This window comes from Abrus precatorius, unplaced genomic scaffold, assembly GCF_003935025.1.
Source record: "Abrus precatorius isolate BTA unplaced genomic scaffold, Abrus_2018 Scaffold2, whole genome shotgun sequence".
In the NCBI taxonomy this organism is placed as follows: Eukaryota; Viridiplantae; Streptophyta; class Magnoliopsida; order Fabales; family Fabaceae; genus Abrus; species Abrus precatorius.
The window spans coordinates 38643618-38713145 of record NW_020874362.1 but is presented as its reverse complement, the minus strand read 5'-3'; the positions used below and the strand labels follow the sequence as shown (position 1 = coordinate 38713145).

The 69528-nt window shown below is 31.5% G+C and overlaps 12 protein-coding genes across 18 annotated transcripts in view; 6 read left to right on the top strand and 6 right to left on the bottom strand.

The window, feature by feature from the left end:
* The window catches only part of LOC113857931 (UDP-arabinose 4-epimerase 1-like), a 5896-nt gene extending 77 nt beyond the window's left edge, over positions 1 to 5819 (bottom strand). Inside the window, exons 1-11 of one of the 3 annotated variants that reach the window (XM_027490252.1) lie at positions 5605 to 5819; positions 4623 to 4783; positions 4179 to 4303; positions 3158 to 3271; positions 2971 to 3078; positions 2767 to 2858; positions 1995 to 2136; positions 1806 to 1900; positions 1377 to 1506; positions 522 to 666; positions 1 to 417 (exon numbers count right to left, since the gene is read on the bottom strand). The exon at positions 1 to 417 is cut by the window's left edge and continues 77 nt beyond it. In XM_027490252.1, the coding sequence (XP_027346053.1) occupies positions 179 to 417; positions 522 to 666; positions 1377 to 1506; positions 1806 to 1900; positions 1995 to 2136; positions 2767 to 2858; positions 2971 to 3078; positions 3158 to 3271; positions 4179 to 4303; positions 4623 to 4683 (1251 nt within the window). In that variant the 5' untranslated portion in view covers positions 4684 to 4783; positions 5605 to 5819 and the 3' untranslated portion in view covers positions 1 to 178. Of the gene's footprint in view, positions 418 to 521; positions 667 to 1376; positions 1507 to 1805; positions 1901 to 1994; positions 2137 to 2766; positions 2859 to 2970; positions 3079 to 3157; positions 3272 to 4178; positions 4304 to 4622; positions 4784 to 5293; positions 5317 to 5440; positions 5555 to 5604 lie in introns of those variants that run through there. The other 2 variants (XM_027490253.1, XM_027490251.1) reach the window with 2 other exon arrangements.
* Positions 5820 to 12868: 7049 nt separating this feature from the next.
* LOC113859071 (partner of Y14 and mago) lies at positions 12869 to 16067 on the bottom strand. The gene is made up of 4 exons (XM_027491887.1): positions 15864 to 16067; positions 15665 to 15781; positions 15398 to 15589; positions 12869 to 13721 (listed from the first exon to the last, which is right to left on the bottom strand). Exons 1-4 carry the CDS (start codon positions 16035 to 16037, stop codon positions 13578 to 13580), a joined length of 627 nt encoding a protein of 208 aa, XP_027347688.1. The 5' UTR covers positions 16038 to 16067; the 3' UTR covers positions 12869 to 13577.
* Positions 16068 to 18544: 2477 nt separating this feature from the next.
* Positions 18545 to 19115, bottom strand: LOC113860020 (GATA transcription factor 26-like). Its single transcript, XM_027492651.1, has 2 exons — positions 18899 to 19115; positions 18545 to 18789 (listed from the first exon to the last, which is right to left on the bottom strand). Exons 1-2 carry the CDS (start codon positions 19113 to 19115, stop codon positions 18545 to 18547), a joined length of 462 nt encoding a protein of 153 aa, XP_027348452.1.
* A 5544-nt stretch (positions 19116 to 24659) lies between these two features.
* LOC113860019 (sucrose transport protein SUC8-like) lies at positions 24660 to 26928 on the top strand. The gene is made up of 5 exons (XM_027492650.1): positions 24660 to 24749; positions 24863 to 26104; positions 26392 to 26455; positions 26608 to 26651; positions 26743 to 26928. The coding sequence occupies exons 1-5, from the start codon at positions 24660 to 24662 to the stop codon at positions 26926 to 26928; spliced, it is 1626 nt and encodes a 541-aa protein (XP_027348451.1).
* A 2828-nt stretch (positions 26929 to 29756) lies between these two features.
* On the top strand, positions 29757 to 31081 carry LOC113858311 (basic blue protein-like). Its single transcript, XM_027490884.1, has 2 exons — positions 29757 to 30003; positions 30803 to 31081. Exons 1-2 carry the CDS (start codon positions 29838 to 29840, stop codon positions 31000 to 31002), a joined length of 366 nt encoding a protein of 121 aa, XP_027346685.1. The 5' UTR covers positions 29757 to 29837; the 3' UTR covers positions 31003 to 31081.
* Positions 31082 to 32365: 1284 nt separating this feature from the next.
* Positions 32366 to 33151, top strand: LOC113858309 (basic blue protein-like). Its single transcript, XM_027490883.1, has 2 exons — positions 32366 to 32578; positions 32882 to 33151. The coding sequence occupies exons 1-2, from the start codon at positions 32407 to 32409 to the stop codon at positions 33079 to 33081; spliced, it is 372 nt and encodes a 123-aa protein (XP_027346684.1). The 5' UTR covers positions 32366 to 32406; the 3' UTR covers positions 33082 to 33151.
* Positions 33152 to 40550: 7399 nt separating this feature from the next.
* LOC113860018 (pathogenesis-related protein 5-like) lies at positions 40551 to 42239 on the bottom strand. Its single transcript, XM_027492649.1, has 3 exons — positions 42179 to 42239; positions 40797 to 41460; positions 40551 to 40686 (listed from the first exon to the last, which is right to left on the bottom strand). The coding sequence occupies exons 1-3, from the start codon at positions 42237 to 42239 to the stop codon at positions 40551 to 40553; spliced, it is 861 nt and encodes a 286-aa protein (XP_027348450.1).
* A 2253-nt stretch (positions 42240 to 44492) lies between these two features.
* Positions 44493 to 47417, top strand: LOC113860190 (receptor-like protein EIX1). Its single transcript, XM_027492866.1, has one exon. It carries the CDS (start codon positions 44603 to 44605, stop codon positions 47318 to 47320), a length of 2718 nt encoding a protein of 905 aa, XP_027348667.1. The 5' UTR covers positions 44493 to 44602; the 3' UTR covers positions 47321 to 47417.
* Positions 47418 to 49057: 1640 nt separating this feature from the next.
* LOC113860107 (F-box protein At1g10780-like) lies at positions 49058 to 50620 on the top strand. Its single transcript, XM_027492759.1, has 3 exons — positions 49058 to 49814; positions 50019 to 50299; positions 50384 to 50620. The coding sequence occupies exons 1-3, from the start codon at positions 49061 to 49063 to the stop codon at positions 50618 to 50620; spliced, it is 1272 nt and encodes a 423-aa protein (XP_027348560.1). The 5' UTR covers positions 49058 to 49060.
* A 913-nt stretch (positions 50621 to 51533) lies between these two features.
* LOC113857894 (transmembrane emp24 domain-containing protein p24delta3-like) lies at positions 51534 to 54763 on the bottom strand. Its single transcript, XM_027490168.1, has 4 exons — positions 54466 to 54763; positions 52775 to 52984; positions 52259 to 52335; positions 51534 to 52161 (listed from the first exon to the last, which is right to left on the bottom strand). Exons 1-4 carry the CDS (start codon positions 54670 to 54672, stop codon positions 52017 to 52019), a joined length of 639 nt encoding a protein of 212 aa, XP_027345969.1. The 5' UTR covers positions 54673 to 54763; the 3' UTR covers positions 51534 to 52016.
* Positions 54764 to 57959: 3196 nt separating this feature from the next.
* LOC113857893 (phosphatidylinositol 4-phosphate 5-kinase 7-like) lies at positions 57960 to 66230 on the bottom strand. Of its 5 annotated transcripts, none has more exons than XM_027490162.1 (11): positions 66042 to 66230; positions 65852 to 65957; positions 64662 to 64824; positions 63467 to 64525; positions 62256 to 62423; positions 61516 to 61681; positions 60623 to 60733; positions 60290 to 60477; positions 59316 to 59470; positions 58696 to 58864; positions 57960 to 58431 (listed from the first exon to the last, which is right to left on the bottom strand). In XM_027490162.1, exons 3-11 carry the CDS (start codon positions 64676 to 64678, stop codon positions 58149 to 58151), a joined length of 2316 nt encoding a protein of 771 aa, XP_027345963.1. In that variant the 5' UTR covers positions 64679 to 64824; positions 65852 to 65957; positions 66042 to 66230; the 3' UTR covers positions 57960 to 58148. The 5 variants fall into 5 exon arrangements, with proteins under 5 accessions (XP_027345963.1, XP_027345964.1, XP_027345968.1 ...); XM_027490163.1 differs by having other exon boundaries at positions 58028 to 58431; positions 65676 to 65957; positions 66042 to 66228; XM_027490167.1 differs by having other exon boundaries at positions 58028 to 58431; positions 63467 to 64530; positions 66042 to 66209.
* A 1859-nt stretch (positions 66231 to 68089) lies between these two features.
* LOC113858921 (probable 3-hydroxyisobutyrate dehydrogenase-like 3, mitochondrial) lies at positions 68090 to 69306 on the top strand. The gene has a single exon (XM_027491724.1). It carries the CDS (start codon positions 68122 to 68124, stop codon positions 69040 to 69042), a length of 921 nt encoding a protein of 306 aa, XP_027347525.1. The 5' UTR covers positions 68090 to 68121; the 3' UTR covers positions 69043 to 69306.
* The last annotated feature ends 222 nt before the right edge of the window (positions 69307 to 69528 follow it).

Sequence of the window (69528 nt, the reverse complement as noted above, 5' to 3'; positions counted from 1 at the left end):
ACGAATGGACTATCAACTCCCCAAGAACAAATTGCCCAATACCAAATCACTATGGACTGAAAAAAGAAGGAAAATGAAATCTCAACCCCTCTTTTAAGATATCAATAGAAGTGCAGCAAGACATAAACTCTGTGGGGGTGTTCTTGTAGTCTTCTGCTATGCTAGAATTCTAAATAATTCAAATTATTGCATTTGAAATCCCATAACCGTCACGATGAGATTTCTGCCATCTCCATGCAATCTTCAAACTCTCTTGAAGATCAGTGTGCTTTGCAGTCCAGTTCAATTCGCGTTTGATCTTTGTTGGGTCACTATAGACCTCTGCATAATCGCCAGGACGGCGAGCAAGGAAGTCAACTTTAATGTCTACCCCTGTAGCCTTTTTACAAGCTTCAACAAACTCCTTCACTGAACTACCTGATAAACACAACTCCACATGAGAAAATCTTGAAATATGTCAAGTTATTTTACTACCAAGAAAATTAAAGCACTACATTCATAATCAGAGAGTTTCAGCCTACCCTTTCCAGTGCCAACATTGTAGATCCCAACTTTACCAGATTGTGCCTTTTCAAGAGCTTTCACATGAGCATCAACCAGGTCGGTTACATCAATATAGTCTCGTACGCAAGTTCCATCAGATGTTTTGTAGTCTGTTCCTCTAACCTGCAAAGTGGCAACACACACAATGAGCACACTTGCAAGTTTCCAGTGAATTTGGACAATATTAAACGCGTTTAAACATATGATAATCTAGATCACTTTCAAGCAAATTGCAAATAACAGGTAAAAGAAATAAGTTATGATTGACACAGGATTTTCATGTACCAGAAAAATGAAATGGTTAAAGCTTACAAACTATTTCTATGGACTAGTATGGCCAAATCCTTCAGATTTTGTATGGTAGCTTATAAAATAACATTTACCAACCAACATTTCAGCATAAATGAAATGAAATTACTACAAACTTTAACGGATAAAAAATCATAGCACATAAAACAAACATGGCAGGAAAGTCATGACTAAGCCAATATGTTATTTGAGTACTAAAGCAGCTACAATTTAACACACCACAGCTCTAAAGCTTTTCACTTACAAGAAAATTTTGTACATTATTTCTGATATTAAAAGATTCAGTTAAACGCTGATATTCTAGACCAAATGTAAGGGAAAAAAATAGATTTATCAAGATTTTGATAGCTCTGAAAAACATATCAGTTTAAGCTGGTTGGCCTCTTATTGGTTCTCCGAGTTCTGACAATGAATTCTATATACAATGCAGTCTCCTTAGCAAGAGCAATTTTTGTCAGGTAGTGTAACGAAATAGAATTCCTTTCTGGCCAAAAACAAAAATGAAAATATCAGTATCAACATACCTTTAAACCAGGTATAATACCACGAGCAGCATCAAAGCAGGCACCTGATATTCGACCTTGCTCTCGCAGTTCAGGTCTAGGAGCCTCGCCCAATCTTCCCTCGGGGTCTGATCCAATCACATTGAAGTACCTGGTGGTTTTCCCAAAGAAAAAATATCAATAATTACCAACATAGATAATTCTAAAATAGCATCAACTTCCAGTGATAGGCTACATTTAATCCAAAATCAAACCTCAAAACAGTATAAATATCAATAGTCCAAACATGAAGTGGACAGTTTTGTTATGGCAACAAATCCAAATACAAATCATGTTTCCATTTTTATCAGATATGGTAAGAATCACTTACAGCTTTCACAACAAAGGACACAAGGAATAAGATAAGAAAAACTAATTGAAATGAGGGGAAATGTAAATCAGAATACGAACCTCAGAATCATTACTGCCATGTCCGAATTTTCTGAAAAATCAAGGATGATATCTTCTGCCATCTTCTTGGCTTTCCCATACGGATTTATTGGGACCTGATATATAGAACATCAATTTTAAGACAATCTCCAAAAGAATTAGAGGCTCGGGATGCAATGAAAAACATAGACATTCTCAACCAATGCCCACCTGCTTTGTTCCTTCTGTAATGGGCATCTTTTCAGGTTCCCCATATGTTGCACATGTACTAGAATATATCAATGTCTTGACATCATGTTTAGCCATAGACTCCAATACCAACAAGGTGTTTGATGTAATATTGTGATAATACCTGACAAACATGCAAAATTTGACATGATTAAATAAATAAAGTAAATCCAAAGAACATGAATCCAACCATTATTTACCATTCTCATAACTACAATTGATCTGACCCCCAACAAAATCATATTAATTATAAAGAAGAGCAACACCATAATGCATTTGTTAGAGTACCAATTAGCAAATAAGGGTACACTCAGACAGTTTTTGATCCTCTAGATAAAAGATGATTTTAGTAATGGTCCAATTTATCTACCACTAGTCTGGTATTCATTGCAAACATTACATCAACAACTACGTTGCAGGTGTCTTTGTAGTTCTTATCCGCAGTGTTGAAGCGTAAGTTGAAAATAGTATTATATCCAATATATTATCAGAAATGCACACATATCCTGCATCTCAGTTTGTATATCATCCCAATGCATGACTTTAATGACAAAGTGAGACCATAAGGGAAACCTCTGTATCAATGTACAAATAATGTTAAAAATGTCAATGTGTATCAAAAAAGAAAAAAGGTGACTTTTGGTACTTGGATATAGATGGAGAAAATTAGAAACTGAACACAATTGCTACTTTCCATAACTTATTCGACTGGGATTAATGTGACTGAACAAAATCCAGGACCAGAAGTACTTACTTAAGAGGATCCATAGTGCTTTCTCCCACATAGGCAACAGCAGCGAAGTGCATCACAGCATCAAATTTGTTCTCCAAAAATATTTTGTTAACCTGATAACCAGTCAAGTAAACAATCTTTCTTGGGAATTTCCCATATATGTATCAACAAAATAAAAAAGTGACACCAAAATGTGTCTTATAACAGAGCATAACATAAGGATACAGATTTTGCATCTCCCAAGTCAGCGTATATAAATTGAAGCATTCCAGGTTCTGGAAATAAGTCTTGAAGAACCCTGATGGCACCCAAATTTCCTCGCGACAAATTGTCCTGCCAGGAAAAAAAAAAAGTTATGACTAGCAAATACTTATGGCTTTATCAGAGAACCATATTTTATAAATAGACATACTACTATGGTGACACGATAATTATCCTTCAGAAGTCGTAGAGCGGCATGTGAGCCAATATAGCCTGCACCCCCCGTTACTAAAACATGAGTGACCCCAGGTTCATGGATGGAAAACTGAAAAAGAGGGGGAAGGCAGAAATAAAACAGAAGAATTAGCTAGATGACTAAAAGAGAAAAAAGTAATGTAGATTTAAATCCATAAGTAACAAGATTGAGCAAGAAGAAAATTCTAATTGAAAAAACAAAAAAAAAAAACTCCTTTCTTATCACACACACATATTTCCATATAAACTGCTCCCTATCTTACATTCTTACTTTCCCCTAATTTCTTTCTACTTTCTCTCACATCTCTGACAACATTGGTGCACCAACGAAACATGCCCAAGCTTCATTCTTTAGCCAAAGATCTACCATCTTAAAATATCTTTCAATAGGTAATTATCAAAAAGCCAAAGAAACTAATTGAACAAATACAAATCTGTCAAAGAGAACATTCGTTATAAGAACTGACTGAACTGCCCAAAGGCCTTATCTTTATACACTTCAATATTAACCATACAAAGGTAAGAAGATGGAAACAATCGATGTGTTCAGTTAACTTGACAAGAATCCATTAGTGTGACTCCCTTTTTTCCCATAAACTGGAACCAGAAATATCCTCAGAAATCACACTGAAAAACAATAACAACAACAACCAAGACTTATACCCCTAGGCCGTGCTATGCAGTAGCTCTCTTAAATCTCAATGGCGTAATAATTGTCTCTTTTATGATCCGATACAGTCAAATAAAATGTGACAGATTATTGCTGTCAAGAAAAATTTATATTTACATATCTACATACATCCTCAAAGTCTAGTTCTGATTTTTGTGAACAAGCATATTGCAAAACCAACTACAACAAACAATATAATATTTCAATCTACAGAAAGAACAAACATAACAGATGCACATACACACATATAGATTGACCATGGTAATGGTGTATGGCATTTTAATGGTATCAATGGTACAGGGATTACCGGACTGGGGGAATTCAAAGATGGAGATCGCTTGATCATGATAATGCATAGTGTCGTTAATACAGCAGCAAGAAATACTTTCCCAACAAAATTTCCCTTCCTTTTTGGATCTACATAATCCATGCCTACAGTACAGTGGAACATAAAAATGAGAAACTACATTTTTAACGACCAATTATAAGAAGTGGAAAAAAATTAACAAACATGAAATAAATTACAGGACATTGACAATTAAAGAATTCACAAACACCTTATGTTATAAAATCTTATACCTGCATGCGGTCTATCCTATATAGAGTATAGTCAAAGGTTAAAAAAGTAAACATTTCCAATCTCTTTTTCAAATTGATTAATACTTTAACCAACCAGGCTTCATTCAAGGAATAAAATAAGAGAGTCGGTAGTACCCCCATTGGAGCTCAAATTTAGATGACAGGATCTTACCTCCCATTGATGAAGTTCTGGCTGCCCTTGGCTGAGTTCTGGACCTGCCAAAATTTAGCATTTGCAAAAGCCTTATTGTTTAGTGTAGAGAATGAGGTCTTATTCCTTAATATCAATGACCAAATCAAGTTCCACTCCCCAGATAGATCTTGATAGACATGCTGCAGCAAAAATCAGACCGTATAAGATGTTTTCCCCACTAGAATGGCCAAACAACCCAAATAAATAAAAAATGAAAATCCACCAAACAAGGAAAGGGTTGACCCCAAAAAACACAGTAAAGATAAAAAGGATTGGCACTAAAGCAAGAGAGCAAAAAGGAAGGGAGACGAAAGAAAGAACTTAGAATTCAAATGACCATAAAACTTCTGCAAATGAAAAACAGCCCCAGCAATTCAACAACAAATTCAAAACTAAAACATGGTGGATGAAAGAGCGTACACCAAAATTCCAAGATCCACATAAAGCAGTACAAGAACAAACCACTAAACGATTAAAAAGAAAAACACAGACATTACAGGCAAAGGAAACACAAAAGACATGCCAATCAATTGCTCCTCAGAACATTGAAGGCGAAGGAACCCAAAGGGGACCACGTTCCCATTTAATATCCATTGAAAAAAGCTACAATTTTTTTGCAAAAACACCCCAAAAGGGAAAACAAAACAAACCCAGAAGACTCCACAGTTTCAAGATCCAACAAATGACAAAAGCAAACAAAAAACCATCATTAAATGTTTCAGCACAAGCACAATTTAACACAACCCAACAACCAAAAATTCGAAATCCCACAAAATTTCCAGAAAACAGAAACGAACTCGAAGCTCAAACTACCCCCCAAAAGCGGTTGATCAGCACCAGACCCAAAAAAGCACAGTTAACTCGAAGGAAAGAAAGAAAAAAGGAAAGAAAAAGAGGAGCTTTGAGAGTTTTCCCCAAGATCTTAAGAAAAAAATAGAATAAGTACAGAAAAAATGTGTACCAGAAGAAACGGGGTAGAGAAAATAGAAAGAGAATGAGAATTGCACAGCAATATGGAAGGGGGTCCAGAATTGTAGGGTGCTCTTTCTTGAGACTTGAAAATTGATATGTAGAGAGAGAGAGAAGAGAGAGAGAATGACGGAGAGTTCTGTGCGTGGAGTCCATGTTGTCAAAGCGTTAGAGGGCGATAGAGAGAGAGAGAGAAGCGACCCTGAATCAAAGGAACAACAACATCATAGGACTTGTTTTTCTTTATTATTGTTATTTTCCTTTTTTGATTTAAAATTTCTTTAAATGAAAATAGTTTTAAGAATAAAAAATACAAGTATTAAAAGCGTTAGGAATTGAAGCATGAAATTGCAACACCTTTATTGAGTGTCCAATGATGTGCTACCATTTGTTGTCTAGTGTGCGCTACCAACGCGGGACTTTGTTCTCTGTGTAATCACAATCTGCATGCCATCATTCGGGCCTGCGTTTTCCCACTTTGGGACCTACGTGTCTGTCAAACTCACCTCTTTCAAAATCAATAATAATAATTATTATTATTATTATTCAAATTTTTTTACATTAATAATAATACTTATATTTTTAACAATTAAAATAAGAGTTTATTCTTATAGTATAATTTTTTTTCCATGTACATTTGTAATTTTCTACTAATATAATGTTTAAATGTAATTAGAATAGGTTAAGTTTATGAAGAAAAAAAATTCAAAGGTGCTTAAAAATATGAGAGATGCTTTAAGAAGAAAAAACCAAGTGACACCAATGATGAAGCTTATTCTACCTAAACTTAGAATCCTGGGGATGGGAACTCATAAATGCCAAAGCCACGACCATGTGGAAGAGTTAATGACCTTCTGTGAAGGAATGTTCTTTCAGTTTATGCCTTTTATAAGACTTGGTTTATTTTATCATGAAGTTTGTCTGACCACTCCTTTTTTCCTTGTTATTTTATTTGCTCATGGTCCCAAATAAATTACTTTTATCTAGATATGCTAAAATTATTTTTTGCAATGATACAGTTGCTGTTAAATTATTCAATATTTTATGCATTTTTAGTACATATGTGCATTTACTGTTAAACAAAGTAGATTATCCATTTTGGTATGTAGTATTTTATTTTTCTGAACTGTCATTATTATTTACAAGAAATCAAACTACTAAAAGTTTCATTTGACACTCAAAAGACCGAAGTTCGAGGATTTATGTTCATGTGAATATTCTGATTAAAGATAAACAATTTAAGTTTACAAATAATTATAAAAATAAGATAATAAAGGTACATCTCACCCTTCTTACCTTTTCAAATTCTGCGCCAAAAAACACATTTCTATTAATTAACAGAGTTTCTTATACAACAAAAATAATGCAAAACAGTTATAGAGCTTCTTACAATTGTTTGTTCATCAGTTAATTCAAAAAGTAGAATGTGATTTTCTTTTGTGTTTGTCTATGGTTCCCCACCCACCAATCTGTGATGGATCTCTTCGTCTTACGTCTAATATTTTTTTTTAACGGTTACAAAGTAATGCAAAATATTCTACCTCCAGCTTATATAAAATTTACATTTACTTATTTAAATCAAGTGAATTAAATAGTAATAAACTATTAAATAGTTTAAATATAGATGTTAGCATCCATTTATATCAAACTGAAAGCCTTTTAAATACTTTATTCTTTCAAATTTCTTTAAAATATTTTATTTTCTTAAATTTTTAATGTTTCTGTAATGTTGTGACGTCTTTGTAAAATATTTTAAATTCTCCTTATTTATAGGAAGAGGGCTAATAGCCAAGTAAGTATTCAGTATAGAATAATAAATGTTATTTAATATTTTGAAGTCAAATTTTTTACCTGTCTTTTTTACATTCCTTTTATAAGTGTGATATTAAGTTAATGGGCCTGACGAATTAACCTTGGATTAACCTTCTAATTGCTTGGATACACTACTAAAAAAGCGCTATTTACAGACGGATTGTTGAATTTTTATTTTTTAAGATTTTCTAAAAAATTCGTCTGTAAATTCATCTGTATTACAGACAAATTTTTATTCGTTTGTAATGGTCGTATGTAGTTGACCCACCATTTGCGCAAAGTATTATAGATAGAAATTATAGACGGATTTTTTCATCTCTAATTTGAAAATGGAAGGGAAATTTAGATTAGGAGTTACATACGGAAAAATTTGTCTATAAATATTGCCATTTTTTATCGACTTTTCATCTGCCAATTTACATATGGATTTTTTCATCTATAACTGTATTTGACAAATTTATAGATGGATAAATCCATCTGTAATTTGAAAATTGGAGAAAAATTTGGAGTGGGAGTTACAGACAAAATAGATGAAAAAATTTGTCTATAAATATTGTCGTTTTTTACTGACTTTTCATCTGAAAATTTATAAACAAATTTTTTTTGTCTATAACCATATTTGACGAATTTATAAACGAATAAATCTGTCTGTAATTTAACCTTTAAAATGCACAATTTCATTAAAATATTTACAGACAAATTTTTTCGCTATAATGTGCGAAACACATAAAAATGCGCCTCCTCCTTCTTTTTCTCATTTTGCATAATTTCCTCTCTCTTTCCTCTCTCTCTCTCTTAGAGCTTTAGTTTTTTTAGCTTTTGCGAGTGATTGGAGCATTCATTTGAAAGATAATTTGTATCATTGTATTCTTGATATGATACTCTAACTTTTAATCGGTTTAGTTTTTTTATTTTTTATGTATTTTAGAGACTTAAAATTTCTAAGATAGAGTTGTAGGATTGGAGATTGTATGACTGGGGGGAAGGGCGTAGAGATCCTTCTCTGAACCTAATTATTGTGTGTTGTGGGATTATTTGTGTTTGCAAAGTTTGTAGAATATGCATGTTGTGAAGTTACAAGGAGATGTGCTTTAGAACGGTTTAGGATTGTGATGTGTTTGTGTTTTATACATTGATTAATATATTGTTATATAGTATATTAGTTATGTGTGGTAAAAAAATTGATTTCTGTAAAAAAAGTGGTAAACAAACGTAAGGAAATTGACATGGATTAGGGGATATTATGCCAAAATTTATATTAAAAATTTGTGTAATGTATAATAGAAGGTTGATACAACATTCTGTGTTTGTATTAGGTTTATAAGTTCTTTATCCAGATGTTTCTCAGAAAATCGTCAGTGGATGTATGATAAGTTGCACCCAAGTCGGTGAGGAATAAAACCTGAATTCTTTGAGGGTGTAGAGAAATTCATACGTGTTTGTTGTAATTCGCAGCAATTCATCACCAACCAAAAAGTTAGGTGTCCATGTTCTAAGTGGAAGTGTAGAAAGTTTTTGGATACTGATTCAATTAGGTATGATTTGTATAAATTTGGATTTAAACATAACTATTGTATATGGACTGAGCATGTGGAAGTAATTAATGTGGAAAATCAAGTAGGCAATTCAAATATATTGCAATCAGGTGAGGATGTAGGTAAAGTAAGTTGGGAAGAAAGCAATAGTCGTTATCAAGAAATGGTTTATGATGTTGTTGGTCCTGAATTTGAAATTTTTCATGATTTTGAAGCTGAACAAGAACCTAATAGAAAGGCTGCAAAGTTTTATAATATTTTAGAGGCAACAAACAAGCCTTCACGTGTAGTAATAGACACTCTTATCCCTCCAATTTTATCTTCTCCTTTGAATGAAATTGAAATAATTGACCTTTCTCTCCAAGCTTTAAGAAATAATGAAATGGATGACATGACTTAAGATGAGGAGAAAAGATTTATGGATGACATTTCATCGAGTGATGATGAAGGTAGTCTTGAATTATCAGAGTAATAGAGGTAAATTAAGTAAGTTTTTCAATTTACTATGTTTCTATGATTATTTATTTTGAGTTATTACTAATATTAATCATATTTCATTAGATTATTGTATTCATCTCTAAACATATATTATATTTGATTCAGATATGACAGGTAAAGGTAAGAAAGGTGTTGCTCAACGTCCTGATTATGGTAACACTCCTTCATCCACCGCTCCCACTTCAACTTCCACACTAGCTATAGTGCAGACCTCCCAGGTTAGGGGCAAGAGCAATTTATCATGGTGCCCAATCCTGGGTATATTGTTTCTCCCCCTCTATTATAGCGAGTTTCACACTTTGCACCGCCTACTACACAGGCCACACAGTCACCTTTTACACAGGGCACAAGAAAGGGATTCATTACTGTTCCAGCTGTAAGTGGGCAACAGTCATTACAAACTCAGGCATCATCAAGATTGTTAGAAGCTTTGAGATAGGATGGATCCACTTGGTAAGTTTTCTTCAAAGTATGCCTAACATTGTGGACTTTATGTGAATGTTATAATAATTGTTTTATTTTATTGTGTTATTAGTTGGATACCACTACAGAAAGGTCTCTACCAGGTCACAGATACCATTAAAAAGATGTTTGAGGCGCCTTACACAAGCTTTACAAAGGTGCAAAGGATACAAAGATGGAATGGTTCAAAGATTGGAAGGTAATAATAATATATTAATTTTAACTACGTATAATTACATATGACTGTTTGTACCTCTTCTAATAAAATTGTGTTTATGTAGAGCAACTTCTTCATTCCTCCCAGGACGAAAAGATGATTTTCAAGGCCTGAAATAGTCGCACTGCAAAGCGACTAAGACATATGTACACAGAGGCTCGTCAGGACCCTTCTAGTACTGATTGGATAACACCCAACTTTCTTCATACCTTGTAGAAATATTGGAGTACGGATAGCACCCAACTTTTTTTCGTCTGTAATATATAGACGAATTTTTCCCGTCTATAATTTTTTACCAATGAGCATATTACAGATGATTTTTGTCTGTTTTTGTCCGTTTGTAATTTTAAAATCCATTTATAATGGTTCAAAAGTCCGTCTCTAAATCCGTCTATAGATACAGATTTTGTAGTAGTGATAATTAATTTTTTCTTTATTGGTTATTTATCTTAATTAACTCGTTAATTTATTTTGATATGATTGAGGGGTGTCAGAACCTTTCATCCAAAAGGATGTTAGTACTCTTTGTCCAAAGATGTAACCAAAAGGGTGTTAGTACCTTTTGTCCAAGAGTGAGGCCGAAGGAGTATTTAGTTACTTTTTCTGTGAAAATGACCGAATAGTGCCCTATCCAATACACTTAATATGTTTGATAATTTTTATTTAATAATTAATATATAAATATAATAAATTTATGAAGTAATATTTATCTTTTTATTCATAACTAATTCGTTTAAAGTTTAGATAAAATAGTTAGTTATTTTTTACATTAAGCATGTATTTTTTTAATTAATGGTATTTATTACAGTACTCTTGATTTTAAGGGAGCATTATATACCCTCTCAAAATTGTAAGTTTTAATTATTTTAATATCTTAAAATTAAAGGATATTTATATATTTTTTAAATAAATAACTAATTTTACTATTTATTAATATAAAATTTATGGTCATAATTATTCCATATATATTCTCATTTTATAGAGTACCATAAAATTTATTTTTTAATTTATTCTTACGTTTAATCAGTAAAAACCCAAGTCAATCATTAAAAAAAAAATTGAATCAAATTAACTAGCTTTCTAATGGTATATATGATTTTTGAGGTGTGAAGAAGAAGAGAGAAATTTTTTTAATTTTATCTTATTTAAGTTAAAATTTTGAAAAAAACAAAAAAAAAAAAAGGAAAGTTTTCTATTTTCTTATCTTTGTTTCTTATTGAATATTGAAAGATTTATACCTTGAGAAGGAAAAGTAATTTATAAGTTTTTAATTAAATGTATTTTTTGTTGAGAAACATAATCTCATCATATTGAAAATATTTTCAATTCAAATAAAATTATTTTATATAAAAGATACATGGGATTCATAATATATATATATATATATATATATATATATATATCAATAAAATTATCTTTAATATTTTATTTATCTTTTCCTCTTTTTTATTAATACTTATAATAGTATAAAAGTATGTTATCATTATTTTCTTTTCTCTTTTCTTATTAACTAAAAAAAACAATATTTTTTAGTCAATAAAAAACAATATTATTAACTAAAAAAAATAATATTTATAATAGACTTTACTATCTCTTTCTCATTCCTTCAACCAAACTAAATAACAATATTTTTTTCTTTTCTCCTTTCTTCTTTTGAAGCAAATATGATATAAAACTTATATTCTTATCAAACCTATCGCCAGTAGCTTAAGTAGGTTCAAGCATTGACTGTGTAATACAGCCTATGTTGACTTCAAGTTGTGGCCTAAAATTATATAAAACCAAGAAAAATAAACAAAATGTGATTAACTTGTGACATTTTCTTTTTTACATCTATTCATTGAATGAACCATGAAAATAGGAATTATAATTATGATGATAATGAGAAAACATTAGGGGGAACGCAACACGTTGCGTGGATTGTGAAATTAGGTAGACTTTGAATACTTAATATCTACTTGGGAAGCTTTCCACCAAACAAGACATGATGAGGACTTGAAAAGCACAAAGAAACCAATTAGGAGAAGGGCGTGTAGTTAAGCGACAACTCACTTTGCCATATGCATTGCATTATATTTTATATTTATTTACTTCAATTAACGACCGTTGAACTTGTCCAATCTCTTAACCTGTTTTCTAACTTAGACATCTTTATTCGTAATAAAATAGGGTGGATTCAGTTCACTTAATAACTTCTCTTTCAACTTTAAAGCCTTATAAAATTAAGAATTACTATATTTTATTTTTTATCCATTATTTTTAACACGAATTGAACTTTTTCAACGGATTTTCTAAACCAGGTTAGTTTTATCCTAATTCATTTTTAGAGGTTTTAATAATGGGTTGGGATAAATCAACTACGCAACTAACTTTTCCTATTCTTTTTTATCTTATCAGTGTCAAATGAGAAGAAACAATTTTTATTTTGAACGGGGAAAGGGATATCTTTGCTATTAACAAATCATACAAAAGGCGTGTAAGTCTCTATTTAGATAAGAAACTACTCATGAGGACAAACAATCAAAGATAAACGTTAACCGTGCAGGAATGACTTTACCTCTTCATTTTCGGTAAATATAAATATATATTTTTAATTTTTATAAAAAATTATAATATTGTAATTATTGATCCAATCACTACAAAGATATATTCATAAATTTTGTAAAAAATATTAGTTAAAATATTAACTACACAGACATTAACATGCATTTTATTTATAACTTTTTTTTTCTGTCATAACTAACCATGCACATTATCATAGAGACGATGAGCAATGTGGACTCTTTCTTTGGTTAAGAGCAATGTGGACTTAAACATGAAGGAGAAACGAACTAGTTTGGGCCCCAACATGAGCCAAGCCCCATCTTGCCAGTTTTTCTTGGATCTCATAAACAGAAGCCATCACGACCACAAAAGAAATAACAGCAGTCACGAATCACGATATTTCTTGCAGCTGGAAGATTGTGAAGAATGTAGAAGCGAGAAATGGCTAAAAACTCTTAAGCAAAGCAAAGCCACCAATTCATGGAATGTTGAAAGGGAGCTTGGAGGAAGAGTTTGGGAGATTGTTGCAGATGAAAGAATGAGAAAGGAAATGAGGGAAGGGTTCTGCTAGAACCTATCTGACATTTACAGCAGCAATCTTTTTGGTTTATTTACCAAAATTTCTATACTTCTACAAGCTTCCTAATGAACATTTCATGGCAAGGAATCAGAGCTCGTACCAATTCTCAAGTAAACAGTACATGCAGATTGTAACTTGTTTTTGAGATCAAATGTGAAGTCCACTTTATCTTCAAGAAAACCTTTGACATGAAAAGAAGACGATTAAAGGAAAACCTTTTGACAGATTAACCAATTTCCATGAAAGCGTTCCTATATCTTCAAGAAGACATGGATGAAAATTACACAATTTTTGTCATGCTGTTTCTAATACTTTGTTCATGATGTGGTTGTTTCAACCTTCTCACCCTCCAATTGCTTTAACTCCCTACGCCAATCTTCCAGTTTTGCTAGCTTGTCCAACTGCTCTGGTTTCAGATCTTGTTCGGAAGTTTTCTGCTGCAGTGCTTCTGTATGTCGAATCTGAATTTAACAGTAAAAAGATTAGGCTAAGAAAAGTGAAACCACTATTTGCGCCCTGATAGATAGTTCTTTAGCAAGACAGAATAAAACCACATCCACATTGTCATCCATCCAAATTATCTACATGATAGCCAAAACAATTTTACATTTAATTATTGAACAAAGTTGGTTAAAAGGAAAATAATCCTATTGAAATATTATACTTTTCTATTCCTTGGCTTTCCTCTCTTTAATAACAAATGCTCTGTTTTATTAAAGATCCTACAATTAAGCTGCATTAACTACTTTAGTTTCTGGACATATTTCATTAATAAAGACAAGGATACACATTCATTTGATGCAACAAGTCAACCAAATAAAATCAACCGAAGTCCCAAGTGCCACCCACAAGGATTGTGTCAATGTGAGTGCATATTTGGAGAAATAAAAGGATTCTTCACTTAGACCAGGGCTAAAATATTGGCCACATAAACCTACTTGATTTTGTCTAAGTAACAATTGATAGGAACCTATCCAAAGCTCCAAAAAGAAGAAACAGATTCCAAAAAATTCATCAGGAACAACCATCAATCCTCCAGCAGTCTGTCTTTTAGTTATGTTTTCTGCTGAATCACCATCAACTACAAATTTCAATATCTCTTATATGTATTGATCAAAATTCATTTCATTATCTTACTGTAACTTACAGAATCTAGTCACATGAGGAGATGATAGCCAGAATGATGGATCTAGTGAAACACCTTGCATCACTACATAGTGTGCTTGGAGTTTGGTCTAAAAGTTTGAGGGGAGAGATCAAAGGTGGGAAAATGAGTGGGCAAAAATCTGTCCCCTTCACTATCCCCCCCTCCCACCTCTTGGCTCCTTCTCTAACATTTGGTTTGATTTTATTTTCCCTCCTCTGCCCCTGTTTGAACCAAACAGTCTATATTCTGTAAGTGCTACAGGATCTTGATCTTTAGTTGCATGAGATTTGTTAGTTCATGGAACAACATTACTCAAATATCTTATTTATTTCATTTTTTGTGGGGTTCAGAGGAGGGGAAATGAGTGGACAAAAATCACTCCTCTGACTCCTACACTATTCCCCAAACAGTGAGTTGATTTTATTTTCCCTCCCTTCCCAATTTTTGAATCAAACATTCAATATTCTGCAAGTGCTACGGGGTCTTGAGTAGCATGAGATTTGAAAGTTCATGGAACCAACCACATTGCTCGAATATCTTCTTTATTTCATGTTTTCAACAGATATAAGAACATTAACAGAAAGAAAGGAAACAAAAGAAATCCTCTTATAAAGGAAAACGAAAGTAGCACCGCCACAAGGCTAAAAAATTGCAACAAAGCGGTTCTTTTATCCAAAGAACAATAAAAAAAAAAGGCCCTCCAATCTAGCTGTACATCAATCTTTGAGAGGCAGTGAGTAGTAGATCACCAAAGATATGCCAAAACCACAAAAAAATTCCTATATCAAATGCAAGGTCAATAAGACACACTCAAAAATAAACGATCGTCGCCAACCAGATAAACAAATAAGATCTACTCAAGTCAAATACTCCTCAACCATAAAACGATGCTTCAAAGACAGCAGCATTATAACTACTTCATAACGAACTTGATACTATTACTGAAAAACGCATGATAACAAAAAAAGCGTGAAAGCAAAGCAAGCACACCTTCTTTTTGAGCGCTCGAATTTTTTTATCTAAATCTTGGGGGGGTGGCTGGGCAATTTCCGGGGAATCTTCAACAGAATGAGAAGTAACATAAAGCCGATTAACCTGGGAGGTCAACGAGTTGACCGATTCTTGATCTGCACTATCTTCAGACACAGTCGCTTCCGCATTCTTTCCCTTGTCTATAGCAGCCTGCAAGAAAAACAGAACGTAAACACAACACAACGAATTTGGCAGCTAATTTCACAAATTTGAAAAGAATAATACCTGAAGCCGTTTTTCCTTCTTTCTTTCGTTCCTCTTAACGGATTTGGTCTTGGGTTTATCGTCTTGCGAAGGGTCGTAACCGGGGGGTCCCGATTGCGACGCGATCTCTTTTCTCAACTGCAGAAGAGAAAGAATGAGGAAATTGCGTAACGGAAATTGGGAAAACGGGGAGAAGAAGGGTTAGGGAAAGGGAACAGACGAGTGCGCCTTTGGATTGGTAAATAGCGACTTCATCTTGAGGAACGTAACCGCGGCGTATGCGAATGGGTTTGCGGAGGGTTCCGTCGGGTCTTCTTGTTGGTGCCAATAGCCTCTCACCTTCTTTTAGCTTTTTCCTAATCTCCTCCATTTGCTTCTCTTCTTCTTCTCCCATCTTTCAACTCTTTCCACCACTCTCCCTTCTCAGTTACCTCACTATTTACGACACCACACGTAAACCCTACCAAAACTTGCGCTTCCACTAATCATTTGTTTTAATTCCCTCCTACTGTTCTTTCCCCTAATCCCAAACTACCTACCTCTAAAGCTTTTTATTTTTTAAGTTAAATTAGTTTTAAACATTGAAACAGGTATTTTTTTAATTTAAAAATGTATAAATTAATCTTCTAATTCTAAATCAAACAAGAGCTAAGATTTTATCGAAAGGATAAAGCTGTGTTAAATATCATTTTGAAGGAAAAGAAAACAATAGCTAAAATTTACACACAAAGTTAAGTGACTCCACAGTTAAACAAGTTGAAGTCCAGTTAAAGCTGTATACACATTAACAACATAACAATTAACAGCAAGTATGCAAGCTAATTTCATCATTAGCTATTGTTAATTTAAAGTTAATTGATCTCATTCAATATTTGGAGACACAGGGTAAGTTACAAAAGTGGTAGATTTGCGGTAGAAAATAGGGCAAGATCCTTTCCAGTAATGACATGCGCTTTTTGTTTTTCTTTTTCTAAATCTCAGTGCTGTCTCTGTCATTTCTAGGTCCTTGTGTGATGTCTGGTCTGCAAAATCAAGCTGAGATTGGAGCGTTTTTATGATAGTAAATTTCCAAAAAATGAAAGAAAACTAATTTCAAGATGCCATTGCTTAACACAGACAAGAAATTTCTAAACACATCTAGAAATAGATACCAAACACAATTGAAATATATAGTGGGGATAGAATTACAGAATGTTCCTTTCACATGGATTCTCAAAACCAAGAATCGATCCCATTTTATCACAATTGAATTGTTGCATAATTTGATCAATTTGAATATAACTGATGGGATAAAATCTAATTAATAAGCAAATACATAGTTGGTCTCAAAGGTAACCTTAATTAAGCCTTCTTTTAACCTTTGATTTTATATTTTGATCACAATAATATTTTATTTATTTATTTTGCATAACTTTTTTCTTGTCAACATTTAGAAAATCGTTATTAAGGTAGCAGTTTTATAGAGTGAATATTTTGTTATCAATAATTATAAATTTCATTCAAATATATATAATATGCAACAAATTTTTAACTGTTAATATTTTTTTTTTTGTCAATTATTGTAAAACCATTTCTACAACATAGAATAACAATAATTTTTTTGAAATATTGATAATTTCCTTATCATCGGTCAAACAACCATTCTTAAAATATATAATAGATAATAGTTTGTTTAATTATTGATATTTTTTATATTAATGTTTATAGAATAATTCTTAAATCATAACATGTGTAATAATTTATTTAATTGTTAATAATAATTTTTTAACTGTTAACAATTTCTTTTTTAATTTATAGAATATGTTTAAAAATATATAATGGACAACAATTTTTAAGATGTGAACATTATTCGTATTTGATGATTGTAAAATAATTATTAAAATATATAATAAGAATAATTTTTGAAGCACAATAGATAACCACTATTAAAGGTATAATAACTTCTCAAACAAATTAAATGTATAATAATTTTGTAGCAAGTAGAATTAAATTGATCGATTTAATTTAATAAGATTGTTTATAAATTGATACTCATCTAATATTTATCATAGAATATGGGATTTGAATTGATTTACAAATTAATTAATGTCAGTTGTTTAGAATATACATAAAAGAACTAAATATAATTTATGTTAATAAATTAATTTTTCTACAATATTTTAAATGATTAAGCCAATTATATATCATAAATTCAACAATTTAAAACTAAAGTCAATTTCATTAAAAACTAAAGTCAATTTTTCCACTCAAATTCAAACATGAGTGAGTTTCTATTTGTATGGAAGAAAAAATAACGTTTAAAAAATCAAATTCTTATTTTTTAATTTTTCAAACTAAATTACTTTTTCTTTTCTTTTCTAATTCTTTCCTCCTAACCTGCAAAATTATCCTTATAAATTTAAAACACATACATTTTATAAGAAATTTTTTATGTATTTTATGTTTTATTTTTAAAGTAAAAATTTAATTACATCTAGTAACTTGCATTAGTTTTAAATATTGACTTCCATTATACAAGTTACCATAATACTAAATGTTAATTTTGAAATTCGAAAAAAGCATTAAAGGTACTTAAGAACTGCACCTCAATTTTTTCTGAATAATACTTTCATCTCCCTTCGGATTGTGAGACTCAAATGACTCATATCGTTCAGTTCAAAAATAGTTCATTCTAGACTCTATCCACTTCATATAAATATATTTCATTTGTTGATTCATATATGACTACTGATTCTAATTATCACATAAAACACAACACCAACTAGAGAAAGATAATTAATTTGCTGCTTCTACAAGACTCATACAAATTGAAAGTTTGAATTCAAAATGACAGACATATAATTCAGAAACAAAAATGAATGTTTGTATAACATATTGATGAAAGCAACATCAACAACCCTTCTATGTAGAAGTACCATCTGGTTTAAGAAGAACTGCTCCAAGGCCTATTTCACCACTAGGTATGAAGTTATTCACGTTATGATATAATAAGACCTCTTCTGGGGATGACTCATTTGGCTTCCCATGTTTCCACATACTGAGAAGTCGTTTATGGAACCTCTTCATTGGTGTTATCCTCTCGTATACTACCCGTGATCGTTTCTTTGAAGGGACCTTAGGGTTCCATAAAGATGAATCTTTCTCATCTAAGAAAAATTACCAATTAATGTTCGTTAAAAATACATATAAGAAGCCCACAAAACATATCTTCAGTAAAAAAGAAAAATTATTAGTTATTACTAGTATCTCAGTTACCTGAATCTGGATCATCACTTGAAGGGATAATATTCTTAACATTAAGACTGCTTCCAGGCATTAGTTTTTCAAGGTTACTGAGGTGCTCGGGTTGAAAATGTTTGGGAAGATAGTCATCAAGGCTTCCCCAGATCCTGTATCTTGATCCACATGCATTGCATAACACTGGCTTTTCTTCTGGTCCATTACGCCATAGTGGAGTACCTGGTGACACCATGCATGTTAGTGTTGAATACAAGTAATTTGGAAGAAAATGTGTTGCACAAATTAATTAGCATAGAATAAGAATGTTTCTGTTTGTTCATTCTCAAGGGCTACAGCACCTGTTTATAGAGACACAATAGTTTTCAAATGTTTGGTAATTTTACATACACAACTTTTCGCAGAGGCGCAATTGTTTTCAAGGGCGCGCTTTTTATATTTATTCAAATAAAAAAAAAAACGTATTCATGATTCCTAAGGTTACTTGTGGATTCATTTTAAATGAATATACATGTTTATGAGTTTTTACTGATTTTTCCTGTATTTTTAAAATGAATTATAAATGCAATACTCATTTGTGCTATTTATTTCAAATTAATAATATATGTCTTTCTATATAGGCATAATACTGCATTTCTATTTATTAATAAATACATTTATTTTAATAAAATTAGAAAAATACACAATGTTCACAACATTTTACAAATTATAATCGTAACGGTCAAAAACCAAAAATTCATGTTGTGCTCTTTCCATAAACAGATAAAAGAAATGTCATTTTAAGGAAATTTCTCTAAATTTTTAAAAGTTTTTTTATTTAATTTATCTAAAATTTAAAGAGAAAAATAAAATATATATATATATATATAATCTAAATCGTATATATCTTTTATTAGAAAGAATGCAATCTATATTTTTTATTAAAAATATTTAGAGACAATCTTATTTGAGTAAGATAAAATCACTATAAGTGATAAAACTATTTTTCTCTAAGTGTTTAACATAGTTATTTTTAATTTGTAAAGAAAATATTTTTTTAATATTAATTTTATTTTAAAATGATTGTTTAAAAGTTCATTCAAATTGAATCATAATTTTGACTGTTACTGAAATTAATTAAGCATGTATTTGTTGTATTTATTAACAATAAGTGAAGTATTAAGTATGAATTAGTAATGAAATGTCAATTTTTTTAACATGTAAAAAATAAAAAGTTATATGTAGTAATTTTTACTAAAAATTATAACATTTAATAATTCTATATATTGAATTATATTAAATATTATAATTTTTAATAAAAAATTACTATTTATAGTTTTTATTTTGTACAATATTGCACAGATTAAAAAATTAATAAAATATTTAAACATCTGCAAAATGATAATTACACAAATATCTTTTATAAAATAGTTTCATACTTATTAATTTTATTTTCTGAAATATCAACTAGCTGCATTTATTTTTACATGATTAATATTCTTCTAATGATATAATTTACACAATTTTTTATAAAAATATTCACTATTCTTTCAAGAATAAAATAAATGTTTTTTACATAAATTTATACAAAAATGTATGAGTTATTTAATAAGAAATAATGATATATTAATTTTATAAAAATATTATTTTATATTAATTAATAATACTAAACACAAAAATTAATATGACTTTTAACTTATCTCTTCAGGAACTAAATGTCTGCCATATAAATTTTTAAAATTAAATATTTATGAATAACTTAATATTAAGATTAGATAAGTTTTAATATTGTATTAACAATCTGACAAATTAGTTAGTGTCCGAAGATTTCGAGTATACTATAACGAAATCTTAACTTATTACTTTACGACACTTCTAGAAGAATTTTATCTTTTCGCTTAGATTACATTGTGTTTAAATTTAGGTAGGCTAACCTGAGTGTCTGAATTAATAATTAATAAAAATTTCCTACCGATATAATTTAAAGATAATATCAAATATTTGTCCTATTATTTAAGAAAAGACTATTTATTAATCTCCTAATACTATTTTTTTTACTGGAACAATAATAACCTTTCACTATGTTCCGAATTGATGGTAGTTTCTTTTAGTACTCATGTTTTATTTGAATTTTTTATTTGTACTCAAAATTATACTCTCACATCTCACAACTGTCACTCCAATTTTTTTTTAATGAAACTATAATTCAACATACACTAATTAAAAATTTTGAATTTGAATGCATCTAATTGCCCAAACTTCAAAGTTCATTGACTCAAGCAATTCATGTTGAGTCAATTCATTTAGTGTGTTAAAATATATATATATATATATATATATATATATATATATATATATATATATATATAAAATAAAACAACAACAAAGCAGTGATGAACATTAAATTGAATCTGTGAAATTAATAATAGTTAAAGTGAATTTAAAACAAATCCATTTATCATTAAAATATATCATTTTAAAAGTAAATGTAAAATTCTCATCTGAGTAGAAAAGTTTTTTTTCCTCAAGTTTAGAACTAAAAGTAATTTTAATTGAAAAAATTCAACGTTTATTATTATTTTTATGAAATCATAATTGAACAAATCCAACATAAAATGAGATTGAACTTTGAAGCTCTTGAGTGTCTTTCTACACATAGGCTAAAATAGAAGAAATGTTGAAGGGTTTGAAGAAGGACTAACCAGAAGAAGAGAACTTACAATCAATTCCGCAATGCAAACATGGACCTTGCTTTTTCCCCATATCTGTCAATTTCTTTTTTCCTACCAAAAGAAATTTTGGTTATTATTAGAAATCCAAATAATAAACTTAAAGAACAACTCAAAGATTATGTTAAAGAATTCAAGTTGTAGGGATAATGGGAGAATGAGAACAAAATTTCAGTCAACTTTCATTACATAAACACACAAGATTCCAAAATTTTCTTACCTTCCAGTGCTTCTTTCTTCTCTCTTTGTTCTTCTTTTTGAGGTTTCTTTTTTTCTTTTCTTTTCACTCTCTTTCTTCTTTCTTCTTTCTTCTCTCTTATATTCAAGTTATTGAAATTCGCAAGTTTAACAAGGCTACCTTACTTTGGAGGCTTTCTCCATTTCATCATGAAAGGGTGGCAAGTAGCTTAAATGCCCTCTAAATTAAATGTCTATCTGTATCATCAAATAAGTACAAAAGAATGCTGCCGTTACTTTCTACGTTACACATTATCTTTAATAGGAGATTAAAAAAATACTATTATAATATAAATTAGAAAAGAACAAAGGTGGGGTATGTAGAGGATTAGCACTCATAAAATATTATGAGAATGTTGGTTGTTTGCTATGTTTAATTGCTAGAAGTACATTTAATGAACCAAAAAAAGGGTGAATTTAATGAACTCTAAATAAAATTGCATTTTAAATTTATAAAAGTTGAGAAGGAAGTGTGATTAAATTAATTTAGGTGAAAATTGTTGAGACTTGAGAGTGTAGTAGCCATTATTTTTTGTTGGCAAAAAGTTTCAAAATAATGGAAAGTTGCTTCATTCCTTGGCCAAGGGCTATCAAAAAGCGCAAAGCCATACACACACGATTGCACTCTAATTTAATTACTTGTGTGATTTACATAATTATATATAATTTGAAATTATAAAAATAATTAAAAAATACTTAAAATATGTACAAATAAATAATAATTTTTTATGATTTAATTTATCAACAAATTATTCTGTTTATTAACACTTTTCAATGTTGAGATTGTCAAAATATAAAATTTTTAAAAATTCAATAAATGAAATATTCATATGTCTATCATAGTATTATATATGTATGCATATCACCTTTATTCTTATTTATTTATCAAGAGACAAAAAAATTTTACAGATGAAAGATTTTAATTATTTTATTAGAATTAATTACTTATCTTATTTATTTTATATTAATGGATTTTTTTTTACTTTTGATTCTTGAACTACTCAAATATATAAATATTTTTACTGAATAAAAGGACATTAATGAAAAATTGTTATTAATATTATCTTAAAATTTTCAATAAATATAGAAATAAGAAAAATAGTAATATATAAAAGAAAGTAGTTTTAGAATAATACTTATTTATATATATAAATTACGAATTTGGATTATATATATATATATATATACACTGTTATAATTATTTATATGACTCATTAGTTATATTATGTTATTAATCAAAATTTATTTAAAAATGTGTAAATTTCACTTTTTTATATTTAATTAATTTAATATTTTTCACTTTTTTATAAATTTATTTAAAAACCTGTATTACTAGTATTCCTCTAGGTAACTGGGCTTACCCCCTCTCCCTTCACACATACATCAAAAAAATATTATAATCTCCCAGCAATAACAAATCAATTTAAGACAGTATGAAAACATTTCTTTTACCTAAATTAGGATAAGTTCCGTATTTTAAATTTTATAAATTAAAATGGTAATTTTATTGTTAATAAAAAATATTATTACAATTAGCATTTATACATGTAAAATTTATTACAGTGTGACACAAGCATAGCATTAAATAATATAATAAATACACTGTAAATTAAAATACATAATATTATATTGGATATAATTTAATAAATAAAATAATAATTTAATTTCTAATTTTTATTAGTTAATTAATGTAAAATATTATCAGTTATTTTAATTTTAAATGTATACTAATGATTTTATTTTTAAATTTTCTTTCTTATCAAAATATTTTAAACTATTATATATATATATATATATATATATATATATATATATATATATATATACTCATCTGTAAAAATACTTTGAAGTAATAAATATATGCAAAAATAACAGCACTATAACATTAACTAATATATTAGATGTACCATACATAAATAAATATTATTTACACTTCATTAAAATTATAATTATTATTTATAACATATTAAATACTTATATTTTTTATGTTGCTCAGATAATTTTAAACTCAGTCAACAATATAACTTATAATCAAGTTTTATATATTTTTAATATATTTAAAATTTATTTATTTATTTTTAACGAAAGTCAGTAAAAATATTATTATTAATATTTTTTATCATAGTAAAACTTTCACGCATACTATATTAAAAATATGAAATATAATACAATATTATTATTAAATCAATTTTTATCATAATTATTAAATATTAGTTTCTTAAAAATAATTTTACAGTTTTAATAAAATTATAAAGGCAAACTTTTATCTGAACTATTAAATTTAAGTTATCACCATTTCATATATTTTCATGGCATATAATAATTTTATTTAACCTATTTTATATATTAAAATGAGCTTTTAAAAATTAAAATAAATCCATACTTCTTGCCGTCATAATATTCACAGTTAAACATAATTTCAGTTATCTTAATCTTCAAAACAAACTTCTTAATTTTTTAAAGTATTTGTCTAAAGAATGTATCTTATAAATTAAACAGTTCTAATTTATTAAATAAGATTATTTATTTTTTATAAGAGCTTAAATAAATTCTTATATTAACCTTCGTCCCAAACTAAAATGAATGACCTTATGCATTGCGTTGTAGATTTGTGTGCCTATAGTGTAAGAAAGTTATAAAACTAAGAGCCAGAGAGTTTGATCTGTAAAACGATTCTTTGAGGTGAGGCATTGAATGAGCAGAAAAGGAGATAGATAACAGAAAAACAAAAGGATTATGATATCCATAATATTCGTGAAAATGTGAGAATTGTTTTAACCTTCGTCATTCTCACTCATGACAACTCATAACTCTTAATATCAAAACTAAAATTCATGGTATTACTGCAAATTAATACAGATGCCATCATCCAATCTATTGATAAAAAGATAACTCAACCATCAATTACCAATTACAGCAAAGATGTAAACAAATTTTGATACACCCCCTCCTACTTACATGCACACCCATCCAATCCAATTCAGTAGAAACTCATTCCTCACACTATAAAACCTCATATTCCCTCCTCTCTCTGTAGACACACAACACATTCCTTCACCTCTTCTCTTTTACTCTCTCTGTCTCTCCAAGTCTTTCAACTATGTACCCTCCATCCCCCACCCAAGCAAGCCCACTTCGAAAAATGATTGTCGTGGCCTCTATTGCTGCCGGCATTCAATTTGGGTGGGCTCTGCAACTCTCTCTCCTAACCCCTTATGTTCAGCTTTTAGGTGTCCCACACACTTGGGCTGCCTTTATCTGGTTGTGTGGGCCAATCTCAGGATTGGTTGTGCAGCCTATAGTAGGTTACTACAGTGATCGTTGCACCTCTCGCTTTGGCCGTCGCCGCCCCTTCATATTCTACGGCGCTATTGCCGTCGCCATTGCTGTATTCCTTATTGGCTATGCAGCCGATATAGGACATGCTGCTGGCGACGACATTACAAAGAAAACTCGGCCCCGCGCTGTGGCGATCTTCGTGGTGGGCTTCTGGATCCTTGATGTGGCGAACAATATGCTTCAAGGACCTTGTCGCGCGTTCCTCGGTGACTTGGCCGCCGGTGACCACAAGAAGACAAGGGTGGCCAATGCCTTCTTCTCGTTCTTCATGGCCGTCGGGCAAGTGTTGGGGTACGCGGCAGGCTCTATCAAAGGCCTCCACAAAATCTTCCCTTTCACTGAGACAAAAGCTTGCGACGTCTTCTGCGCTAACTTAAAGAGTTGTTTCTTTCTCTCAATTTTGTTCCTTCTCATTCTGGCTATCATCGCTCTCATTTACGTGAAAGACCCAGTGATGACAACACCCGAATTGAGCAATGAAGGGGAGTCTTCGTGCTTTTCGCAAATATTGGGCGCATTGAAGGAACTGAAGAAGCCTATGTGGATGCTAATGCTTGTGACTGCTGTGAATTGGATCGGGTGGTTCCCTTACTTCTTATTCGACACTGATTGGATGGGTCGTGAGGTGTATGGTGGAGATGTCGGTGAGGATTCGTACGCTGCGGGAGTGCGTGCTGGATCGTTGGGTCTCATGTTAAACGCTGTCGTTTTGGGTGTGATGTCATTGGCGGTGGAACCGTTGGGTCGCATGGTTGGGGGAGTTAAGGTGTTGTGGGGAATAGTTAACGTTATTCTTGCTGTTGCATTTGCAATGACAGTGGTTATTACTAAGAATGCAGAACATGAGCGCCACTTGAACCCTGCAGCCATTGGACACCCCTCCCAAGGTGTCAAAATTGGCGCCTTGCTTTTCTTTTCTGTTGTTGGAATTCCTCTTGCGGTAATATTTTTTTCTTTTTCATCTCTAAAACAATTGCATTTAATCAATACTTTATAAATTAAAATTTTAACAAAAATATTACATAATTTATGACAAATATAGCATAATATGTACATTTAGAATTTAATCAGGCCTTAACAATTTTATAAAAATAGATGAAGGGTGATGTCACATACAAAAAGGGGTTTCTTAGACAATTAGAAAAAAAAAATGAAGAGGCATGAGAAAAACTTAAAAATGATGAGGAACCATAAACTAATACATTATTTTCCATACATGGTATACAGGTTACCTACAGCGTTCCATTTGCTTCAGCATCAATATACTCTAGCACTTCGGGAGCAGGCCAAGGTAAACCAACTCATAACTCATTTAAACTAGTTTACAAAACTAATTTTAAATAAATTTTCAATTCAAGTTGTACTCAATAATGGTTCAGATAATTAAATTGTTAGCAAATTTGGGTTATAGCCAAATTATATAACCTTTCTTGCTTGCCTTAGGTTTATCTCTGGGAGTCCTCAATCTTGCAATTGTCATCCCACAGGTTAGAACTCTCTTACTTCATTACGTAAAAAAATGACATTATCATATATGCAATTATTTGACAAACTTTGAACACATGTGTGTATACACAGATGGTGGTATCGGCATTAAGTGGTCCATGGGATGCTTTGTTTGGTGGTGGCAACTTGCCAGCTTTTGTGATGGGTGCAGTGGCTTCTGCCATCACCGCCGTGTTGGCAATTTTTCTGCTACCAAGTCTAAAGCCCGATGATGAGGCTAAAGCAGCTGCAAACATGGCCACGGGAAGCTTCCACTAATTAATGAAGATTTACATGTCCTATTCTTGGCCTTGCTTTACTACATATTGTAAAAAAAAGACAGTTTGTGTATATAATTTATTATAGACCCACCGAATGTTTTAAAATTCCTATTTCATTAATATTCATTTATCACGTAAATTTTAAAGTTTGATGTGATTGTACATAGATTATAAATAACAGCTTAACTTGATTAATTATCATAATTACAGCTTGATTAAGTACGTATTTATCATAACGATTGTATCTAAGAAATTTTTATTTAATAAGAATTTTATTATGCAATTTTCTTAGAATTTTTTATTTTAAATCATTGAAAATATATTCTTTATAATGATATTTTCTTTACATAAAATTTTAACCATTAAATATATATTATTATAATATAAATTTTGAAATAATAAATTTTAATGACTAAATTAAATATTACAAATTAAATTTTTTAACTGTACAGCAACAAACTACCATCGTCTAGCTATCGATTCTTATTTTATTATTTTGATATCATCATCTATTTTATTATTAACATCATTACTATTGTCACCTAAAAACTAAGTATTTTTAACTTAAACTTAACATAATTTTTTTCTATTATTTTAATTAGCAATGTTAAAATAAAAATAAAATTAAACTTAGAAGTATAATTTTATGCCTTTAATTTTTTTTATACTAAACACAAAAATCATGAATCTAAATCAATTCTAATTCTAATAGAATTAAAATTATAATTTTAAATTATATTTTAATTACGTAACCAAAACCAGCTTGCTAATAGATACATGATTAGTTTAAAGGAATCAAATTTCAATAATTTTTAGTTATACTAAAAGAGATCATACACATTGGTTATAAAAAAAAAATGAAACCTGATTTTATCCAGAAAATCAGTAAAAAAAAAGTATAGTTATTAACTTGATCTAAGATAGATGAGGAATCGATTGGAAAATAAACCACGCTATTTTTTTTTTTAATTCAAACTATAAGTCCTACATAAGAATTGTTATTATTTATTCATATTATTATTATTTTATCACGAAAGACATAAAATGTAATAATTAATTCATGTTAATTTAAAAATTTACCTAATTTTATTTCTTTAATTTTTATTTAATGTATCATATATATTTAATAATTATTAATTTGACATAAACTCAATCATAGTCATACCAATAAACTATGAACAAGTATGCTTAATAGTTTAACATGGGCCATTTAATATTTAAAGTACATTTCACATTCAAGAGTGTTTTTTTTTACTCTATTGGTGGGTAATATCCTATTCTCTTATAATCTTATAATAAGTTTTTAATCCATAACACAAATGTATACTGGTTAAAGTATAACAGAATGAAATTCTTTAAACGTATCATCTTGGATTTTATTAGTAATTAACATCTTATCTTCCCATTACTCGGTAATATCTGAAAATTGAGTTGTTTTCTTATAGTAAATACATGCTTTATATTAAGATCAAACTTCATATAGATGGATCGAAATGGTTTCTTTGTAAGGCTTTGTTTCAATTTCGATAATAATAATTTTCTATACCTGCAACCGATATGCAAACATTTGTCGAAGTTCGTGGTATTCACTAAACTTGAATTGCAACAAGTTTTCCTTACCCCAGATTTAGCAAAAAAATAAAGCTTTTTTTTTTGGATGCTTGTTGCTGTCAATGAGAAATGCACAGATGGCACTGATATATTACAGAATTGTGTTTTAAGTTGTAAATTTTTTGGATTCATGTAGCTCTTACATCATGTCTAAGACATTATCACGTCAAGCAAAAGGACATAATTTGAGTGGCAATGTGCCAAACTACCGAAGTTTTGAATGGAAGTGTTTTTCCTTTTCAAGAGTCATATGGGTGAGACAGGTTTTGAAATTTGAATGGAGGTGGGAGTTTTCCCTACATGAATAGTTGAAGTTAAATATCACCAATTATCAGAGGTAAGCTAAAAATTAATTGAAACATCTTTTATACTTCTAATTTAGCAGGGTTGGAATATCAAAAATTAATTCTCATACATCGTAGTTGAAATTTGTTCCTATACCATGTGGACCATCGTATCATATCCTTTAATTAGTTCTTTTAATTTTAGTCTCTTTTTGGGTCCCAAAGTATTAAATGCTTGCATGAAATTCAGCCGAAATTGTGGACTGAAATCCATTCATTATCATTAATTAATGTATCCTTGTAAGACATTTTTGAAAGAAAAGGGAGGAAAGACGACCATGGTGAGGGTGGGAGGTTGGCACATACTGTTCAGAAATGCGTTAGGCATTCCTCAAAATTCCATGGCATGACTAAATCAACCCTTCTCATTCTATAGCTTAAGTTATGTTAAGCATAATAAGATTATTGAAAAAAAATTTGATGTGAGTAAATAAATTTACTTTATTAATCAATTAAAATACATGATAAATATTATTATTTTTAATTATTTTAGCTTATATAGTATTTCATAATTAAATGGTAGTATAATTTTTTATATATTATCAGTGAATTCTAATAAAGACACATAAATTAATTAAAATTTTAATAAATTTTTAATCTTTTTTACCCACAAAAAATATTCTTATTTATCTGTCTATATAATAATTAAAAATAATAATAAATAAATTATGAATTGATTTTAATAAAATAATAAAATTTAATCCATAAATTATTTTGTAAAATAAAAATAAAAAGTCATGATGACACATGGCAGAGGCCATGCCTCCTGGTCACAGTGTCTGGACTAAGAGTCCTTCTATATTATTTAGTATTTACTACTTAACCAACCACCCATTAAGATTGTCGGCATCATCACTCCTCAGATCTCAATTATAAAACCAAACCTTAAGCTTTTTTCCGATTCACTCACTCACTTACCTTCAAATATATCTGATAGATAGTAAAGTAAGAGATGGGTGTGGGAAGAGGCAGTGCAATAGTGCTACTTCTATGCTTCTTAGTGCTTCACTCTGAGATGGCTTCTGCTGCCACTTACATCGTTGGAGGTTCAGGTGGCTGGACTTTTAACCTTGTTGGCTGGCCCAAAGGAAAGCGCTTTAGAGCCGGTGACACACTTGGTCTGTATCTTCATCTTCCATTATTATCACGTTTAAAGTTTTATTCAATAAAAACTGCTTTTATTTCTCAATTTATCTCCTCAATCTCCACCATTTAAAAATATATGCTTCAACTTATGCTGTGTTAGAAAAAAAAAATACTTTGTTTTTATTTAAAAAAACACGTTTATTTCATAATTGTAATGTATTTTAATATACTTTAAATGAAATTATTATTTGTTAATTTATTAAACAGTATCATGGAGACACTAGTTAGCAAGACTCTATGAATATTCACCAAATAATAGATCATAGAAAATGATAACATTAATTCTTTAGACTGATTTAAAATATTTAAAAGTAATATAATTTTGTTAAAAAATACTGCCTTTTTTATTCATTTTCCCACAAAATACACACATAAAAATTTAATTATTTTATTAAAATTGTTTTGTAAATTTCCTAATATATACTTTATTAAGGGTTTCTTTTTCACTTTTAAGGTACCCAACTAATGTTTTATGGGCACTAGTTAATTAATAACATTTTTTTATATTTTATTCTTTAATCATATTTGAAAGATACTGCTTGACATTTGCCATTGTTATGTAAAAGAATAGTATTAAAAAGTTAATATTATCTTAAACTTTTACGGAACAAATCTTATCTTCTTTTTGAATAAAATAAGTTGAGATCTGAAATGAGGAAAATCCAAAACTTAACATATGAAAGAGGTTTCCTTTTCTAATAATTGTTTCAGCAAACATTTATAAGTTGGACATTTATAGATATATATTGAATATTTTGTATGTGGGTTCAGTATTCAATTATAGCCCCGCGGCTCACAATGTGGTGGCGGTGAACAATGTTGGGTATAGTGGCTGCACGACTCCAAGAGGAGCCAAAGTGTATCGATCAGGAAAGGATCAGATAAGACTGGCTAAGGGACAGAACTACTTCATCTGCAATTTTCCCGGTCACTGTCAGGCTGGAATGAAAATCGCCATCAACGCTGCCTGAGTTTTACACTCCATTTTTCCTAAGTCATTATCTGTTTCTGTCATTCCCTACTCCTCAGTGTTGTGTTTGCAAGGTTGTGTCCCTCTATCACTGTACGTCCTTTGAATAAGTGAATAGGTAGGTATGAACAAAAAGGTATGCTATGTATGCTCCTATCAGTGTTACGTAAGAATAAATATCACCAATATTCTCTCTCTCTCTCTCTCTGGTAAGCTTTGAGTATGAACACATTTATTTAAGATTTAATAATTCAATCGTAATGTGTAAAATAAAGTTAAACCCAAAATTTTAACCAATTGACTATGAGGACAAAACGGGATGGGTGATCCATCCTTGCGTATGGGAAGAACGAAGACTGAGTAGTTGGGCTCAGATTTGTTTACTGATTTCAAGAAGAATGGGTTAGACAAATTGAACCTTTTGACCAGAAAAATATAAAGGCAAAGGGAAGAATGTTGGATCCAAGATTTATTGATAGCTTCATCTGTAATCATAATGTAGATTTAGTGCTCTTAAGAATCCTTGTTTCTTTGACCAGAAAAAAAATCTTTGTTTATGCACTATGCAGCACTAACTACACTTTTCGACTCGGAATCAAATCTTAATCATTTCCGTTTCGCCATTATGTTTGCTTGCTATTCTCGTTTCCACGTTAGATCATTCCTTTTAAAATAAATTGTAAAAAAATATTAACGTCAGTTCTTAAAAAATAATTTTAAGTATTTAAAAATAATATCTTTACTAAAAAAAAACATTATACTTTATATTTTTAATATAGGAATTTTTTAAGTAAAAATTGCCTATCTTGATTGCTTTAAGTTAACCCTATTTACTAATATTAATAAAATCATGACAATAAACAGAAATAGCTAGTAAAGTTTATAGCCACTAACATTTTATTGAATTGATGGCAACGTAAAGACTGAATTGTTTATTAAAAAGCAAAAGTCTGACATAATTATTAACTAGTTGGGTTCTTAAGCACATTGACTAAAGTTTGATTCTTAGTCATATATAAAAATACTTTATAAAAAGAAATAAAAGTCACTTTGATAATTTACATATCTTGAAATAATTAATCTCATCAACTGATTAGGATTCATTATTAACATTACGGGGGAGGAGTTAGAAGGTGAAATTTAAATTTACTCTATTTAGAGAAGTAAAAAAAAAACACACACACACAAAATAATAACTACCTAAATCAAAAGCATTATGATTCTATCCCAATACATGCCTTAAGAGTCATTATTTAAGAGGCATATGGGCCCAGCACTCTTCAACCACCCCATTACAATTGCTAGCATCTTTTGCTATAAATCCGTGCTCATAACTAGTCTTAATACAACGAAGTATTTTTTTTCTACCATTCTCAATCTTTACTATCATAGTGGAAGTGAAAAAATGTCTCTGGGAAGAGGCAGTGCAATGGTTGCTCTGATGCTATCATTATGCTTACTGCTTCACTCTGAGATGGCTCATGCAGCCACCTACACAGTTGGGGGTGCAAATGGTTGGACCTTTAACACTGTGGGCTGGCCCAAAGGGAAGCGGTTCAGGGCCGGTGATACACTTGGTTAGTACCTTTGGATCCTTTCTCTTATATTCATTGTAGAAAAAACGTTCAAGACTTCAAAAACAATGAGAAGGTTGTAAGAGTAATGAAAGAAATAAGAAGGTAAGCTAACAGCTTAGCCAAAATCACCTTGGAAGAGTTTGATCCCAGAATTACAAGTAGTCCTAAGAAACTTTAGCCCATAAGAATTATTTAATTTTTCTTCTTATATAAAATCAGATAAACAGGATTACTTTAGTCCATAAGAAAATGATGAACAATTAAAATTTACTACATTCTTACGCATTGTACCGATCGATGCAGTGTTCAACTACAGCCCTGGGGCTCACAATGTGGTGGCTGTAAATAAAGGTGCTTACAACGCTTGCAGGACCCCAAAAGGTGCCAAAATCTATACTTCAGGAAGTGATCAGATCAAGCTTGTGAAGGGACCGAACTACTTCATCTGCAATTTTTCTGGTCACTGCGAATCTGGCACCAAAATTGCCATTAATGCTGTCTGATATAGTGGATTTGCCTTTCAGATTTCATAATAATAAAGCGTATCTTGTCTCCATCTTCAATTTAATTATCATTAATCCTTATAGTGTGCTGTTAAACACTTAAAATGTTTAGGTGTACTGTGGCTTTTAAAGTACTTATCTTTAACATGTTTTCATTGCATGCTTGGTCTGTCACCTTTTAAAATAGGTTCAAAATTATTCACTTAATTGTTTTTATTTTTTGTTTAAAAATAAACTTAGTTAAGTAAAAACTAAATAATCCAAAAGAAGAAAACACATTACTAATTACATCACACAAAACACATCTGTCGTTTGACTCGTTCGAAATATTAAACCAAGGCAGTAAAATAACATCTCTAATAATTTTACATAATTTATGTTTATAAACATACAATTCAGTAGTAATTATTTATTTATATTTTAAGTAAACATTAAAATCTAATAAAGTGATAAAATATTAATCAGTATTTAAATTATATAAAATTTTATCATCTTAATATATTTTATAAAAACTTTAAATTAAATGATAAAATTAATAAAATATATTTTTGATACAAAATTTTTTGAAAGTTTCGTTTTATTAAATTTCATATCTAGTGTCAGAATGTCACACACACAAAGATACACAATTTTCTTTAAAAGTTGTGAATACAAAATCTATATACCATATTATTTTAGTAAAAAATATAAAAATAATACATGTTTACAATTTGAACAAAGGTGAAGATCAAGTTATATGAGTAAGTATAATTAAAATTATTTTATTTAAAGACTCTATAAATATTTAATAACTATACTTATTTTTACATTCGACTCACAATCTTATATAACGACCTATTATATGTAGTTTTTAAAAGAAAAACATATCACAGTTGGTGTAAAAAAATGAAAAAGAAGTGACAATGAAACACTTTGATCTTCTATAATTTTAAAATTTGGGTGCATGATCGATGCATATGGGACACCAAAACTATAATTAATTGGCACATCCAGTGATAAGTAGAGAGATGAAGAGCCTTAAAGTGAAAGAAGTGACCCAATATGCTTCACTTTTCTTCATTATGTGAGACCTTTCAATGATGCTTAATAATGTATCAAGAGCACACATTATAGGCTACAATTTATAGCTGCATGTGGTTAATGTTTAAAAGAGTTTATAAAAATATATGTTTTTTTTATTAATTTTAATATATTTTTATCAAAATAATTAAACCCTTTATAGTTATTTTACAAAAAGTTACAATTATATTATAAATAAGTAATAAAAATATTATAAACAAACACTTAATTAAATTATTTATCGAAGAGGAGGTTTGATTTCTGTTTTAAAAACAGAAAATTATAGCCTACGCACTCAACTAACGCAACACCATGTAGAGATTATTAAGGCCATATTTAGTAAAATTAATTAAAATTTTACAGCTGATAACTATTAAATTGCTTGAAATCTTATAATTTTTATTTAATTAATTAAATTAGAGTTGCATGATAAAATTAATTATATAATTAGTTGAAATATGTTAGATAATTAAAAAAAATATGTTAAGATTTTGTATGGATATATTTTGTTTTAAAAATTAAGAGTAAAAATGAAAAAAAAATGTAATTGAAAGTTCTATTAACGAAAAATCACGTAGAGTGCACGACTTTTGCATAAGATATTTTTTTAAAAAAATTATAAGCTCTTTTAAAAATTATAGACTCTCTTTACTTAAATAATTTTATTAGCTTATTAAAAAGTAAACTATAAATTCTTAAATAAATTTTAAGTTTGATAGATTCTGCTATTATATTTAAAAATTAGATTTAATTCACTTTTAAAAGTTAATTTAAATAAAAAAAAGTCCCAGTATCATTAATATATTTTTAATAGTTATAGAACTTCTTCACAAATTGCAAAAATAATCCACCGGGAAATAATTTAAAGATACGTTGCGGTCTTAATGTTTTCAAATAATATTGCATATATCAATAAAATTGAGCATAATCAAACGGTAAATTTCTGAATCCTTTAAACTTATTAATTAGGGTTGAATTCCTAATTCTGTAAATTGTTTCATGATTTAAGTATGTTTTAGTTTATATATATTTTTTATATTTGATTTTAATTAAAAAATGGTTTAAATTCTTTTTTTTTAAGTTGAGTATTTTTTGTCCCTTTTATTGATGTAGTAAAAACGAAATTGACACATTACTACCTTTTAGTTAATCATGTTATTGCTAGAAATTAAAAGTAACGAATTTTAAAAAACTCAAATATTTTTTTGAAATTCTAAAATCAAAATATCATAATTAATACCTTAACTGATGTGAGGATATATATGGCTCCCATATACGTAAGTATTTTTTTTTTCAACTGTTTCTAAAATAAATATAATGCTATGTGTTCTAATTGTACACATTGTACTCTCAAGTAAGTAACAATAATATTTTTCAATTAAAAAATATTGATGCGTTGTGTTCGGTTTAATTAATTTGAAATATTATAAACTCAATTTATTAATTAAATAATAATTTAATAGCTTGCATTTTTTTCTAAATCCAAACAAACCTAAATACGTATGAGAATCAAACCACTTGGTTCTTTTATATGTATTTATTCATTTGACCTAATTGAAAAATTATCCCAACAAAAAAAATACTAATAAACAAATGAAAGAATTATATTATATATATAATGGTAAAATTATTATTATTTTGTTTTAATTACATATTGTTTCCAACATGAGACAATAACCATAAGTAATTAAGTTAATTATAACAATAGACTAATATATTTTTAGGAGCTGAAAATGGAGGAGTGCACTGTTCTCTTGTTTGCAAGTATATATATATAAACTGACCTTCGTCTTCGTCAGTATTTCTTAAGGATTATAATGCAAAAAAATGTAATGAAAAACGAATTCTGTGATTGTAAAGATGAGCTGAATCTAGGCTTTTGAGGTCATTAGCTTACTCAATAAAAAATTCTTGAACCTGCCGAGTGGGGCTCCAAATTTTTAATAACTTAGAACATATATACCAGCAATTGCATAATCAAGTAATCATTCTGAACTTTAACATATAAGGAACTTCTTGTCATCAATTTCTTTCTTGGCCTGACCCCAGTGTCTAAGAAAATGAAAGCTGAGAAGTTGGTCCCGCCAAAACAAATTAAAGGATGAAAATAATGTCATAGGAACGAAGATCTAGGCAGGGTTTGTAAAATGGTAATCATTATGTTAGTTGCAATACATTATAGCTAGCCACACTGAGAAATTAAACTGTTTATTTCTGTTTCAAAAGGCAGAAGACTTATCTTTTGTTACATCAGATGATGGTATGCTGAGTTATATGTGTCAGCTCCAAAGGGCACTAATAGATTCCCCTCCCATTTACAAAAAATTGATGTAACTGACATAATAAACTTTTTGTTGGTGGTGGTGGTGGGTGGTGCTGCTAGCTGAGTATGATGGCATTATGTAGATAAGTTAGGGCAAGAGTTGGGTCTCCATTTGAAACACACAACTCATAATGGTGGCCTCAAATAGCATTGCTAAGTCTAAATTATAATCTAATGCTTCTAGGAATCCAATGCTGCAACCGCAGCCCTGGGTCTCCAAATATATCTGGTAGCCAATGGACTTTTAACAAGTGGAGGCACATACAGTTATCCACAACACTTTAAAGTTTAAACTTGGAAAAAGGTGCAACATTACCATCAAAGCCAAGACAAAAGTTTAGGACACTAACGAAAGGGAAAAAAGAATAAATTTAAATAAAGTATAAGCTTCTTCACAATCAAGTCCAACTTTAGTGGTTGACTTAATCATGAGCACCACAACATTAAAATAAAATAAAATAAGAAAATAGGGTATGATCAATAAGCCACGCCTCCAAGTTAATATTGACTCACCCCCAAGATCCTATTCATTAGGAAAAAAACAAAAACTTACCTTTGAAGCATATCTTTAAATTAGAACATTTTGATCACTCTTGCTTCATTCAGTCGAGAATTATCATCAAAGAAAAGGCACATAAACATGGTGTTTCTGATTATATAGAAGGAACCTGCACAAGTGCAAAACGAAAACCCATTAGACTCATATATAAGAAGTTGCCCAGAGAGAAACCAAAAGGAGGCATGCATATATAGTATATAATAACTCAATTGAATAATCATGTCCGTGATCAGAAGAAGATATGAAAGAGAATTGAGCCCTCAAGGGGGTTTTTCAAAGACAAATTCACAGAGCCCGTTTGGCCTCCTGGCCACCTCCATTTGTTACCTTCTGAAGTGATTCTAAAACAACCCATTAATGGAGGTGGACAGAATGCCAAAATGGCTATGGAACAAGGCCTCTGAGAAACCCAAGAGGCTGTAGAGCAGAGAAAAATCATAAGGAAATGGAAACTCTAGCTGAAATTTGAAGAATAGATCATAGGTTGTGACTGGTTAAGCAACAAGGATGAAACAAAGTTTTCCATAATGAGTTTTGAAATAAGAGTGGCTTTTTGTAGAAAGAAGGTGCATAAGCGTGCATGGAGTTGTACGGTATATTTAAATATGTTGGGAGCTTCTGTTGTTTTTCAAAGACTTTCAATTGCTTGGGTTTGTCTCTAGAAGTTTGCATGAATATATCTGCTTGTGTGTTATACATTTATGACAAAAATATCAGCTCTCTTTTGCAATAATGACATATGTGTCCTTACAGTACAACTGCTTGCTATCTTGCACATGGTTGCACATATTGAGGCTTTCTTTGACCATGGTTCTTAAGTTGTTATGTGGTTGTATTGTGATTTCACTGTGCTTTTTGACTTGCTACAAAAGGAGGATGCAAAATGGGCTGGCCATGTCTCCCACTCAGTTTCTAATTATTTAATTTGTCAACTCACTGTTTGTTAGTTCAACCTTTGACATTTATTATACTGCAACTTCCTAAAAGACAACTATATTCATTGTTTACAACTATTGAATGGCTTGTTTGAATGATGTTTGGTCAGTTTGGAGCTTGAATGTCTAGACATAACAAGCAAGCCTTAACAATGGCGTTGGTGGTATACAATAACCACTGTGGACAGAACACGCACATTCTTAAAATATTACTCCTGTTGAATATCATTCAATGTTCCATACTTCGAAGGAGCGATAAGTATTTTATTGAATCTTTTCAAAATTTTCGAAGAATCATTTTCATCACATAATCATTGCACACTTTTGTGGTGTGTAAAACACCCTCATTTATATGAATCATATGCCTTTGCATATAATCCTTATTCATTAAAGGGAAAAACTATATTTTCACATACTATTTTTTAAAAATATGCATATCAAAATTTGTAAATATTAAATAAAATAATAATATAATTACATAATTTTTTATTTTTATATATTTAAAAATATATTTTGAATTAAATTCATTCTATAGTTGTTATACAGGAAAGAACTATTACAAACCAGGTAAATTAATTTCTATCTTCGCTCTCCTGAATTGTCATATATGCAACACAAAATTAAGAAGTTTAAATTCATTGCTTTTGGTTGGGATATATTCAACAGTAAAGTTAATAATAAATTTTTTACCTATCTTAAATAGAGCAGTTTAAATTTTTATCTCCTGAAAATATTTTTTTAGCTGCTGTTATATGTATCAAGCAATTTACAAGTGCAGCATTTTCTATTTTTGAATTAATTATATTCTTTTCATGTATTTAATTTAGATTATATGTGATTTAATCTCTACTTTTTAAAGTTATTTAAATTTTTCTATTTTTAAAATTAAGTTAAATTAGTTTTGTTGATTTTATTCTGTCTAAAACTCTTTAATTCTAATTTTTACTGAGTATTTTTATAAATTCAATCAATTGAGTTGTCTTTTTATTAAATCTCATCAATCAAATTATCTAATTTCACCCAAAAAAAAATCTCGAAAGTTCTGCTCTTTAAATTTGATTTTATATCTTATAAAATTCTTTAGTTTTTAATAAGTTTTTACTATTTTTTAAAACTTTTAAAATTATTTTATATCACAAACTCATTATAAATCTCTATCATAATGAAGTTAAAAAACAGGTCTTTGAGAAAATACAGCTAAAAAATGAATAAATGTTTAAATTGTTAACATCCTTGTACAAGGTAATACATAATTTTTTTTTATTGTTAGAAATAATTTATTGTATAAAGAATAAAGTTAATATTTAAACAAAATTTTCAACTTTTAAAGAAAAATCTCCCCTCCTTTGATGAGATTTTACTTTTGGTGAGTCCCATCCCCATTTTCTCCTTAGATGTAATACTTTTTTTATTTAGTTTGTTTATTAATGAGGAAGACCATAACAAATTATTGGTTCTCCAATTTAATTTACTTTCCTCTTTGGCTTATGCAGAGATTTTCAAAGCACTTATTCCTGAATCTGTATATAGCAATTCCTTTATTTTGTTGTGTATTGGTAATAAATTGTTATTTATTCATCCCTTTTTCATGTGATAAATTGGAAACCTTGTTCATGTTGGAGTAACCCTTACAGTAGAGAAGATTACGAGTGATTTTCTTCGATCAAGTGTGGCAGATAGATGATATGTGACTCGTGAGGTAGGAGGTGTGTTGTTAAAATTATATTGTAAGCATACAGAGGATGTTCATGTGCTAGCTTTACTCTCTTTGGCTTTGTTGTATGGAAATGTTTGAGTTAGGTAGTTTTAGCAATTATGTAGTAAGGTTAGAGAACACCTTTTTGGATCTTCTTTCATTTTGTGGCATCCCTGTTGCTTGAAACAACATTGACCGTTGTTCGTTCTTGCTAAAGGAATCAATATTATATGAAGATATGAACGTATGCTATATTGGAAGTGTTTCCCCCTGGTAGACAATAAAATGTGCTAAAAGATCTTTGTTGATGAGGTTGTCCGAACCTTTTTCCCATTAGAAAAGAAAAAGGATATCAGCTTGTAGGTGATATTTCGTTGTATTAAAGGCTGCATTTCTTTTGAATGCTGATTTCAAGAGAAAGGTATCGTATGTTTGCTACTATTGAGTATGCTACTTTCTATATGCAAAATAGCTTCACATATATCCATGAGTATGCAAATTGACCATTTTAGATGCTTTATTAAGTTTGAGTTTGAAGTTGTCCTGTTGATTTTCTGTTTCAAGTCTAACTGTTACTTGTTAGGCGGTTCCTCTTTCAATGTTTGTTAAAAGAAAAAAAGCTTAATCCTAAAACTTGGAATATGCTACATTAACATTAAAACATCATTAGTTATAACCTTTGTATTGGTAGGATACAAAAAGTAAAGGAAAAAATTTAATCCAAGAAGGCAGAATTTTTTTTACATGAAATGTGATTGTTTGAGGATATCCTCAAGTAACTATCTTTGTTTGTGTTTAGCTAAAAATCAATGAAACAAAATAAATGCAAAGAAAGATGAACTAGATGTTGATTTCAACATTGACATTATCTTCATTCTTCAACAAATACACAATTTGCTACGACATGATCCTTATATTGAACATGTATGCCAATGGGAGCATCAGGAACCACCAACTCCGAGGTATGGCCTTGTAAGCTTTTGATATATTACATACAATCTGCTTGTCATGATAGGAGCACGCTGTTTGGTTCCTGAATTCAACAAGAATATCAGAACGAAAAAGTGGTGAATTGTGAGGAATATGATGCACTCATTTATATTTCTATTTCTTGAACCATGTGTTTGTCAAGAACAAACCTACCTTGATCCACAGAATGCCACAACAAAGTCTGCTTTTGAACATGTTATTAAACTTGTACGGTCATCAAGTGCAAAACTATATGCTACAGGACACACTTGTTTAAAAATTTTGGAGTAGTTTGAAGGCAAACATGTAGCAGGGTTTCCATAAGTCCCTCGGCAGCAATACTCATCAGTATTGAAAGCACCACAAGCACTCTTGCAAGCAATAACTTTGTCATTTTCCTTTGCAACAAGCTCTGATGGGCAATTCTGCCTCAAATCACCATCACACCCAGCAGTGCTACAATTACCAGAACCATTAATAGCTTTTACAACAATAGGCAAGTTGAATCCATCTACAAGACTAACATCATAATAATCAGGTTCACCAAGACTAAAGTCAGCAATTGTTGCAGGTGGGATTCCAGGGCCTGTACAGTTTATGCTTGTGCCACAGCTACCTGTTTGGCACTTGCCATTGCCATTGTTGTCAAAGTTGCAGCCTGTTCTAGCCCATATCCTTCCACTCCAATCATCAGGAGCAGTATATACTGTTGATTGCCCTGGCTTCAATGTGAAGCCATCACCACTGTGATTATCACTACGTGTTATACCAGGCCATATTGTCTCCTTACAGTAATTTACTATAGTGAAAGACTTGCTGCTTCCACACAGTTCAGGTGCTGCCAACCGACATATCAAATTACCAAGCATAAAAGTAAATTCCCATCTAAGCAAGTCAATTTGTTCTTTGAAAATAAAAAGCTCCTAGCTTTAAGAAATTATCATTTGGTTTACTAGTTACCAAACTATAAGAGTTTAGTATGCATGGCAATGGTAGGGGATTACCAGTTACCAAACTATATTAGTGATGAATCGAGGAATACTATTAAGTTGAAATTTAAAGTTTTTAAATATAAGCCTAACTATATTTTTACTTATAATTTGACTTTAATCATCCAATTTTGTTTTTATGATTTTGGTCCTATAAATTTTTAAACTTTTAAAGATTATCTTTACATTGTGATGATGTGATATACATTCAATAATGTCCTGTTAGCTATTATTCTAAGGTGACAAAGGACGTAACATACATGTTCTGACATTAACAAGTGATAACCTAGATCAATTTTCAAACATTTTAAAATTTATGAGGATTAAAACTAATAAAAAAAAATTAAAGACTTAAATCAAATTTAATGGTATCTGCAATGATTAAAAATATATTTCATCTTTTAACATAATATTCATCCAAATAGGAATATCAAAGTTGGGAACAGAGGAAGCTACACACAGGATCAACCTCTCCTGGGCAGAAGAATCAAGAAAAATAAGCAGGCTTTAAATGCTCCATTTATTATATTAAGATTGACCACTAATGAAGCTTAAAGAATGAATTACCTGAGGCAATAACAATGAAGATGGAGGTGAGTTTGAGTAATGCAATGTATGGATTAGCCATTTGCTTATGCTCTCACTCACTCTGTCTCTTAATTATGTGACATTTGATGTAATGTGAAGTGTTGTGTTATTTATAAGGTTGAAGAGGACAGTGGAAGAATACGTGAGGAAGAGAGTTTGTGAAAACTAATATCATAAAAAAGCTTCCTTGCTTAATCAATCAAAGGATACCTTCCTCACCTTTGTCACTCTCACATCTAAGTATCATTTGTTCTACACCTTTACGTACTTTTCACTGATCTTACAACCCTTTCCTTTTAATTTTTATTCTGTTTTATTTTTCATCAGGTTTGAATGAATCAAATTTGCAATCATGCTATTTTTTCACTGAGATGTCAATGTCGTATTATTTGTTATAGATTCAAGAAAAGAGGGAAAAGGTTTTGTTTTAACTGATGTTCAGTCAAGATATTGTGCTCTCTTTCTCTCTCTTTTTTCATTTTCCCTTTTTTTTCTAAATTTACCAGAAAATGGCACCACTTGAGATGCAAAAGCACATTTAATATATACAGTTTGAATTATTGTTTACCATTTTCATTTGGCTTTTTCAAGTTTAAGTTATTGCTAAATATGTATTTATCTTCATTAATTTTTGCTGAGTATTTAATTATAAGTTATTATTTTAATTTTAAGAAGTTGGTGCAAACATGTCAAAAAACATTTGGTCATCAACTTAAGTCACAATAATCATAATTAATAATATTTCAAATTGAATATTTAAGAATACTTAGCTTTATTAATAAATATTTTTAAAAAAATTTGAATAATCCTTAAAATATAAAATCTTTTGTAAAAGACTAAAAGGTTTGCATCATACAGAAATAAAAACCTTACACAAAATTCAGTATGTATTTACAATGCATTTTCATTTAAGAATTTAACAAACCCGTGTAAACTATGAGTCAATAATGATTGTCTACATAAGCCATAACATCAATTAATAATAAATTTAAATTGAATTAATTTATCAAATATTTACATATTTTTTTTTATTAATAAACAATTTCTGGGATGAATATGCTTTAGTTCTTAAAATATATTAATAGAAATTATTTTGTAAAATATTATAAAATCAATTACATAATAATTTGATATTAATAAAATGAAATAACAAGTAATTTTTATTACAAAAAATTATTTGGGCTCAATAAAAATTAAATTTATTTGAAATATTCATTCAACATAATATAGATGAAAAAATCTATTAATATATTCTGTAAACAACTTAAGATTAGTGAAAAAAAACTACAAAATAAAAATATTTTAGTTAACATTTATATAGATAAGTTTTTCTTGATAAAACTATTTAATATAAAATTGTTATTTAATTTATTAATTTAACTAATATTTTTTATTAAATTTGACACATAATTCATTAATACCAATTTTTAATAAAAATAATAATATTATTAGTTTATCATTATCATACCCATATATTGCATGGATTAAAATACTAGTTATTAATATTGAAAAATTAAATTAAATCTCAACAGATTTAAATTAAGTGGAGTGAAAACTAAACTCTTTGTCCTATTTCTCAGTACAAGACTCAAATCGATAAATTTAGAAAAACAAAGCTTGTTACCACTGAAAATAAGTGTCGATAAGTAGTTAATTGAGCTTTGTTGTATCCTCTAAATAGTCTTTTTACAAATTTTAAAATAAGTATTAAATAATTTTATTATTATTATGCTAAAAATATAAGGTATATTAAATATTTTTTAATTTAGTAATTAAAAGAATTTATGGGAATAGAGGAGAATTATTCTAAGTAATTACTAATGAGCTTGATCATGACCTTTCTTTCGGTGACAATCAATCAATCAATCATGGAAGGCTTCCTAGAAAACCCTTCGAAGTTGGATGCGTTGGTGGATACATTCCCCGAAATTATATGTCTTTCCAAACCTCAACAGTCAAACAATGTGTTGACTATGGTGCTTCTGTTGCAATGAGTTGCTTCGTTATTCTGCTAGGAACCAATTTTGGTATGCGTATTCAACGAGTCAAATATATGTATGCATGTAACGTTCAATCAACGTCAAAATTCATTTACTTGTGGGCTACATGAAAGACTTGAAATAAACGGTACATAAACTAGACGAGTTGACTTGGAAGACTTGGAACGGAGAGAGATTCTACGAATGTGAGGGAGGAAGGAGGAATGTAACTTGCTAAAAAACAACAATTTAAAGAAAAATAATATGTTCACACCAATGAAATAGTGTTAATTAGGTGAATGGAAAAGAGAGATAAGAAGAAAAAGAAATGTGAAATATAATATGGTAGAAAATTAATGAGCATAAGCAACTCCTCTAAGATAGGTGTGTGCTCATTCAAGAATAATACGAAAAAGTGTTGGAAATGAGAACATTCATGACTAAGATGAGTGTGCATAACAGATCCCTTCAACATCTAGCGGAGTTTATTGCAATTTTTTACCTACTAATCCAAGGACATGTTCTATGCAATGGAAGGGTCATTGCCCAGTGCTTAAACAGTGAAGCAAAAGCTCTTCTTCATTTCAAGGAAGGCTTTAAAGTCCATTCAAATCGCTTATCCTCTTGGGAACCAGGAAAAGATTGTTGCCAGTGGAAAGGAGTTGGATGCAACACAACCACAGGTCATGTTATCTCACTTGATCTCCATTGTGCAAATTGCTTAGATAAACTAAAGGGTGGTTTAGATTTATCTTTGCTAGAATTGCCATATTTAAGTTCTTTGAACCTTAATGGCAATGATTTCATGCAATCTAAAGTACCTGCCTTTCTAGGTTCTATGAAAAATTTAAAATATCTTGATCTATCAAATGCCAACTTTAAGGGAACTCTCCCTGATAATCTTGGAAACCTCTCTCTACTGGAGTCACTTGATTTAAGCGGCAAGGATAACACCTTAAGAGTGGATGATCTAAAATGGCTTAAAGGATTTTCCTCCTTGAAAAGTCTTGATTTAAGTGATGTTGATCTTAGCAGTAGTGCATATGATTGGGTTTTTGACATTAGCATGCTGCCTTCTCTTGTAACATTGCGTTTATCAGGTTGCCGTCTTCACAACCTTGCTCCTTCATCTCTAGTGAATTTTGATTCTCTTATAACCCTTGATCTGTCTCTCAATGATTTCAATAATTCCATTCCTGTTTGGCTGTTTGAAAATTGTCATAACCTTCAACATCTTAATCTCAGAAACAATTATTTACAAGGCCCAATTCCAGATTCCATTGAGAGGCTAATGTCTCTTGTAGCACTTGATCTGTCAAAAAATGAACTCATTGGTTCAATACCATCATCATTGGGCCGAACACATGGCCCAAATAGAGCTAAAACAAATCCTCGTTTGAAAGAGTTGCGTCTTTCAAACAATCAACTGAAAGGGTCACTGGAAAGAAGTCTTAGCCAGCTTTCAGAATTGGTTGTGTTGGATTTATCTGAGAACAAGTTGGAGGGCAATATAAGTGATGCTCATCTAGCTAACTTCAAAAGCCTCAGGGTGTTGGACCTATCTTTCAACCGTGTAACTTTAAATGTGAGCAAAAACTGGGTCCCTCCTTGCCAACTTGAAACTATAGGTTTGGCGAATATTCATTTGGGCCCACAATTTCCAAAGTGGATTAAGACGCAGAAGAACTTGTCCCATATTGATATATCAAATGCCGGTATCTTTGATACTGTGCCAAATTGGTTTTGGGATTTGTCTCCTAACATTGAGTATATGAACCTCTCTTCCAATGGGCTGAGAGGATGCGGGCATGATTTTTCACAAAAGTTGAAACTTGCCACACTTGACTTGAGCAGCAACAACTTCTCATGTGCCCTTCCCCATTTGCCTCCAAATATGAAGGAGTTGAATGTGGCCAATAACTCATTTTACGGAAATATTTCACACATATGTGAGGTGTTGGCTGTGAATAACTCATTGGGTTTTCTTGACTTATCTTTAAATAATTTATCAGGAAACATCCCAAACTGTTGGAGATATGGAGAAAATATGATCATTCTTAACCTAGCAAACAACCATTTCACTGGCTCAATCCCGGATTCCCTGGGTAGCCTCACCAATCTGCACATGTTGAGCATCAATGAAAATGATCTTTCTGGAAATATCCCAGAATCGCTGAAAGATTGCCGAGTGCTGACTCTGTTAAATTTGGGGTCTAATCGATTTTGGGGGCCCATACCATCCTGGATTGGTGAAGAAATGAGAATACTTAAAATTCTCATCTTGACGGCGAACTCGTTTGTGGGAAACATCCCAACAACGTTATGCCAACTCAAGTCTTTATCGCTATTAGACCTTTCCCTCAATCGATTGACAGGAGCGCTTCCACGGTGTGTGTTTGCTGCAATGGCTACTGAAGAAAGTACAAATGAGATGTCCTATATGGAGTTTCAAACAATTAAGGGAAGCATTTCCATATACGAGTCTAAGATGAAACATAGACGATCGTTAAGGTTACTTGACTTTTCATCAAATCGTTTAACAGAAGGCATTCCTGTAGAATTCACAAAGCTGGTCGAATTGAGCGCATTAAATTTATCGAGTAATCAGCTGGTGGGTTCCATTCCTTCAAATATTTGTGAAATGAAACTTTTGGAGGTTCTCGATCTGTCACGGAATCAGCTATCGTGTGGCATTCCCACCGACATGGTTGATCTTGATTTCCTCGAAATTTTGAACTTATCACGCAACAATTTGTCCGGGAACATTCCAACTGGCCATCAATTTGACACATTTGACATGTCCTCCTACGAAGGCAATCCATACCTTTGTGGTGTTCCACTCCCAAAAGAATGCAGCAGAAACATTTCATATGAAGAGATGCGTTGCAGTGACAGGGACAGGGAAGGGAACAGAGAAAATGAAAAGAATTCAGACAAGAAAGTGAGGGTACAAATATCTCCATTCTACATAAGCATGGGAATAGGCTTTTTCATTTCATATTGCCTCTTCTGGTCATCTTTAGTACTCATTACATCTTGGAGGTATGCTTACTTCCGTTTCTTGACCCGAATCAACGACCGCGTCTATGTCACTGTAGCTGTTGCCTTCCGCACAAAATTTCACATCCAACACCAAATTTAAACTTTACTTTCTTTGTTCATTCAGCAAAGAATAATAAAACTGATTTGAATTGGTTTGGGTATATGGTGTCATTAATCCGATTAATCATAATTCATTTAGTTTTTAGATTTATCTTTTACCAACCCAAACCAATTTTAAGTAAATATATCAATATGATGTGTAAAGCTGTGACTTATAAATTTGAACAACCATAATCGATTTTGATATTTTCTCCCAAAACAAAAATATAAGATGACTTATAAAACGTAATGTGTAAGCAAGGTTTATTAATATTAATATATGATTGGATTTTTTTAAAACATATTAAAAAGGGAAGAGGTTATATTCATTTTGACATGCTTTAAAAGATGCTACTCTTAATAATTAATTAGGGACACCTTTAGTTTATACTAAAAACATATATAAGTATACATTATTTTTATATTTGCCTTTTTTTCAAATAGCTATTAAGCTCCTTTTTTATGGCATATTTGGACGGAGGTAAATAAAAAAGGATAAAAAAAGAAGAAGCTACTTTTATATATTGTAAACTCATTTTTTCATAATTACAAAAAAAAAATCATTTATTTATGTCTTTTCACTCTCTTTCTATCATTCAAATAAACAATTTTTTTTTCTTTCTATCTAATTACTACATCATTATTATTTATTTTCCTTTTTACTTATGAATTTAATTTTGATGTACTATAAGTCCTCAAAAAATTTTACATTATCAATCAATTAAAATATACAGTAAATTTTATTTTATATTAATTATAACAAATTTTGTTTATATAACAATTTACGATCATGAAAATAAGTGTTACACTGTCAATGAATTTTAATTTTATTCATATTTTTTATTTTTATTCTATTCATCAAGTGTATTTTAAATGTGGATTCATTAAAATATTATAAATTATAACTTTCACAAATGTGTGTTAAAATGAACTCTTCTATGTTTAAAACTCAAAATAAACTTCAATTAAATTTAGTTAGATTAGATGGACTTACTTAAGGAGACAAGCACTAAAATCAATTTTGAGATTATTTAAAAAAATAAACTCGTTGTTACTTAAATTTATAAAGTTTGATAAGTAATTACTAATTAACTTAATCATGAACTTCAAAGATTAATAAAAAATACTAAGTAATTTTTTTTAAAAAAACGGTAATCCCTCAACTTATTCAATAAGATTAGATGTTATAACATTTTAAACTGATATTTGAGATATTAAGTTTATGATAAAATTATTTAAAAAAAACTAGTGCAACATACTAATATTTTTTAAGAAGCAATTAATACTAATATAAATATGAATTTTCTAATATACATCGAAAACAATAAAAAAAATATTACAAATAAAAATTTAGAAATTTTATAATATTAAAATACAATAAGTCCGAATACAAGCTTATTATTTATTAGTCTGGTCATTATTTCGTAAAAAAAAATGATATGATAAAAATAGTGTGTGTAGTCTGGTCATGCTTTTCAAATTTCGAAATACAGAAATAAAAAACTCTGCTTCACTTTCAAATTCCCGCTCCTTTCTCTCTCTCTCTCTCTCTCTCTCTCTCTATATATATATATATATATACACCCACTGAACCCCATCGAGATCTTCCGTGTTACCGATTCTCAAATTTCCATTGGGTAAGCGCTCTTTCATTCATTTGGTTGATTGTTCTATATTCACCAAATTTGTGTTGAATGCATATACATGCTAAAAATTATGTATTAGAATATTGTTATCAGCTATGGAGTCTCTCCCTGATGCTATTCTCCAATACATATTGTCCCATGTCAACAATGGTCGTGACGTGGCAGCTTGCAATTGTGTTTCAAAGCGATGGAAGGAATCCACACCCTACATCACAACCCTTTACTTTCCTCGCAGTGTATTTGATAACGTTTCTTCTTTTGTTGGTGAAAATGCTGACGCCATTGTCAGAAGAATGATATCAAGGGTTGTGCAATTGAAAGAGCTAATTGTGTATTGCCCATTTTCTTCTTCTGGTCTTGCATCGTGGCTTTCATTGGTGGGTCTTTCCCTTCACCAGCTTGAGCTCCGAATGGACAATCTTGCTACTGCTGACAATCAGGGTTTCCATGAAAGTCCTTCAAAGTTGGATTGTGTAAATGCAGCTAGGAATTTGAAGTCTTTGAAACTGTGGAGTGTGTTGATGGTGCATTCCCCAAAATGGCATGTTTTTCCAAACCTCAAGAATCTTGAAATTGTTGGTGCAAGATTGAAGGACTCTGTGTTGAATGTGGTGCTTCAATCATGTCCCTTTCTCACTAGGTTGTTACTTCTTGCATGTGAAGGGTTTAGATCAGTCTCAATTGACTTGCCATATTTAGAGCAGTGTAAGCTAGATTTCTATGGCACGGGGCACTGTTATCTTACTTTAACCTCTCCCAAAATTGAATCCCTGGAGGTACAAGGTTGTAGTTGGATTAGGGTCCCTGAAACCAAGAACTTGAGGACTCTTTCCATATCCAATAGTGCAGGTAATTAACTGGTTAAAATGGTTGTTGCATTTGTATATTTGTTTTTGTGTTAGAAAGATAATATAAAATTATTTAACAGCATAAAAATTTCTGAGATTGTTGGATCATGATGTGGTATCATAGCCTTAATGACCTAGTGATTTATATATATATATATATATATATATATATATATATATATATTTCACGTATTTTTGCTTCCAGGGAGAGTGTATATGGTTGATTTTGGAGATCTTACAGCTCTGGAATTCCTGAGTATGAGGGGAATCCAGTGGTGCTGGGATGCAATATGCAAAATGTTGAAATTAGCAAGCGAGGTGAAACATCTCTATATGAAGGTTGAATTCACTGGGGATTATGAGGTTCTTCAACCCTTCCCAGAGATTGATTTTGTTGATTTTTTCAACAGTCATCAAAAGCTGAGAAAGTTTGATATTCATGGAGCCATGTTCGCGGCACTGTGCCAGAAGAACAGTCTCCAACACGTAAGCTCATTATGACTTTGATATTACCCTTCTGATTGAGGGTGTTCTTTTATGTTTCATCTAATGATGATGTTTTATTTACAGGTGGATTCTGGATTTGTGATTCCATTTTTGGAGGAGGTTATAATCACTGTGAGGTCACCACTTAATGCTGAACAGAAAATGGGTACTCTTGAATCCTTGTTGAAGTACGGGAAAAGTCTTAGGGCCATGGTTATAAAGATTCTTGGGATGAAGAGCTGCCATACTAATGCTGATGAATTTTTTGACGACATTTGCGGGTTCAGATACATGAACCGTAAAATAGTTCGAATAGAATAATGCTCAGAAAGAGACTTATTTTGATCCGTTCTTAATTTAAGGCACTTCTCTAGGGAGCTAATTAATTTGTTAACTTTCTCTGTTAAACGATTTTGTTGTTTTTATTTAGAATTTCATATGATAGTGATCTCTCGTTTTACTGAATTTGGAGAATGAAATTTGGGATCTCTTATTTAAAATCATAGAAGCCAAAATGAGCAGATAGCCAATGATGTCTACATGACATGAGTGTTGGATAGAAGTACAAAGGTAAACAAAACGACTTATATCACAATTCACGAGGGGGGTAGCGTATCCTCTCAATTATTAAACTTGACACGGTCTAGATCTAAGATTTCATCCTTTATTTTTGTAAATTTCATTTTTTAAAATAAAAACATTATATTCATAAAATATCTTTAATGTTCATATTTTTTATAATGATAACATCAATGCAAAAAAAATTATTCTAATATAAGAAATTTAAAGAATCTTTAACGTCAATTGCATAGTATTATTTTTAAAAATTTGATAGAATAAGGAACCTAAGTAAGGTGCACGGTTATTTATGGTCTTATAGTTGTTATTGAAGTCATATATGCAAATATCTTTAACAAAACTCTAATCGTCACATGCTATTGGTCTAAATATTTGCACGATGCTAATCCACTTGACATGCTTTTAAGTGCCATAAATAAATGAAAAAAATAAGCTAATGTGTTTTCTCTCTCTTTTCCCCTTTTTTACTTAACAAATTTTTGCTTTTCTAAGCAACCGTTGCAACACAAGTTCATCACTTCATTAAAAAACTAAGATAAAGAACAATGTTAAAATTACTCTAATGCTGCAAGAAGTCTTGCAACGGAGGTTAAAATGAAACACTCAGCAAAGATGCCTTGGCTTAACAAAACAATAAAGTGAAACACCAAATAAAACAAAATAATAGGACTTCTTAATTTATTAGCCGATCATTTAATTTTTCATATTAGGGTTTTAGCCCTATATCGCTACCAAACGCATAATAATATTATCTGTTAATGAACATAACTTGCCTTTCTTTTACATCCTCAACACAAGCAATCGAAATACTCAACCATGACTCAGCATATCCTTAATGATCTTATCCTGTCCAACAGTTCCCCATCACAGAGGTAGTAGTTAATAAAAGGGTATGAAGACCATCCTTTTATCCGAGTATCATTCACTAAAATTATTTTACCTCTTTTCTGACGGTTTTCATATCCCAGTCATATAAAACAATTCATTGTAATAACCATCTGTGGATAAGAAAAGTTGAAAACTCTACTAGTGGTATCAAAAATTCCTGTCTACTACTTGTAAGTAGAGTTCATAAAAATGCTTAAGTTGTTGTAAGTTTGCTGTATCACAAATAAAATCAAATTAACACTAGTACAATCTATATAAGCTTCTTCTTCTGGAAGAACCGCTTCAAATACCATAATTGCAAAGCTGAAACCGCAATGCACATACCCAAGGACAGGATACTAAACCATGCCACTCTGGCATTTGTTTTTTCACTCATAGTCCTCATCTCAGCTTCCCTGAGCAAATAGCCCAAAAGGCAAAAGTTATACACAAGTTAAGAATGATTTGCAAAAGATTCCTATTCGAGGAAGGTGTTGACTTTATTGAAATTACCTGCCCTTGAGATAGAGCAAATTCTCATGGATGGCCTCTACTGCTCCTTCTAGCTTTCTCAGCTCAAGCTCGACTCCCTAGGTATCAATAGAGAGAAATCAGCAATAAGAAGCATCCAAGAGCAAACAGAAGAGTATATAGATTTCAATTCAGATTCAGTTTCTCTCGGGTTCTTTACTCTCATGTCACAACAGCAACTGCAGTAGCACCTCCCATTATTTGTGTAGGGTCCAATAAACATTCTTTAGTGTCTTTCACTCTCAAAACATTTGAGGGAACATGAAATAAGGAACATGAAATGATCCAAATCTTTTTAATTCACAAGCAATTACTAAATGATTCAAGGAAACTACAAACCTTAAAAGTTCTTAAAAACCATTTCAAAACAGTCCATCAACTCATTTTTTATTACACCTTGAGTAAATGTCAACCATTGAGAGGTAAAACTCTTACCTTCTTTTTACGCGAGATTTATAGTATAAGATTCAAAATTATAATTATCTCTTATATGTTTACCTCAATCTTCTCTTTTCTAGCAACTGAATCCCAATCCTTGGCTGCAATTCCAATTTTCCAATCAAGGTTCACATTGACATCACCACTTCCTTGATGGCCATCAATCCAGAAGCATGCCAGGTAGTTCCCAGTCTCTTGAGTTGTAAATGCAAAATTACCATGAGTTGAGTTCTCCTTGTGATGAAGATTGTTTCCATATGGTGATGTCACCTAAAGGAAACACAATACCATTAAAAACCAAGAGACAAGTAATAGACCTTATTAACAAGATATAGAAGATTGTTTTTCACGATCCAATCAAAGTTACATCTTCATAACACAAGCAGATCTAAACAACAAAAATACACACTATTAGAACTTATTACAAATCTAGAATATCTCCATGAAGTGCATGCTTTTTTCGATATTTCAACCCTATTTCTACTCAAACGAGATATTTTTATGTGAATTTATCAGGCAATGGATCCACAGCCCAGGTAGCTAAGGTATTTGATAGAAAACCAACTAATAAGTTGGTCGTTTTTATTGCTGAACCACAGAATTCAGACCATACAGTAAAGGGTTGCTGTCCCCCGAGTCTTATGACTCCAACAGAGATTATTCCTTGTCCAAACTTGCAGAATTACAACACACATAACTCCCTTCTACACTAGACTACATGTATATTTAATAATGCATAAATTCTCCTAACTTCTATTCAAAACTGCGTACATGACAATAATTATTTCCCATTATTTCAAATAATACATAACTGCTCATGAAAGTTATAATAGGTTTCCATCAGTATTAATGTCTCCAGGTTTGCCATCTTTGATCTTCGCAACATCTCAGTATGGAAAGAATACTACTCTGCAAACCATGCTGTAAGACATTTCCACCATCAGAATAAACCTATTCTCAGTTGTTTGCCCCTTTCCACCATCAAAACATCTCCATGTGAAGAAAGGGTCAATTTGTGGATACGATTAACAAATAACTGATTAAGACTATGCAGCTCAGGCTACATAAGCATAAATCAACAAAGTTGAGAAGTTTTGAGCAACAATAATTACATTCACTGATAACTACATTTGCAGACAAAACAAAGAAGCGATAACTATCAAATTCATAACATAATAACACCACAGATAAGCATTTCCAAAGCTATTAGGATAATGCATTTCCAAAGCAAAAACCTAAAACTAGCATACACAAATGAAGATCCACAATATGATAATCCAACTAATCAGTTAAGCAAGCAGCACCTCTGCAAAGTGTCAAATAATAAATCAACGGAAAACATATCACCAAATCGTCTCTTCCTTTCTCGTTCATCAACTAATTTCACCAAGTCAATCCTAAATCTAACAAAAATATTATCAATATACATATTTTTATCTTTCAAATTACCAAAGGCAACAACATGCAGCAACACAAACAAGAATTTTCCCAAACCATATAATAGCGAAGACACGACAAAAGTCTACCCACACACTTTTCCAATATTTAATATAGGCGCATAAAACGCAAATCAACGAACTCAATACAATTCCACCTCAATTTTTTCAGAAATCAAACAAATCCCAACATGGGTAAGAAAATCGGCAATAATTTTTTTTTTTAAAAGTGCACGACGAAAGTGATGAGCAATCGAAGAGCGACCCAGGAAAGAAATCCGAAAAGGGTGTCATAGTTAAAGGGAAAAACGGTACCTTGACGGCGATGGTGGCGCTGTGGGAATGATCATCGGGAACGACAACATAATCAGCCAAAACGACGACGTTGTTCTGGATTTCTTCGGAGACGCACTTAGTGCCTGAGGCGGGTAGGGTGAGCCAGATAGCCAGAACCGATGGAATGAGATTTGTTGAGAAGAAGCATAGACTGAGCAACAACGTGAACACAACTCTCTTCCCCATACCCTCCTCTCTCTCTCTCTTTCTCTCTCTCTCTCTCTCCACACACAACACACACACCAACGTCAATGTTTTTCTTTCTATTTTTCAGGTTCAGCACATGGATCTGTATCAAGCATTAGGCAACGATGGTCGATGGTTTCAGTTTTTTTATTTTTATTTTTGGAAATCCTCTAATTTTATTTTATTAATTGTCTTGCTTGTTAGTTTTTATGCTCTCTTTGGCTTAACATGGATTTCTTTCCAAAGTTTATTAATTATGAAAAACTTAATGCTTAGTGTGTGCGAGACAAAAGGTTAAAATTTGTGATGAAAAAACGTTTTAAGGGATATTTTCTTACTTTAAATAATAAAATTATTTTAAACATAAAATTGATTGCTATAAATGATTGTATATTAGTTTTTAAATATTTTAAACAAAATTAATTTTCATATGGTATATTTAAAAATAAAGTTTATTTATATGATTGATCATAACAATAATAAATCATTGAAATAATCTTTTTGCATCAACTCAATCGCATACTTTATAAATGCAACGTACAAATGTAGTGACATAGGATTATCATTACTATTTTGAAAAAATTAAATTATTGATGTTGGTAGTACATACTCAAATTTTATTTTTGAAAGTTTGACTGTAATTTTAGTTCTTTTATTATAATTTATGTGCAATTTTACTCATCTGACAATATTTTCTTGAACTTAGTCACATTACTTTTTAAACTATTTTACTTAATTTTATTGTATCACTTTCACTGATATTGTATCACCTTCAGCTAAACTACTGAAATAAAATGCAAACTCAGTTTAGTTAAGAGAGAAATAGAAAAATAATTTAAATAAAAATAAGATAAACATTTAGTTTATTTAATATAAGATAAACAGTTTTTTTTTTTTATTATTTCGGCGTTGAATTGCCCATTTGCTGGAGTACCATTAAGGTCTGGTTCAAGTTCACAGGCCAGACCAGACACCTTAACGGTCACCCACTTGTGCTGTGTTCCCCACCGATCAATACCATTTGAGATCCTATTTTGCTCGTGAATTGTCAGAATCTACCTCACATTTTTTACCTAAATTATTTGTTCATGTCCCATGAAAAGGAATTATTTTACCTCAAGCATTTACAACAATAGCATTAACATTTAGCACACACATCACTTTAATTTTGTATTTTTTTATCATTTAATCATAAAAATCAGATTAAAAGAATCCACAACTATGGTTAAGAATCCACAACTATGGCGAGTCTACACTCTACAGAGAGTGTTCTTTAAAAAACAATTGTCACAGTCACTCAAAAAGCAATATAAAAACGTTATGTGAAAAAGAGCAACTCACAGCACTTGCTGCCAAATAGAGCTTCCGTTGAGCTTCTAACTTTTGTGGGTCTCATAGTAATCATTAACTCAAAAAGCAATTGTGTTCTGCCTTTATATGATTTATTTAAGAATTTTTCGAGTAAAAAAAATAATTGAGTTACTCACAATAACGTGAAATAAAATTAAATAATCAAAAGTACATAAAATAATTTTGAGCAAGACTTGCATGAAGCCTTGAATGAAGTTGCTCGAAGAAAACATACCCTATCCTTCAGACCAAGTCTACACCATGGAGAAGCTTATTCCTTAGCTTATTCATATAAATAAGAAAATGGTTTCCAAGTTCCAACGGCTCTCTAAGCCTTTTTCACACCATAATGAGGTATAGTTCATTAAGGAACATATATCTAATCAATTAGTTTTTTCTTAACACCCGAACAGAAAAAGAAAAAGAAAATAAAGAGAGACCTAATAATTACATAAGATCCTATCTTGCTAGTTTTACTGTCTCATACTCGAAAGATTAGGTTCAACATGGGTTTGGAACCACGTGACCCTACGACAAATTCTTGCCCAACAAATTCTTAACGTTGTAAAAGGCCAAATACACGTCCTTTATATGATTCACCACTCTCTTTTTCTTGCACTAAGCTAGATTTGCTTGTTCAAAGAAAAATGGAAAGCCTCATTTCCCAGTTTACCTTCCTCTCAGATCAAGCTATAGTAGACAAAAGCTTTGACCCTTCCACAATCGAAGACCTGATGAAGCTATTCGAGATTGAATAATACAAGGCATGGGTAGCTCTGGAACTTGAGCAAGAGAAAGTGGTGGAAGAAGATGAGGTAGCAATGCAGCATGCGGAAGATCACCTTGAGTGGATCATAGATAGTGCCATGCATGAGTTTAGACACTTTGAAGAAGAGCTTGAGAGAATGTCAAAAGCTGAAATGGATAACTTAGTTGGAAATGCTGAGTGCTAGAGAAATGGGAAATTTCATGCACAATGCTGCTTCTGTTGTTTCCAAGAGGTTTTCTCAGTCCTTATGTTGCTGCTTTAACTAGAAAAGTAGGAGAATTAGATCTAATTTGTGCCAAATTTGAGAGGAGATACTGATTATTCAGCAATTACTGAAAAAAAAGGAGATTTATTGTTCATGTTACGTGGGAATTCAGGTATTTTTTTAGGTGGATCTGATAAAAAAAAAAGGCTTAGAATTTCAGACAAATTAACCTGTTAAAACATGTATTGAACATTGTATTTAGTAGTTTAGCCAATTTTCCTGTTTTTTATTAATTCTGTCATGTTTTCTTGATTAATTAGTGAGGAGACAAACATTCTACCATGTCTTATGCCTATTTTCTTTATGGATCTTGAGTAATGGCTAAGAAATTGAAAATATTTTTTTAATTAAAAATCATTAAAATCACAAAGATAAGTGTATTAATAATATTTTTAATAAAAAATTATTACTTTTAATTCTTTACTTAATAAGTCTTAGCCTTAAGACAATATTTAACGATTGCCTTTTTCCGTACGTGTTTTCAGCAGATTTGTCTGTTTGCTTTTTCATGAAGATAGAATATAACGTACTTTGCTATGAAGCATATTTAGAAATTCATGCTGAAGATCAATGAAACACTGTTATACTTTCAGCTGCAAGTACATTTTCAATTTTCCGCATATTTCTCTTCTCGAAACATAACCGAATGAACAGTTCTTTCTTGACACACAATGTAATTCTTAGTTCTATTCTGCAACTCTGAAGGTTTCAACAGGCAGAACCTGTCAGGTGGAAGTGGCAATCAGAGTTTAAATAATTTTCACCTTCACACAGCACATACTTCTTTCTTCACAGAAACATAACTATTGAAAAGAATCCAATCACTGAATTATTTAAGTGCCAAGTGAAGCTCAACAAAACAATTGTGCAGCCATAGAACCTTGAATTACATTAAGTTGTTTTGAGAACTGTTTGATGATTAATCTCTTGACCAATTGCAAGCTTATTTAGTTAAAAAAGGGAAAAAATATCTGAAAGAATTATGTGGAATATAAGTGAAATGAATTGATAAAATAAAATACTCTTCCTTTGAAACAATTAATTACAAAGAACGATAAAATCAAAAAGGAAAGGGAAAAGTATTCTATATATTCAGGGAGTTTCCGGGAAAACTTTTTTCTCCATGAAATTGATGAAACGTTGAGCATAAGTCTTGGGTTCCACAACTGATATAGACATAGGGTCATACTGCAGTGATTTGCAGGCATGCTCAAGTTTCTTTTTCAGATTGTATTCCTGCAATATATCAATTATGCCCATGTAGAGGACCACATCATAAACCTCAAAAAGCTCAACTTCTGATTCCTCCACCTTATCCTCTTGAAGCTTGCGCGTAGCTTGAGCTGGCATGTTTACTCCCAATTGCACTCGCAACCTGAGTAACATTGATTAATATAAGATATATATCATTACAATGCACGACAACGTAGCAAATGATTTATTCCTAGAATTGCTATTAAAGAAAATGACATCAAGAACAGTGGAAGAAACATAATGCACTTGAATTGTTATTATTGTACACGTGCAACTAAGACCAAAGAAGCTTGAATAGGTGCTGTATCAATGAATATTGAGATTGAAAATTTGAAACAATGAGAATAATCTAGTGCACAAGAGAAAGTAATGTTAGAGAAGATACCTTGCAGTACCAGGCAGTAAAAGATCAACTTCCTTGTCACCTATGGAGTATGCCCTCAATGTATTTCCTCTAATGTGGGGTCCAGGTGCAGTGTTGACAAAGCTGGGTTCATGGGCAACTAATAACAAGCCTTTAGGAATAATCAACTGCTCCCCTTGTTTGTCTGCATCTAGTGTAAGCAAAGCAAGATGAAAATAAATAATAAGAAGCCCCACAAATGCAAGAAGAAAATAGAGAGAACAAAATCAGTTTGTAGAGAACTTATACAGTAAAAGTACAAGCTTGTGTAGACCAGGATTCCCACATGCAGAGAGAATGACACAAAAAATATCATTGGAATGCTTAGTGACTGTATGGACTTAGGGCTAATAGGAATTAGGAAGGTACTAGATATTTTAGCTGGCCTGATCTTTTTCAATGATTGTATGGAGTCTGGGCCTAGGGCTAAATTCCCATTGATTCCACCTATGCCATGGAGGGATGAATCACTGAAATAAACCATGTTACCTCCCATTTTATAACCCATTCCAATCAATGCTAGGTGTCTTCTACAATCAATAATTTTTTAAAGAAAAAACCCATGTCACATTCTAATAAATGATATCAAAGGAGGTATTTACCATTGCCAGAAGGTAAGCTATATTGACGCTGCATTAAACTGGAAGGTTCCACTAAGGCCTTTAGATTCTCTGGAGCTCTAAAATGTAATCCCAACAGAAGGCTGTAATCAATTATATGCTGAGACTCCAAGAACATGCAGTCTAGAGAAATTTGTCTGCACCAGAAAAACAATTCAGGTCATAACTAGAAGGTGAACTTCCTAAACATCCAGTCAATGCGATATCAAACACAATTATCATGATAAATATTTTAGTGCACATAGACTCAACCTAGCAGTCACAACTCATTTCTATCACAGGCCATGAGTAAATCAATCATAACCCAGAGGTGTTCCAGTAATTGATATTTATATAGTTAGGTGGATTCCATCTAGTCATGATACAATATATGAATTATAATTTTACCAAGATATAGCTTCTATATTGAAAAGAAAAAGATAAATAAAATCCACTGAAAGAAGTGTCACCTTTGATAACAGTTTCATAAGTCATAACAAATTCAAACACTCTATACTAATTATCTCTAATGCAACACCTCTAAGATGAGTTTGGTTTTCCGATCCTAATGTGAACTTTACTTCTAGATTAAATCTTTCAAGTTGAAAATATGAAGAAGAAAATTAAAGATATAGACAATCCAATTGCATTTATACTTTGAAAGATTACCTATTTCAATTTTAAGACCTATGACTTTATGGTTTCAGGGGACCAATTAAACATCGTATTACAACCATGAATTATGACCATTATATTATTAATCCACTAATAAAGTAAAAGATGAACACTGTTAGATGCAGTAAACACATCTAGAATAAAGCAGTAAGAATTTCCTATGAAATAGACATTATATGCTCTTGAAGAAAACAACTGTTATATTCTTGAAATATGTCAACAAATATTCCTTACTTGTACAGAAAATTAAATTGCATCCCGATCACTTCAACAGAAGTAGCTCTTAAAATGTAGGAACTCACTTGAATAGGGATTCTCGTAATTTTTTATCCATATGAAATTCATATTTTAGATCAAGATCTTTCAATGTTGTATTGCTATTAATTTTATCTCCGTCTGTATATCTTCCTTGGGTAGACCCCTTTAGATCATATCGTCGGTGAATATGCAGTTCTGTGCAGAACATATTCCCCATCACTACGAAGCGCACCTAATGAAGAAAACAAGGAAATGTTTACACGATAACAACAGCCAACCCCTTTTCTCACTAAGTGGGGTTGGAAAACAAGGAAATATTTATATTTGTAGTACCAAATGAAAAGGAAAAGAAGCTAGAGACAGATATATGACACTACCTTTTTCCCACCTCTTAGTGTTATTCGATGAAGCCCAAAGAACTTTGTAATAAGCGTATTCTCATAATCTCCTACATGATGGTAGTATTTAGGAAGCATGTTGAGCAGAACCTACAAGGAGATAAGAAACAGAGTTCATAACCATAAACTTTGGTGTTTCCTTTCAACTGGGTAAATCAAATTCATTATTAATTGTGAGAGATGGAAACAAAAGAAAAAATTGGTTTCTATGTAAAAGTGATTTTATAACTAAAGAAGAACTTTCTTCCGAAAATCCCATCTAAACACAGCCTTAATTAGTCATTTTGGCATCGGAATTCATGAAGTTTGCCCTTAAAATTTGTCATCAGATTATTGGCACTAGAAGTATTATCGGTGACTATTGAACTACTAGAGACAGAAAGATGAACAATCATCTATTTTGATTTAGAATTACTAGCATAAAAAACGTGTCTCTCCAGAAAAAAGTCCATCATAATGTGTTCTTAATTAGATAGATGTTAGCACTGGATTTCAATAACTGTTTTTGAAAATTGTCATCCTATGGCACTACCAAGTCCTACCAGTGTTCATGGATTGCCAAAGATGAATACATAAGCAATCATCAATTTCTCTATAGAACATAAAAAACACTTTTATCCAGAAAATGCCCATCCATATGGCCTTGATTAGCCATTTTGGCATTGAATTTCACTGAACCTTGTCCTTAAAATTTGTCATCAGATTAGTATATGATGACAATGTCACCAAGTACTATCTCATACAACATGCTTATGCATCCAACTGCAGAACTCTTAAAAAGAAAAATTCATATATGAGTTGATGAATTCAACACAACACAATTCAATAAATTGTTTCTTGATCCATAGAGGAAAAAGAAGGCAATTACAAACCTTTAGTTCATTTTTTTTTAATGTCTTTATCACAAATCTATCATCTTGAGAAAGAAAGAAGATGCTGCCACTTTTTCCCGGTGAAGATATGTCCCTTAGACCAGAATCACCACAAATGGACATCATGTACTCAGCAGCATCTAATTTGAACATTTCTCTCAAATTCCTGAAAATATATGCTAATGTAATTATGCAAAGAAAGAAGAAAAAAAAAGGATACTAGAATGCTACATGTAATTAACTAGAACTGGAAGTCATAAATTAGTCGAGCACATGAAACCCACAATATCATTAAATGGAGAAAGTGTTAATTTGAAAATCTGAGTCGTTTATGTTAAGTATGCATCATGTGCTTCAAACCATCACCCTGACTAAGCACTCTAATATGCCACTTTATAATCACAAATTCATAGCATGAAGAATTCATGCATATTATTCTGATAATGACTATGTTCACATTTAAAATTGGACATATTTCTTTACTTCATTTAAACCTAAGGAAAAGGGTTGGACTCAACTTCAATGTTGATTCTTCAATTTGGAAATTCTTCATTGCAACAAATTAGGATGCAACAATAGTTTTATAAACTAAACCCAACAAATAAAAGTTAAAAGGACATAATGCTTTCATGTCTTACAACTTTGAAACCAATTGATCCTACTATAGCCATATATGGAAGGGTTCCAATAAATGATGCTAAAGATATAACTCATTAGGCATGCATGCAGTTAATAAATACCTGAAGACCATAGGGCAGTAATCTTTCCAGTAGAAGTCTATAGAACTGTGTGGAGGAGTCAACTGTGAGCCCTCCTTGGGGAAGTACATCCTTATCCTAGCTCGGTCTCCAAAATCAGATGACCGAACTTCACGTGCAGGCACTGGTGTAATTTTTCCAACAGTGTACCTGAGAATCCGGCCAAATTTGTTTGAATAAAAATTCATAAAACAAAATACCAAATGGAATAAACAACACTACAATTTAACAAGCACCCCCTCAATTCCTTCACCATACTGCTGACATATTAAGCCCTCAAAATTTCAACTTCCTTATTCACAATTATAACTAAATTTTTGCATTCTTGATCAAAGTTTACTGACTTTATTGTAGATCTCAACAACTACACTGCAAAACATTCTTATAAAGAACAGACGCATTCCTTCACCAACTAAACTTTTGCTTTCTTGAGGTGAAGAAGAAATTTAGTTGTCGATCAAGTTCAATGACATTGTGTAATCCATGTAACCAACCTCACTTAGTGAGATAAGGATTGATTATTGTTGTTGATATGAAGTATAAATCCTTCCGATCTGTTTTAGTTAATTTTTTTTGTGGTTTTAGTTTATTTTAACGAAGTTATGGATCAACATCGGGCAATAGGCTATACATGCTTTCAACACAATATCAGTGTCTCCTATCATTCATCTTCCTTTTATTTTCCTACTGGATCACCCTGGGTGACTTGTCTCGAATAATCATGTTCCAGCACCCAGGTTAATAGGAGTGTAAAAAATACTACTGTCAAAGGTGATCTAAACAATTCCTTTTTGACAGATGCAAGCTAAATATAATTCCTCCCATCTGCATTAAGACTCTAATTCATGTACTAACATGCTTAAGTTTTCTATCCATGCCAAGGACAACAAGAAACACATCATTTGTATAATCAATTCCTTATCTTTAATTTGTGAGCCAATCAGTATGTATGTATCATTACCCTCTAATGTACTATAACTTCATAGGCACTCGTTGAATATTACTTTAGCCATTACTTTGTGAATTCAAGTCATCTAATCCATTAGCCGAATCACTTTCTACACATGGTCTAGATTTTAAAATAAGTAAAATGCAGGAGAAAGAATCATGATATTACAGGCAAGGCAACAATAGATACTATATCAGTTGTTTCAAAGTAGTTTAGAAAGGTAATGTTAGATCAAATAATTTACCTGATGCCAAGCTGCAAATTAAGCTTCAGATAATAGCTTCGGCGGCCTCCAAAAATATCAATACATGAACTCTTCTTTACCTGCTTCACACTAAACTTATTTTGTCGTTTGTTTTTATGTGATGTATCTGAACAGTTTCTACTTTTTTCCATGATTAGAACTCCTTGCATATATTCCCTTTCATAAACCAATGAGTTCATATCAGATGCCTCAGATTGACTTTCATTAAAGGTCTCCAATAATGTGGGTGAGTCACGACATATACAATCTCCAGCAGGATCTTGAAGGTTCCAATTTGCATTCAATGATGAAGTTCTATGAGATGTTAGATGTGAACTTTTTGATCTACTACTGACTGGAATTTTTTCAGAAAGGCTACGCGTAAATTTTGGTTTTGGAGTGATATGCTTTTCTGTATTTGATAACAAACCATTATCATCACTGTTAAAAGAGCACCACTTCTTTAGAGATGGTTGTTTACTACCAGCAGGATAGAATGTTCCTTTTCCATCCTTTAGGCCTTTACTCCATGTCCCCATATAAAGGCCCCCATCTGCAAATCTATAAACTCCAGATCCTTGTCTAAGCCCATTTAACCAGCAACCATCAAAAATATCACCATTAGCCCACTTCATAACCCCTCTTCCCTCAATTTTCCCACCTTTCCAGTTCCCAATATACATATTTCCATTCTTCCAAGAATACCTTCCACAGCCTTCACGTATTCCTTCTTTCCATAAACCTTCATAAATATCTGAATTGGAATACTCCTTCCGTCCAATCCCATGATGAGCATCCATCCTCCAGCCTCCTGTATAAGTGCACCCGTTAGATCTTGTAAAGGTGCCATGACCATGAAGGTAACCCCCAGAGAATTCACCCTCATACTTTGCTCCTGATGGCCATGTAATCAGTCCTTTCCCACTCATTTTCCCATCTGTCCAGTCGCCTTCATACACTGTTCCATCTAACCATGTATACTTTCCTTTGCCATGGGGTACTACACCCTTGATTTTACCACTGTAGGCATCCCCATTCGAAAAGGACTTCTCTTCAAACCTACACTTTACAAGAAATAGTGATATCATCATACATGCATAGAGAAGAGAACAGAACAGACAAGACAGAGTCAAAACAACATAAAATACAGAATACAAGGGGATGAATGGGGATGAAGCGTTTCAATGAATATTACCTTCCACTGTCCTCCATGACTTACAGATTGTCACTGTTTTATTAAGATAACTCTAAAATTTCTATTTCCTTTAAATGATTGAACATATCATTCACTGATATGATAAGGAAGTTCATTTCTGCTTTCACCAGCTTTACGACCCTATTATGCTCCAGCATAAACTCTGAAACATATACAACGTCCATAATAAGTCTCAAAATGCAGTAGAAGAAAAAGTCACAGTAAATCCTTTGAAAAGGTTTCTGTACTAAAGAATGCTTTTTGGAATCTTTCTGCAAAATACAAAAAAAAATGAATATTTAGGGAACTTGCCATGTATTTAGAGAATATTTAGAGAACTTTCCACAAAATTGTCATGTCATGATCAAACGGAATATTTTGAGAACTTGCTAGAGGGAGACTTCACACACCGCTAATAGAAAGGTAGTGAAGTTGGCTGGTAATGTGCGTTTAGTGTACAGTACATGTTTGAAATTTCTCTCTCTTGGAATATTAAAAGTGATTCTTAATTTCTTATTATGCTGTACTTGTTTCAATTGGAACGAAAAAAGTCATACTCTGAAAACAGAGAATTAAGCTTACTTTTTAGCTAAGGCTCTGGGAGAATCATTCTCAATGAAATAAAGAAAGAGGCAACATATTACACAATTTGTTCATTACTATTTCATAATTCACTACAATCAAAACCTCACAACCTGCAGACCAACAACATATAATAAACTAATTTACAAGTCCCTTCTTTCTAAATTGAGCATCAGGTCAATGCAAACACTGCCTCTGCTGCATCAATGAAAATCCTCTAAAATCTACACTTCAAATGGATATGCTCATTCCTAACGGAGCCAGTGCAAAGCCAGAACTTTACTGTATTCCTTGTCAAAGAAGAGTAATTAAAATTAACATCTAAACATAACTGAGCAAAATTAACATCTCCACATTTTCACCAAACAAATATTATCATCACAAGATTATTCTTAGCATCATTTTGATTTTTGGGTGGAAAAAAGTTCATACCCCATTTGCACACTACGAATCAATGCCCCATATGCATTCTCGTATATGCATAAAATGAGTAGCTAAAGCGATATTCTTCCAGAAATTGTAATTGGGTATAAGAGAATCTCCTGTTGATGTAAGGAATCCACAACACATAAAATCCAAAAGTTGAAGACAAGAATCGTTGAACTGACCTTGGATGGATTGAAGAGGAAATGACTAATATCCTTCCTGAGAAACGAAGCAAAACAAACTCAAACCAAGAAGAAGTGAAGTCCCCCTCAAGAATCAAAACAAAACCTGAGGAGACAAACAAATCTTAAGATTAAAGCCCTTTCTAAAAGAGTTTTTCAGATAGGAACTCTGGAATCCTTGTTCAACTACCTTAGCCGACAACTACCCCACCACCCAAAAACTAAATATTTTAAATTAGTTACAGCTGATTATGCCTCCAGCTACTATATATACTATGCTCCAATAGAGACACGTCACCTCTCTCTCTCACTTGGCTCTTTTGTGCATCACTTTAACAGTTATTGAACACTACGGCTGTATCTATGTGCCATGCAATACCCAAAGCAAGATCAAGATGGCCCCTTTTAACTACCCTGAAAAGGGTACGGCGTCGTTTCAAGTTTGGAATCTGGAACACGTGTCAATCCCTCTTTTCTGTACCCATCGTCATCAGAATTACATGTACGAAACAATTATAACACGTGTGTAGGCTCCACCCCTAATTAATTTTACATCAGTGTCTTTGTTTATGCCTCATTCCACGAGAAGAAATAATCGTGAATCCACCACCACAGCTTGTAGCTGATGCTAAGTACCAAAAAGTATCTATCACGGAAAGGATAAAGCCCCACTCCACTATTTGCTGTTCAATAAGGAATAAGTAATCACACCCTGTTAAAGTTCACTTTTTCTTATTAAATACATCTAGTAAATCAACTATGATTGCATGATTCATATTCTCAAGTTTAATATCTTACGTGCATTCGTCTTACTTTTATTCTCTTTCGTTCCCATTGTGTGTACGGATAGAAAAATCAAAAGTTTAACAGGTTTCTAGATCAAATTATAATATATGTCACCTAGTCAAATTATTGGTTAATTATATTTTTTATACCACAGGTGATTTTTATAAACTTATGTTTTATTTTATATTATTAATCATAAATTTTATTTATTCTATATTTACAACATTAAAATAAATATTCATCCTTATTTATTCGAACGCATGCTATGAAATGTTTAATGACAACGGACGTGCTTTCTGGAAATTCTGTCCCACTTTCGTTGAAAACTGAAAAACCTACAAATTTGGGTTTCCTCGTCAACATGTAACACTACCGTGCTCACGTATTGCATTATTGGGATTTGGATTACCTTACGAAAAAGCTATTGAGATAGTTAACCAATTAACTGGAGTGTAAACACTTCTTTACATCATTATTATCTCAATCATTATATTCAAAATCCGAACTTTAAATGTTTAACAATATATAAAATCAATCCACTGTTAGACAATAGTGTAAACAAATGAAATATAAAAACATCTTATTCTACTTAAATGTGAACATATGGCCAATTGTGAGTCAACATGAATGCAAAGTTAAATTATTACATAGGAAACTTTAATTAGCGTAAGAGACAATAATAGAAAATTGCTGATGCGGTATGGAGTGCATGAAGAGAGATTCTCCCCCAAAAGAAGAGGTATCTTGAACAGATAATATGTGCTTTTTAATCAATTTTAATTTATAAACATTTTCAAATCATGTATTTTACTCTCTTTATTTATTTATCCTCATATCGTATTATCTATTACACTTATTTTTTATATATTTTTCTATACCTCATTAGGTGTAGATATTTCACTGAATATTTTCCTTCTTAAATATACGTAGTTGGTGCCCCAAACTTGAAGTCACGTTGGAACCATGATTATAAGAAAAATAAAGTGGTTAATCATGTGGGAATTGCCTTTGGACAACTTAATTATGTTATCTGTATTAATTTACTGATTGCTGATTAGGAAAGTTAGCAAGCATAAACAGTCTTTCATTATCATCAAGCATATGATTCTTCCACAATAGACAACTGGGATTGGATGTAAAGTTAATAAAAATATCCTTAATGAATTCACTGATTAACATTTTCATGAGAAAGTGCATGTGTGTGTCATCTCACGTCTTATTCTTTCACAATGGACAACTTTCATGCTGAACAGAGGCATCTATGCGTTTTGCATCCGATTCTTTTGTTCCATTTATGATTCTTATTTTTCTTTTTATTATTAGGGTTATGTTGTTCCCATGTTTGATTTGTATAATCTAAATTTTTAATTTTCTTTAGCTCAAAAAAAAAAAAATCTTTTGACTTAGTTTTACTTTAACAAAAATAAAAAATGAATAAATCAAATTACAAACGTGCAGAGTCCCCTCCACCACAGCGCTGCGGAATGGGAAACCCATACCCAAACCCAATTTCACCCTCCGAAACCCGAATCGGATGGATCGGAATCGGCGTAATGGGTCACGCCATGGCCTCTCGCCTCCTCTCCGCCGGTTACTCGGTCACCATCTTTGCTCGCAACCCTTCCCACCCCAATTCCCTCTATCTCCAATCCCAAGGGGCCCAACTCGCCCATTCCCCGGCCCAACTCGCCCAACTCACCGACGTCCTTTTCACCATGGTGGGCCACCCCTCCGACGTCCGCTCCGTCCTCCTCGGCCCAACCGGCGTCGTTTCCTCCCTGCGCCCTAATTCTGTCACTGTCGATACAACCAGCTCCCACCCCGACCTCGCCCGAGAAATCTTCGAGGCGGCGCGTGCTCGAGGCGCGTGGTCCGTCGATGCCCCGGTTTCCGGCGGGGACATAGGCGCGCGTGACGGGAAGCTGGCGATCTTCGCCGCCGGGGAAGCTTCGGTGGTGGAGTGGCTGAGGCCAGTGTTTACGGTGCTGGGGAAAGCGACGTACATGGGTTCTGCGGGGTGCGGGCAAAGCTGCAAGATCGCTAACCAGATAACAATTGGGGCGAATTTGATTGGTTTGAGCGAAACGTTAGTGTTCGCAAAGCGTGCGGGGTTGAACGTGGAGCAGTTGGTGGAGGCAATGAAAAACGGTTCTGCGGGTTGCAAGGCTTTGGAATTGTTCGGGGAGAGGATGATAAAGAGGGATTTTCGACCCGGTGGGTTCGCAGAGTATCAAGTGAAGGATTTGGGAATGGGGGTTGATGTTGTGGATAATGATAAAGTTGTTGTTTTGCCTGGTGCTTCCTTGTCCAAGCAATTGTTTTCGAGTATGGTGGCGAATGGGCAAGGCAAGCTTGGAACACATGGTGTTATCTCTGTTATTGAGAGGATCAATGGGAATGAATGAATGAGTGAGTGATATTTGGAGGTTCCAATTTCGTAGTGGTAATAAATCAATGCCCATGTTAGATTTTATTTTGACGTGGCATTAAAATTAAAATTGTCAAGGTAGGAGGTAGTGTGAGTGTGGTTTGTAATTGATTTTTATTTTAATGGCTGTGCTGTTTGGTGTTGTCTACATTTGCTTCTTTTTGTTTCGGAATTGCATGAGTTGCAACGTGCGTTTGCATTAGATAATAACAAAGATAATCCCCATTCACGACCCTCCATTGCACTAACTCTGTTTATGGGTGTTGAAGGGAGAGCATAAGCATCTAAAACGTTTTCTAGATTTCTGATTTGTGAATGGCATAATAAGCACGCAGCAAATTCAGCACCCAATTTCCACTTTCCCCATAAGCTACAACGGCTAGCCAGCATGGACATGCTCAGAGAAAATCAACTAGTCCCACGAGTGTAAGGAAAATAGGTCCGAATAAAAAATACAAAATGG

Bases quoted from the DNA above. Each gene is read 5' to 3' on its own strand.
- LOC113858311 (XM_027490884.1), top strand. From the start codon at position 29,838: ATGGGTGTGGGAAGAGGCAGTGCAATAGTGCTACTTCTATGCTTCTTA. The intron at 30,004-30,802 runs GTCTGTATCTTC...ATGTGGGTTCAG, and splicing joins TAGAGCCGGTGACACACTTG to TATTCAATTATAGCCCCGCG.
- LOC113857893 (XM_027490162.1), bottom strand. The intron at 61,682-62,255 runs GTATTTATTAAC...ATATATTTTCAG, and splicing joins TACTGCCCTATGGTCTTCAG to GAATTTGAGAGAAATGTTCA. The intron at 60,478-60,622 runs GTAGTGTCATAT...TTTCTTCATTAG, and splicing joins CACTAAGAGGTGGGAAAAAG to GTGCGCTTCGTAGTGATGGG.
- LOC113858921 (XM_027491724.1), top strand. From the start codon at position 68,122: ATGGGAAACCCATACCCAAACCCAATTTCACCCTCCGAAACCCGAATC.
- LOC113860018 (XM_027492649.1), bottom strand. From the start codon at position 42,239: ATGGCTAATCCATACATTGCATTACTCAAACTCACCTCCATCTTCATT. The intron at 41,461-42,178 runs GTAATTCATTCT...GTCGGTTGGCAG, and splicing joins CTTCATTGTTATTGCCTCAG to CACCTGAACTGTGTGGAAGC. The intron at 40,687-40,796 runs GTAGGTTTGTTC...TGTTGAATTCAG, and splicing joins GTGGCATTCTGTGGATCAAG to GAACCAAACAGCGTGCTCCT.
- LOC113858309 (XM_027490883.1), top strand. From the start codon at position 32,407: ATGTCTCTGGGAAGAGGCAGTGCAATGGTTGCTCTGATGCTATCATTA. The intron at 32,579-32,881 runs GTTAGTACCTTT...CGATCGATGCAG, and splicing joins CAGGGCCGGTGATACACTTG to TGTTCAACTACAGCCCTGGG.
- LOC113859071 (XM_027491887.1), bottom strand. From the start codon at position 16,037: ATGGGAGAAGAAGAAGAGAAGCAAATGGAGGAGATTAGGAAAAAGCTA. The intron at 15,782-15,863 runs GTCTGTTCCCTT...TCTCTTCTGCAG, and splicing joins ACCAATCCAAAGGCGCACTC to TTGAGAAAAGAGATCGCGTC. The intron at 13,722-15,397 runs GTGTGCTTGCTT...TGTTAAATTCAG, and splicing joins TTCGAGCGCTCAAAAAGAAG to ATTCGACATACAGAAGCACT.
- LOC113860107 (XM_027492759.1), top strand. From the start codon at position 49,061: ATGGAGTCTCTCCCTGATGCTATTCTCCAATACATATTGTCCCATGTC. The intron at 49,815-50,018 runs GTAATTAACTGG...TTTTGCTTCCAG, and splicing joins TTCCATATCCAATAGTGCAG to GGAGAGTGTATATGGTTGAT. The intron at 50,300-50,383 runs GTAAGCTCATTA...TTTTATTTACAG, and splicing joins AGAAGAACAGTCTCCAACAC to GTGGATTCTGGATTTGTGAT.
- LOC113860019 (XM_027492650.1), top strand. From the start codon at position 24,660: ATGGTATTACTGCAAATTAATACAGATGCCATCATCCAATCTATTGAT. The intron at 26,105-26,391 runs GTAATATTTTTT...CATGGTATACAG, and splicing joins TTGTTGGAATTCCTCTTGCG to GTTACCTACAGCGTTCCATT. The intron at 26,456-26,607 runs GTAAACCAACTC...TGCTTGCCTTAG, and splicing joins CACTTCGGGAGCAGGCCAAG to GTTTATCTCTGGGAGTCCTC.
- LOC113857894 (XM_027490168.1), bottom strand. From the start codon at position 54,672: ATGGGGAAGAGAGTTGTGTTCACGTTGTTGCTCAGTCTATGCTTCTTC. The intron at 52,336-52,774 runs GTAAACATATAA...ATTGATACCTAG, and splicing joins CTAGAAAAGAGAAGATTGAG to GGAGTCGAGCTTGAGCTGAG. The intron at 52,162-52,258 runs GTAATTTCAATA...CTATTTGCTCAG, and splicing joins TTGCTCTATCTCAAGGGCAG to GGAAGCTGAGATGAGGACTA.
- LOC113860190 (XM_027492866.1), top strand. From the start codon at position 44,603: ATGAGAACATTCATGACTAAGATGAGTGTGCATAACAGATCCCTTCAA.
- LOC113860020 (XM_027492651.1), bottom strand. From the start codon at position 19,115: ATGGTGTCACCAGGTACTCCACTATGGCGTAATGGACCAGAAGAAAAG. The intron at 18,790-18,898 runs GTAACTGAGATA...AATTTTTCTTAG, and splicing joins AAGTGATGATCCAGATTCAG to ATGAGAAAGATTCATCTTTA.